The 69208-nt window shown below is 45.3% G+C and overlaps 6 protein-coding genes and 1 long non-coding RNA gene across 15 annotated transcripts in view; 1 reads left to right on the top strand and 6 right to left on the bottom strand.

Moving 5' to 3' along the window:
• The window catches only part of LOC110436976 (LEAF RUST 10 DISEASE-RESISTANCE LOCUS RECEPTOR-LIKE PROTEIN KINASE-like 2.5), a 6335-nt gene extending 2580 nt beyond the window's left edge, over positions 1 to 3755 (bottom strand). Inside the window, exons 1-4 of the mRNA XM_021464865.1 lie at positions 3666 to 3755; positions 2443 to 3235; positions 1701 to 1823; positions 1 to 1590 (exon numbers count right to left, since the gene is read on the bottom strand). The exon at positions 1 to 1590 is cut by the window's left edge and continues 2580 nt beyond it. Of these exons, the coding sequence (XP_021320540.1) occupies positions 500 to 1590; positions 1701 to 1823; positions 2443 to 3235; positions 3666 to 3755 (2097 nt within the window). The 3' untranslated portion in view covers positions 1 to 499. The remainder of the gene's footprint in view (positions 1591 to 1700; positions 1824 to 2442; positions 3236 to 3665) is intronic.
• Positions 5599 to 8611, top strand: LOC110436975. Its single transcript, XM_021464863.1, has 2 exons — positions 5599 to 6855; positions 8226 to 8611. The coding sequence occupies exons 1-2, from the start codon at positions 5599 to 5601 to the stop codon at positions 8523 to 8525; spliced, it is 1557 nt and encodes a 518-aa protein (XP_021320538.1). The 3' UTR covers positions 8526 to 8611.
• LOC110436826 lies at positions 20531 to 23446 on the bottom strand. Of its 5 annotated transcripts, none has more exons than XR_002454682.1 (3): positions 23093 to 23446; positions 21443 to 22996; positions 20531 to 21124 (listed from the first exon to the last, which is right to left on the bottom strand). It is a non-coding gene; the product is annotated as an uncharacterized LOC110436826 (long non-coding RNA). The 5 variants fall into 5 exon arrangements; XR_002454681.1 differs by having other exon boundaries at positions 20531 to 21591; positions 21691 to 22996; positions 23093 to 23444; XR_002454683.1 differs by having other exon boundaries at positions 20531 to 21552; positions 21691 to 22996; positions 23093 to 23443.
• On the bottom strand, positions 29600 to 33530 carry LOC8064345. The gene is made up of 3 exons (XM_021464652.1): positions 33144 to 33530; positions 30482 to 32852; positions 29600 to 30195 (listed from the first exon to the last, which is right to left on the bottom strand). The coding sequence occupies exons 1-3, from the start codon at positions 33488 to 33490 to the stop codon at positions 29710 to 29712; spliced, it is 3204 nt and encodes a 1067-aa protein (XP_021320327.1). The 5' UTR covers positions 33491 to 33530; the 3' UTR covers positions 29600 to 29709.
• LOC110437063 (putative disease resistance RPP13-like protein 3) lies at positions 37865 to 43241 on the bottom strand. Of its 3 annotated transcripts, none has more exons than XM_021465200.1 (6): positions 42889 to 43241; positions 42699 to 42751; positions 42362 to 42541; positions 41307 to 42242; positions 38346 to 40346; positions 37936 to 38239 (listed from the first exon to the last, which is right to left on the bottom strand). In XM_021465200.1, exons 4-6 carry the CDS (start codon positions 42110 to 42112, stop codon positions 38215 to 38217), a joined length of 2832 nt encoding a protein of 943 aa, XP_021320875.1. In that variant the 5' UTR covers positions 42113 to 42242; positions 42362 to 42541; positions 42699 to 42751; positions 42889 to 43241; the 3' UTR covers positions 37936 to 38214. The 3 variants fall into 3 exon arrangements, with proteins under 3 accessions (XP_021320874.1, XP_021320875.1, XP_021320876.1); XM_021465201.1 differs by having other exon boundaries at positions 41307 to 42217; XM_021465199.1 differs by lacking the exons at positions 42362 to 42541; positions 42699 to 42751; positions 42889 to 43241 and having other exon boundaries at positions 37865 to 38239; positions 41307 to 42355.
• LOC8064344 (putative disease resistance RPP13-like protein 3) lies at positions 51593 to 56928 on the bottom strand. Of its 3 annotated transcripts, none has more exons than XM_021465329.1 (6): positions 56790 to 56928; positions 56548 to 56701; positions 56234 to 56413; positions 55180 to 56115; positions 52210 to 54210; positions 51593 to 52079 (listed from the first exon to the last, which is right to left on the bottom strand). In XM_021465329.1, the coding sequence occupies exons 4-6, from the start codon at positions 55983 to 55985 to the stop codon at positions 52055 to 52057; spliced, it is 2832 nt and encodes a 943-aa protein (XP_021321004.1). In that variant the 5' UTR covers positions 55986 to 56115; positions 56234 to 56413; positions 56548 to 56701; positions 56790 to 56928; the 3' UTR covers positions 51593 to 52054. The 3 variants fall into 3 exon arrangements, with proteins under 3 accessions (XP_021321004.1, XP_021321005.1, XP_021321006.1); XM_021465330.1 differs by having other exon boundaries at positions 51796 to 52079; positions 56234 to 56447; XM_021465331.1 differs by having other exon boundaries at positions 51796 to 52079; positions 55180 to 56090.
• On the bottom strand, positions 58031 to 59428 carry LOC8068516 (ATP-dependent Clp protease ATP-binding subunit ClpA homolog CD4B, chloroplastic). Its single transcript, XM_002443667.2, has 2 exons — positions 59300 to 59428; positions 58031 to 59174 (listed from the first exon to the last, which is right to left on the bottom strand). The coding sequence occupies exons 1-2, from the start codon at positions 59426 to 59428 to the stop codon at positions 58044 to 58046; spliced, it is 1260 nt and encodes a 419-aa protein (XP_002443712.1). The 3' UTR covers positions 58031 to 58043.

Here is a 69208-nt window from a genome sequence, read left to right as displayed (position 1 = left end):
CAATAACACTTTCTTTAGTAGTTAGTATTAGTGTATAATAAGTTGTTATTTTTAAATAATATAGATATAATTAGTTAACTATTCTAATCCCATTCACTGTCATCCATCCAAACAAATAGAAAAATAACTCATTTCATTTATGGAACCAAATAAAAATAATGGATAAATTTATCCTAAAATTCATGAACGACCATATCCCATCCAATTTTGCTCTCAAACCAAACACACCTCTATTGTTTAGCCGTCATGGGTCGTGGTCACGGGTTCGACTTAGATATTATCAACACTTTATACTGGTGAACTACGATCCACTCTGTTTTTTTGTCTTCCATTACAGGGAATTAATTAAGCCCCAATTTTAATTTCATCCTTTTTGAGACAACAAAAAATGTTGTGGAGTGAATTCAAGCCAAAAATTTGCTAAAATCCCAGTAAGTACTCACTAGAACAATGCAATGCTCTGTCATAAAAAAGAGTGCAAAGTGTAGAAGTTGGGTTTTTAATAACCAGTCCAGAAGGCCTTAGGTGGCAACTGCAGGTCAGCAGCGTTGCTCTCCAACATCTCAAGGACTTCACCCATGGAAGGCCGATCGGCCGGTTTGGACTGTATGCACCACAAGCCAACTATGATCATCTTCCTCACCAGCACTTCCATATTGTCGCTGCTGCTGCTGCTGCTGATCTCGCTATTTGTGTGGCCACAGAACTGATCCAAGTTTTCATAGAGCCATTGTGGAAAATACTTGCTGCTGCTGTCGTCTGTACTCACATCGATTTTCTTCCTTGCTCCAACCATCTCAAGGACCACCATTCCATAACTGTAAACGTCAGCCTTGCTGCCCACTGGTCCATAGTTTCTTGAGAACACTTCAGGTGCTATGTACCCTATCGTGCCTCTTGCCCCGGCAATGGAGATTCTACTCTCCTTTTGTCGGCCCAGCTTAGCTAATCCAAAATCTGATATCTTTGGACAGAAATCCTGATCTAGCAGAATGTTGTGTGGTTTGATATCGAAATGTACAATGGGGGTGTTGCATCCTGTGTGGAGATACTCCAATCCTCGTGCGATTCCTATGACAATATCGAACAGTTTATCCCAACTTAAAGTGTCTTCTCCTTCGGTAGAACTGTTGCCAAAAGTGTACCTCTCAAGAGAACCATTGGGCATATACTCGTAGAGCAGAGCTCTTTTTGAACCTTGGAGGCAATATCCTACCAGAGTAACAATGTTGACATGAGATGTTCTGCTAATGCTGGCCACCTCGTTCATGAATTCCTCACTATCGCCTTCAGTGCCCTTCAGCATCTTAACAGCTATCTCACGACCATCAGGCATGTTGCCTTTGTAAACAGCTCCATAGCCACCTTGGCCAAGCTTGTGAGCAAAGGACTTTGTCATTCTTTTCACTTCCGAATAAGCGTAACCTTTGGGGTGTAAAGTTCCTTGCTTTTGCAAAAAAGATTCAAGCCTTGGTGAATTTCTGGGCCATTTGTAACATGGTATCATGCCATAGCATCTCTTATACCACATCACAACTATGAGAGCGATTACGCACAGCCCAGAAAGGCCTGAGGTGCCTGCTATAATATCTGAAAATAGACATTAAATAAAATTTTCTATGTGAGATTATGCTGCAAATTGCCAACAACATTATTTTTTAAACGAACTGTCAGCACATATATAAGTCAGGGATTCTTACATATTCTGATCCTTTTCTTTCGTGATTGGCCAGTGTTCGGTGAAACTGGTGAGTTGTTTGGTGGCAATGCGTTGCCGGAGCCCCCTGGAATTGGCGAGCTGTTTGGTGGATCCGCTGCGACGGCTGAATTATTAACAAATAGATCAATCAACTCATCTGTTATCGTTCTTTAAAGAAACTAATTTGGGATCTTAGTGGAAAATGCGAAGTAAGTTATGAATAAACCATTTTGATCACACCGATATGTACGTTAATTAAGTCTATAACTGAACAGATCAAATGAACAAACTCGTTTTGTTGGTCAATCCTGACCCAGATTGTTTCAAACTTTCCAATTGCCATGTCATAGATACTATATACATAGAAAACTATAGCCCCACAGATGGATTATTGTTTCTTCAAAATACATAAATTCCATTCCTATCATCCTGAGTTGAGCTAGCTGGTTTACAGATACAATTCCTTCTCTCTTGTCCTTATAACTCTATAACCAGATCATCTTTTTTCTTTTTGTTTCAACAAATCCCAAAGGGCACTTATCCATGCTATAAAAACTATCCTAGTCATCTCATTGCTGTACTCGTTCAGGAAATCAATGTGACACAACTCTACTTTCATTACCGCATACATGTTACTAATGTCTACTGTAATTGTCAACCCAACTATCTAGCTCAAAATATGGTAATACTCTCACAAGTAATGGAATGCCTTATATATATATATATATATACTATACACTTACTGTTGCTCAGAAGCTTGGCACTGTAATTATTGGTGTTGTCATAGTAGCGGTTCCACAACATGATGCCGCCGTACTTTGCGGAGCCCTTGACCACCGGCAGCACATGCGACACAAAGGCTTTGGGGTCTATGTAGCCGCTAGCCGCCGCGTCAGGCGACGCCGGCAGGCCAAGAAGCACCGACGCCGGCGTCTTCGACAAGAACTCCGTCCAGTTCTTCCACGTAACCTCCAGATTGCTCACGTCTCCGTTGTCCTGGTACTGGCAACCGGGGTTGTTGTAGAACTGTACCCAAACGTAGTCGAACAGCTCCGTGGCGAGCGCCGCGCCGAGGAAGGCGTCCGGGAACGGGCACTGCGGCGCCGCGGCGAGCAGGATACTGCCGCTGGAGGACTTGAGGTTCTTAGCGAGGTCATCGTAGTGACTCGCTGAACCAATCTGGATGTCGAAGTCGATGCCGTCGAGAACGGCGTCGCCGAGCGGCCGAGATGAGGAGGTGGAGTTGGTGCCCCCGAGGAAGTTGTCCCATAGGTAGGTGGCCACGCTCTTGGCGTCCGAGGCGGAGGAAAGGCTGTAGTTCCCGGAGCCGCCGCCGATGCTGAGGAGCACCTTGACGCCTTGGGTCTGACAGGACTTGATGTCCACCGACAGGCGTGTGCAGCCACCGCCCACCACGCCGGGATCGCAGTGTCCGGCCAAGTTGAGGACCGGTGTCCGGCCGCCGCCGAACGTGGACAGGAAGCCGATGACCACGATGGCGTACCGGCCGGTGCTGCATGTGTCAGCCAGTTTACTCTAGCGGTGTTGAGCCTGTTTGCCTCTTCTTGAGGGTTAGCTGTGTTTTATTTGGTTGTGTCGAGCCGTTGCCCATGTCTTTGGGGACCAAGTTGTTGGCTTTGCTTTACTCATTGTGAATGACCCGTTTCGAGCTTACACTTGAGTTGGTTTTCTCAGGCTTTTGTGTTGGTGTTCACAATGCACTCATCAAGGGGGAGATTGCGAACACATGGTTTTTACATAACCATTGTGGAGCACCCTTGTTGTGTGATGAGCGATTGTCAACATACCAATATTTTGGTGGATTGTTGGTTCAGTGGTTCTACTGATATCCTGGCACAGGGTTATGTGTCGAAACGGTGTCTCTTGGCTTCGTGATGTGCAGGTGTGGAGTCTGGATGCGGTGGCAGCGGTCGGGTGAAGGTCAAGTAGGGCGTGCCGTGCTGACCGACCGGTTGCGGTGAAGGGCGGACGTGAGGCTTGGATTGACGGACCAGACGACCGGGTGGCCAGCTGCGGTGGCTGACACTTGGGACATCGATAAGCGCAAGTGTACACGGCGGGGGACGCGTACGGGCTACGCTACTCGCGGCGGGTTTCGCGGGTTTGGGCCTCAAAACCCGGACGGAGGTCCCGATGCGGACGGATGGCACGTGGCGGCATCGGTGAGATCGCTTCGGAGCGACGCTACCGGTGAGGAGCCGCGGTGGCCGTCGGATTTAGGTCATGTCGAGTTGGACTAGAATGCCCCTGGGGCTAGCTAGTTCGCTCAAAAATATCTAGGGATATTTGGGGAATATGTAATATGCCTGATAAATAAACCGGGGGAGTTCCCCATCTCTCCTAACCCCCTCTCCACTTCTCTCACGCCATCTCTCTGCCAACAGGCAGTTTTTTCCTTTCTCTCTAGGTTTAGCTCTTTCTCCCAAGTCTTAGAGATTCATGAACTGAGAAAAATTTGTAGCATTTTTGTTGTGTTTTGAAGTGGGAATGAAGGCCCAAATCCTCCTTTTGTCCTTCGGGATTCTTATTTTGTGTCTATGATTTTCGCTGTCCAAGTTCATCGTTTTTTTCCCTTTTTCGTTCTTTGCTATGATCTGAATTTTCCAGAGTTTGAGTTAATTCCAAGCAATGATTTTTGGGGAATAGCTTCCTTCTTTCGTGAATTTAGCCTGTGCAAAGTTTGGGAGCGATTCATAGAGTTTTGATATGGATTTCGTCGAATTTTGGGTCGCCCCTTTCTTGCTGAGTTCTTCAAGCCTCTCTGTTCTAACGCTACCAGCGCCGGTGTTTGACGCACCGATCGTGCTCTTCTGAGCAGCGACTGACGGGCTTGTTTTTCCTCTCTTTGCTGTGTCGTTGGTTTTCCCTGGAATTAGCGCTGCTCCGTTCTTGTCAGTTCATCCATTTTTGTTCGTCGGTCTCAGGTGCACGCTCGGGGAGCAGGACCGTCGGAGCTGGCGCTCGCTCGTGGCTCCCAGTGCCTGAGCACGAGCAGACCCGTGCTCCTCCTAGTTTCTCTCAGGTGCTAGTTTTGTTTTTGGTTAGGCTTTCCACTGATCTCCGGTGCAATCCAGCCAGATTCTAGTACTGAGTAGGATTGGTCGCTCGTTGCCTGCTGTATGTTCTGACCAAATTTTTCCAGCTTGTGTTTGTTACGGTTCAATAGGTATCAAGCAGTGCTTGAGTTGCTCTTGCAGTTCAATTGTTTCAGGTTGTTCTTGTTCCAGGAGCTTGTGCCCACAGAACATCAATTTCAGGAGTAGCATCTCATGTGTTTGATTTCTTCCTCTGCTTCCTGGATTTATTTTTGTCTAGCTCTAAGCAGTTTATCGATGGAGACATGTACGTAGGTTTTTGCTCTCTGTGTGTTGCTCGCCCAGCACCAAAGCAGGTGCTCGCCCGAGGAGCCTAAATGGCTAGTCTGTGTGTGCTCAGCTTCGTGAAGAGCAGTATGCTATCAGCTTTCCAGCAGCTTGTGAATTTGGTGATCGTATTTTGAGTTGTCACTCTTATCTACAGGAAGCACTCTGTAAATTTTTCAGGGGATTTTCTGTCAATTTTTTTCTGGCCTCGATTCAGTGTTTTGCATCTGATTTTGTCGTTTGAGCTCTGAATCGTGTCTCGTCTGTTGCGTTGCTTTTCTGCCGTTCCAAAGAATTGTTCTAGGTACTTTTGTCACAAGTTGACTAGAGTATTTTGGTCTTAGCAAGTTGCTTGTGTTTGGCGGTGATTTTGGGACAGTGGCCAAATATTTTCGAGAGAAAATTTGAGGCTCCCATTCACCCCCCCCTCTGGTCGCCGTTTTCGGTCCTTCAATTGGTATCGGAGCCGGTTAAGGATCATTCCACCTTAATCGGTCCGTGATCCACGAAGGCGACATGGAGCGTGGTTCCGGTAAACCACCGTTCTTCGATGGAACAAACTATCCCTATTGGAAAATACGCATGTCTGCCCATCTTCAGGGTATTGATTGGCTTGTTTGGGAAATTTGCGATGATGCTGCTTTCGTTGTGCTTGAACCCCGTGCTCGAACCACGCAAGATCAAAAAGATCGGCACAACGCAAATAGCAGAGCAAGATCTGTTCTTTTCTCGAGTCTTTCGCTTTCTGAGTTCGAGCGTGTCTCTGATTGTGCTACTGCTCGAGAGATCTGGGTGAGGCTTCAGAGCTATCACGAGGGTACAGCCCATGTCAAAACCAGACTCTATGAGACGTACAAGAGAGAGTACGAGAACTTCACTCAGCTTGATGGCGAGTCCATCGATGCCATGTTTTCTCGTTTTCAGACGATCATTAACAAGATGCGAGCAAACAAGGCACAGCTACCTTATGACGATCATGAGAGGGCTCTCAAGCTTCTATATGCCCTAGATCGGAAGGTATGGGATGTGAAGGTGTCCGCCATTATCGAGTCTTTGAACTACGACACCATCACTGTGGATGAGTTGTTCAGCAAGCTCAAGTCCACCGAGATCGACTACCAGACTCAAGCCAAGCTCAAGAATCCCTCTGCACCGACTATGGCTTTAGTCTCAGGTAACAGTTCAAGTTCTTCAGCTAACCCTTCACAGATGTCGTTTGCCTTGTCTTCTTTGGTGTCTGTTTCAGAGGAGCAGTTGGAGACCCTTGGGGATGACGAGCTGGCGTTGATCATCAGTCAGTTCTCGCGGTTCCACAACAACCGCTTGAACCGCCGCCGGGGCGGTGATCAAAAGGTGGGCTGCTACAACTGTGGAGATCTCGACCACTTTGTCGCCCACTGCCCCAAGAAGAACAAGCACTCCTCCGACAAGTACGACTCTGGCAAGCGCAAGGACAAGCGCGACTACACCTCCAAGAAGTACAAGTCAAAGAAGGGTTTCGACAAGGAGGCGCTCAAGAAGATGTACCGCAAGAAAGCCAAGGCGCAAGAGCGTGCCTTCCTTGCTTCCCTCAGCGACCTCGACAACGACTCCGGCGATGACCGCTCCTCTTCTCCCTCAAGTGACAATGAGTCCGAGAGGAAGATGGAGGAGAAGCTGACCGGTCTTTGCTTCGTCGCTGACTCCACTCACGGAGGCTTTTGCACCATGGCGATTGATGAAGAGGTGAAGGCCAGCAAGGATGAGGTCTCCTTCGACGACGACACCTCCGAGGTATCTCCTTCTGTCGATGACCTTGTCGCTGAGCTTGATAGCATGAATATCACCTTGATTAGTCAAGATAAATTGCTTAAGCGTGCTGCACGTGAGAGGAAAGAGTTTAAGGACAAGCTAGAGTTGGTGCTTAAGGAGCTTGAGGTTGCTAAGGAGTGTGCTGTGGTTGTGTCAGATGAAGTAGAGTGCGACGAGTGTGCTGTTCATATGTCTAACTTCTCTGAATTGCAATCTAAGTATGCTACTTTGCTTGATGAGTATGGTGAGCTGAAGGCTAGGCCTATCTTGTTGGATGCGTGCAAGTCCTGCTTGGGCTTGCAATCTGAGCTGGCAGAGAAGAATGCCAAGATCTGTGATCTTGAGAAGGCCAGTTTAGATAGCGCCGCTGCTAAGTGTGCACGCTGTGAGAGCTTGGTGCTAGAGCTTGAGTCTTGCAGGCACGATAAAATGAGATCCGAGGAAGACAACACATACCTTCGGTCCATCTTGAGCTGGGTGTCTAGCAGTGAGCCACAGTTGGGCATGATGATGAGCCAGTTCAGGTGGGGAACTTGCACATTGGGTGTAGGCTTTGCTATAGATGGGAAGGGTGAAAATCTTTATGGCAAGGTTGGTGAGTTTAGTGGTTTGAGCCCAAGTGAGAAACCATCCACTACTCCCAAGTTGATCAAATTCACTCCACCTGAGCCTTCCAAACCCACTGTCAAAGATGGAGTGTTTGAAGAACCTCCAAAATCCCCACCTCAGAAACAAGTGTGGATTCCAAAACCTAACCATCTCAGGAACCCACTTGACACTCTACCAAACATCTCTGAGGATCCCCTTCCTAAAGCCAAAAAGCCGCCAAGAGTGAACCATACCCACAAGAGAGTGAACCAACAACCACCCAAGAGAGAGTTAAGGTATCACTGTGAGTATTGCCATAGGGATGGTCACCTTTTTGAGTTTTGCTTTAGGAGGAAGAGAGATGAGTGGCGAGAGTATGAGTTGAACAACCGGAACATGTACCGTCCACCCCATGGCGTACATGTGCCGCCTGTTCAGAGGCGCAGTGCTAGGCCTAGAGGTGCAATGCCTCAAGGTGCTAGGCCTCAGGTTGCGAGACCACGTGGTGGTCGTGCCCGACGTGGTTCAGGTCATGATCAATATAATTTTGAACCTCGTGGTGGTGGCTTTGCTTCTCAGTCCCACAGCTCTAGCGGACCACGTTTTCCCTTTCGTGGTGATCGCTTTCCTCAAATGGGACATGGCATGCTTGGTGTTTTTCCTAACACTTTTCCAGGGCAAATGACCCAACACTGGTATCCTTCACAGTTTACTAACCCCAGTGTTGCGCCATTTGCTCACCCTATGTCTTTCTATTGATGCAGATCGGAGGTCTGGAGAACACGTCGCTTGTTGATTCCGGTTGTTCGCGCCACATGACCGGAAGTTCAAAATGGTTCTCCAGCCTCGACCCCGTGCAATGTAAGGAATACATCACATTCGGGGACAATAGCAAAGGTAAGGTGCTTTCTCATGGGACCATTCGAGTCAATGAGAGTTTTGTCTTGAAGGATGTTGCTTTGGTTTCAAATTTGCATTTCAATTTGCTTTCGGTTTCGCAACTCCTTCAGGATGGTTTTGAGGTGCGCTTTAAGACTGGCTTGTCTCGAGTTCTTGATTCTTAGGGAAATCTTGTTTGCCAGATTGTCCCTTTTGGTCGTGTCTTTCGAGCTAATTTTTCTCACTCTTTTGGCTCTTCTCGTTGTCTTGTGGCTGGATCCTCTTCTGATCTTTGGAAGTGGCATAGGAGACTCGGTCATTTGAGCTTTGACTTACTAGCTAGGTTGAGCTCACTTGACTTAATCCGAGGATTGCCCAAGTTGAAATTTGAGAAGGATTTGGTTTGTCACCGTTGTCGTCATGGGAAGATGGTTGCCGCTTCTCACCCTCCGGTGACTCAGGTCATGACCAAGGGACCCGGTGAGCTACTTCATATGGACACAGTTGGTCCGGCTCGGGTTCGGTCAGAGGGAGGGAAGTGGTATGTTCTAGTGATTGTGGATGACTTTTCTCGCTACTCTTGGGTGTTTTTCATGGAGGGTAAGGATGAGGCTTTTTCTCATGTTCGAGATTTGATTCTTCGGTTACAAACTGAGTTGCCTAAGAATGCCATGAGAGCTATACGCAGTGACAATGGCACAGAATTCAAAAACACTCAGTTTGATATCTTCTGTGGTTCTTTGGGTCTCGAGCACCAGTTTTCCTCTCCTTATGTTCCCCAGCAAAATGGTGTTGTTGAGCGCAAAAATCGGACCCTTGTTGAGATGGCCAGGACGATGCTCGATGAGCATAGGACTCCTAGGAGATATTGGGCCGAGGCGATCAACACTGCTTGTCATGTTTCCAATCGCATCTTTCTTCGAGCCTTCTTGAAAAAGACTTCTTATGAGTTGCGATTTGGTAGACTACCCAAGGTAAGTCACTTCAGGGTGTTTGGCTGCAAGTGTTTCATCTTGAAGCAAGGTAATTTGGATAAATTTGAGTCTAGGTCCTCCGACGGTATTTTTCTTGGTTATGCTTCTCATTCTCATGCATATCGTGTACTTAACCTTGAAACTAACCGAGTCGTGGAGACCTGTGAGGTCACATTCGATGAGACTATGCCTTGTTCTTCTCCTGTCTTTGAATGTGCAGGTGATCAGGAGATTGGTGAGAGTATCTTTGTTGAGGACGATGCAGAAGATGCTGATTGGGGTGATCCCGAGCCGACACCACTGGCTGCCCCTCTCGCGTCTTCGACGACTACTTCGGCTGACGGCCCCGATCCTTCTTCTTCCACTACTTGGGGTCCGATCGAGCAGCCTCCTCAGCCTACACCGGCTGTTCCTGAGGAGGCCCCAGCTGTAGTTGAGGGGGAGGCGACTTCTTCAAGGGAAGCACCTCGACACATTCAGCGTCGCCATCCACCTCAGACCATGATTGGTGGAATTGACCAGCGAGTCATGCGGTCCAGGTCATATCACATCTCACACTTCGCTCATTCTGCTTTTGTTGCTTCTTTTGAGCCTCGAGATGTTGGACACGCACTATCTAATTCCGATTGGGTTAATGCTATGCATGAGGAGCTAGAAAATTTTGAGAGAAACAAGGTTTGGGTTTTAGTACCACTTCCACCAGATTGCCATCCCATAGGTACCAAGTGGGTTTTCAAAAACAAACAGAGTGAAGATGGGGTGGTAGTGAGGAACAAGGCTAGGTTGGTAGCTCAAGGTTTTTGTCAAAAAGAGGGGATAGACTATGAGGAAACCTTTGCCCCTGTTGCCCGTCTAGAAGCCATTAGGATCCTTTTAGCTTTTGCAGCTTCAAAAGGGTTCAAGCTGTATCAGATGGATGTGAAGAGTACTTTCTTGAATGGGTATATAGAGGAAGAGGTTTATGTGAGACAACCCCCTGGCTTTGAAAATCCTAAGTTTCCTAACCATGTTTTTAAACTCCACAAAGCCTTGTATGGTCTAAAACAAGCCCCGAGAGCCTGGTATGAGCGTTTGAAAACCTTCATGCTTGCAAAGGGTTTTAAAATGGGTTCGGTTGATAAAACTTTGTTTCTCCTCAAGCAAGGCACTGACACTCTTTTGGTTCAGATATACGTGGATGATATCATTTTCGGTGGCTCTTCTCATGCACTTGTTGGCAAGTTTGCAGAAACTATGAGCAGGGAATTTGAGATGAGCATGATGGGCGAGTTGACGTTCTTTCTTGGTTTGCAAATCAAGCAAACTAGAGAAGGGACGTTTGTGCACCAAGGCAAGTACACCAAGGACGTACTCAAGAAATTCGATATGGGTGAGGCCAAGCCTCTCTCGACACCCATGTCGACCACGACGGCCCTAGATGCAGATGAAGAAGGAGAAGCTGTGGACCAGAAGGAGTACCAAAGCATGATCGGGTCGCTACTGTACCTGACGGCGACAAGACCGGACATCCAGTTCGCGGTCTGCTTGTGTGCGCGCTTTCAGTCTTCGCCGCGCACATCTCATCGTCAAGCCGTCAAGCGGATCTTGAGGTACCTTCGTTTCACACCTGAGTTTGGTGTTTGGTTTTTAGCTTCCTCCTCTCTTTCTCTTTGCGGCTATTCTGATGCGGATTATGCCGGCTGCCGTGTTGAGCACAAGTCCACGTCGGGGACTTGCCAGTTTCTTGGGACTTCTCTTGTGTCTTGGTCCTCTCGCAAGCAATCCTCTGTTGCTCAATCCACCACAGAAGCCGAGTATGTTGCTGCTGCTGCTTGCTGCTCCCAGTTGCTTTGGATGATAGCTACTTTGAGAGACTTTGGGTTAGAGTTTAGGCGAGTGCCTTTGCTTTGTGATAGCACTAGTGCCATAAGCGTTGCTAAAAACCCAGTTCTCCACTCAAAAACCAAGCATATAGATGTCCGCTTTCACTTCCTGCGTGACCACTATGAGAAAGGAGATATTGACCTACACCATGTTGATACCCAAAACCAGCTTGCAGACATCTTTACCAAACCTCTTGACCAAGCCCAGTTTGCTCGCTTGCGAGGGGAGCTTGGAGTTTGTTTCCCTTTTTAGTTGAGGGGAACTTTGGTTCTTGTATTCTAGTTTCTTTTTCTTTTAGTTTAGCTTTTATTTTATTTTTGTATCATATTGCATTGCATTTCATCTCATCATGTATATTAGAGCATTTTGAGCTTCATGATTATAGTTGTTAGATTGAGATTATGCTCTTTGTGAAATGTCTTGTATGTACATGATGGTGCTTGTCGCTTAGGCTCCTTTTGATCACTTGATGCATGTTATGAGCTAAGCATATTTTATAACTTGTGAACTTGACATAAACTTGTTGAAACCTGAAAATTGTTCACCATTGTGATTGGCAACTAGCATGTGTAGGATGTGTTGAGATCACTTGAGCTATCATTTATATGCTAGGTTGCTATGTCTCATGCTTTGAGTTATACACTTGCTTGGACAACTTGTAAATTCTTGTGCTAAAAATTGAAAATCAAGCTAAGTGAAAAGAAAAGATCGAGATGGGTCTGTACTGTCCTACGTCAAGGTATCGAGACTGCTTCCAATTGCACTTATGGATGAACTTAAGCCTTGTAGTGGATGCCGAGATCATTGTCTTAAGCTTGCGATTGTCTTTTGACATAGGCTTGGCATGGTCGATAAGTTGGTTTGATGGTACAGATAACCTCTCGCACTCACACATGTTTTTGACTAAACCTTGTGATATGCTGCAAACTCCGATAAAATGAAAATTTGATGAAAACACAAGTCTAAAGTTAGTCTTTGACATGATGTATGAACGCTGCTTGGGGTAGTTCACCTTGTATACACTTGTTAGCACTAGGTTGATTTCCTGCTTATACATGCTATGTGCTACTTTCAGTGGTGAACTCCTTCTTACAATTGTTTAAAATTGATCAAAAATGCTTAAATGTCATATTTCGTTTCACTTAATCAGTTTGAGCATTTGCTAGCACTTGTATTTATTGCTATACACACATGACAGCACCACCTAGAGCATCTTGTCAATATGATTGCTATAGTCCTGAAGCTTCTGCATTTGTGCATTCCTTGCATTCATAGCATGTTTTGAGGGGGAGTTGCACTTCTTTGGGCAAATCTTGATAAGTGCATGTGTCAACAAGGGGGAGAAAGTTACACACAAAAAGAGAGACATGCACTCATTTGAGAGAGATTGCATTTTGCTCAGGGGGAGTTGCATTTGAGTTGCTTTTGCTAGATGTGTTGAGCCTTTGCCTCTTCTGGAGGGTCTAGTTGTTTTCTGGCTTTTCAAGTTTTGCTAGCGGTGTTGAGCCTGTTTGCCTCTTCTTGAGGGTTAGCTGTGTTTTACTTGGTTGTGTCGAGCCGTTGCCCATGTCTTTGGGGACCAAGTTGTTGGCTTTGCTTTACTCATTGTGAATGACCCGTTTCGAGCTTACACTTGAGTTGGTTTTCTCAGGCTTTTGTGTTGGTGTTGACAATGCACTCATCAAGGGGGAGATTGCGAACACATGGTTTTTACATAACCATTGTGGAGCACCCTTGTTGTGTGATGAGCAATTGTCAACATACCAATATTTTGGTGGGTTGTTGGTTCGGTGGTTCTACTGATATCCTAGCACAGGGTTATGTGTCGAAACGGTGTCTCTTGGCTTCGTGATGTGCAGGTGTGGAGTCTGGATGCGGTGGCAGCGGTCGGGTGAAGGTCAAGTAGGGCGTGCCGTGCTGACCGACCGGTTGCGGTGAAGGGCGGACGTGAGGCTTGGACTGACGGACCAGACGACCGGGTGGCCAGCTGCGGTGGCTGACACTTGGGACATCGATAAGCGCAAGTGTACACGGCGGGGGACACGTACAGGCTACGCTACTCGCGGCGGGTTTCGCGGGTTTGGGCCTCAAAACCCGGACGGAGGTCCCGATGCGGACGGATGGCACGTGGCGGCATCAGTGAGATCGCTTCGGAGCGACGCTACCGGTGAGGAGGCGCGGTGGCCGTCGGATTTAGGTCATGTCGAGTTGGACTAGAATGCCCCTGGGGCTAGCTAGTTCGCTCAAAAATATCTAGGGACATTTGGGGAATATGTAATATGCCTGATAAATAAACTGGGGGAGTTCCCCATCTCTCCTAACCCCCTCTCCACTTCTCTCACGCCATCTCTCTGCCAACAGGCAGTTTTTTCCTTTCTCTCTAGGTTTAGCTCTTTCTCCCAAGTCTTAGAGATTCATGAACTGAGAAAAATTTGTAGCATTTTTGTTGTGTTTTGAAGTGGGAATGGAGGCCCAAATCCTCCTTTTGTCCTTCGGGATTCTTATTTTGTGTCTATGATTTTCGCTGTCCAAGTTCATCGTTTTTTTCCCTTTTTCGTTCTTTGCTATGATCTGAATTTTCCAGAGTTTGAGTTAATTCCAAGCAATGATTTTTGGGGAATAGCTTCCTTCTTTCGTGAATTTAGCCTGTGCAAAGTTTGGGAGCGATTCATAGAGTTTTGATATGGATTTCGTCGAATTTTGGGTCGCCCCTTTCTTGCTGAGTTCTTCAAGCCTCTCTGTTCTAACGCTACCAGCGCCGGTGTTTGACGCACCGATCGTGCTCTTCTGAGCAGCGACTGACGGGCTTGTTTTTCCTCTCTTTGCTGTGTCGTTGGTTTTCCCTGGAATTAGCGCTGCTCCGTTCTTGTCAGTTCATCCATTTTTGTTCGTCGGTCTCAGGTGCACGCTCGGGGAGCAGGACCGTCGGAGCTGGCGCTCGCTCGTGGCTCCCAGTGCCTGAGCACGAGCAGACCCGTGCTCCTCCTAGTTTCTCTCAGGTGCTAGTTTTGTTTTTGGTTAGGCTTTCCACTGATCTCCGGTGCAATCCAGCCAGATTCTAGTACTGAGTAGGATTGGTCGCTCGTTGCCTGCTGTATGTTCTGACCAAATTTTTCCAGCTTGTGTTTGTTACGGTTCAATAGGTATCAAGCAGTGCTTGAGTTGCTCTTGCAGTTCAATTGTTTCAGGTTGTTCTTGTTCCAGGAGCTTGTGCCCACAGAACATCAATTTCAGGAGTAGCATCTCATGTGTTTGATTTCTTCCTCTGCTTCCTGGATTTATTTTTGTCTAGCTCTAAGCAGTTTATCGATGGAGACATGTACGTAGGTTTTTGCTCTCTGTGTGTTGCTCGCCCAGCACCAAAGCAGGTGCTCGCCCGAGGAGCCTAAATGGCTAGTCTGTGTGTGCTCAGCTTCGTGAAGAGCAGTATGCTATCAGCTTTCCAGCAGCTTGTGAATTTGGTGATCGTATTTTGAGTTGTCACTCTTATCTACAGGAAGCACTCTGTAAATTTTTCAGGGGATTTTCTGTCAATTTTTTTCTGGCCTCGATTCAGTGTTTTGCATCTGATTTTGTCGTTTGAGCTCTGAATCGTGTCTCGTCTGTTGCGTTGCTTTTCTGCCGTTCCAAAGAATTGTTCTAGGTACTTTTGTCACAAGTTGACTAGAGTATTTTGGTCTTAGCAAGTTGCTTGTGTTTGGCGGTGATTTTGGGACAGTGGCCAAATATTTTCGAGAGAAAATTTGAGGCTCCCATTCACCCCCTTCTTGTCGCCGTTTTCGGTCCTTCAATTGCAAGTCGCTGGCTACACTGGCATACTGGATGTATAGCAGCTGGCGGCTGGCGCCATTTTTTTTTCTCGCAAACAATAGTAAGTACTCCTTTTGGTGTAATATCTTTTCTATGTTTTTTTAAGCAAAGCATCACCCTTCTTTATTCATCAAGATAACTAGTACTGTAGTATCTTGTCAAAAAAAAAAAACTAGTACTGTAGTACAAACTCCATCAGGGGGAGCAACAAACCAAACATGTTTTTCCTCATCTGCTCGCCATGGCTGATTGACTTGCGAGGTCCTGAAACTGACGTGAATGGGTCCATCAGATCAAAATGCCAGACGTGGGCTGAACAGACCAGGTTGGGGACGCTGATTGATTCCTGGCCATAGGGCATAGGCTCAGGTTTTGGGCCTATAGCCCATGCAGGATTCACGCTCACGCATGGGTTGGATCTAAATGGGTCAACCTCCGAAACTTTGGGCTGCCCAGCGTATAGGGGTTGTTTGGTTCACGGCCACACTGTGCCACGCCACAATAATGGCAGCCGCAGCATGGCATGGCGGTGGCGGAGAAAACGCCCGCCACGGCCTCGCCACAATCGCCATGCGCTACACGACAACCACAAGCAGCAAAAGACAAGAAAGAAAAGCATGTGGCCGCCACAGCTAAAAATAGAACCAAACAGCTGCCTCCACTCCGTGGCTCACCGAAGCTTAGGCAGGCAAAGTATGGGTGTGAACCAAACAGCCCCTAAGTTAAAACAAACCACTAAGGGCTACACAATAATAGGCTCAAACACTTATTTTTCTCACTCGAAAGGTATTTATTTATTTATTTATTTTCTGCAAATCCAGAAGAAATTGGCCTTGTACCTACAGTCCTGAAAAAAAAGAGAACGGGCCGTATTTCTGGGATGCAGATTTACCCCTTCAGCATTTTGGGCGGTCTACGTGGCAACAGATGACGAGGCATGTGGCTGACAGCTGGCTAGATTAAATGTGTCTCCTTTTGGATAACAGTATTTACTAAACCGTGCATCCATATGTTTTGTACGTAGTTTTGTATGCCTCGCAATTTAACCGACAAACCAAGACCAAAGTTGACTACATTTCGATATACAAAAAAAGTAGTGAATTTGGCCTGTCTTTCCATTTTGGTTTGGCCTGCATTCAAACATGTCTGACGTGATTAAAAATTTGAACTGCGGACAGTCTACTTATGTGTGAGCTGTGAGCGACTGTTGCATGTTTTCCCTCTTTTCAGGTTGGTGCCAGCGGACAGTCCGACAAGCTGTCATGGACAGTCCGGCTCGAGCCGCGGACAGTCCGCCGCTAAACCCGGACAGTCCGGAAACTGCAGTGAGTGCAGTTTGGGTTTGCTCTTCGAGGGTTTGTTTTCTTTGGTGTCCGAGCTTTCTTCGGTGTGTCTAAGACTTCACTTGAGGTATCTAGCTACTAGTTAGTTTATGTATCTCACACCCTTATGCTTCACTTGAGTGTGCGTTGCTTTTTGACCTTGAACTTGAGACAGTTACCAAATATTTTCAAAGAAAATTGAGACTTCCATTTACCCCCTTTCTAATCGTTGTTTTTGTCCTTCAGTATTATAATTATGGATGCTCATCAGGAAATAAAGAATACTTTTCCTAGTTTATGGCTCTATACTCTAATACTTTTATCTTGTGTGTTGACCGTGATTTACATCAACGAGTTGAAAACGGAAATCACATGATTAACCTTCCTCTGTTCTCACTCATTTTGAAATTTATTATTTAACTAGGTGAGTGCCCGTGCGTTGCAACGAGGGCAAAAAAAATCATAAAATTACATGGTTTATTGTGTGAAGCTAATATAAAATAGTATCACACCGGAATTACATGCCATAAAAAAAATAATAAAAATTGGGTTTGAGTTATTGGCCCATGTGTTGCTGCTGACACGAAAACTTTAAATGAAGTAATATAACACAAAACACCTAATAAATAGATTCTATAGAATTTCATTCAACAAAAAAGAGCAAAAATGGCCATAATGAGAGAGGTACCCAACATGACAACCAGCCTTATTCCCATGGGAAATTTCCATATTAATTTTTCTAAGGTAACCAACTAATTATGATATATGCAACCAGTGTATGAAATCGCAAACTAATCCCAAATTTCACCTCCATACCCCATGTTCTCTACACCACCGAGTACTTTTGTCCTTTTTTCGCAGTTAGCTATTGGTATACAAAGCTACTAAGAATGTGTTGCCTATGCTATCACTGGGTAAACTTTGTTCGATTCATGTACCTTTGCAAGCCTTTTTTTTTTGCATTAGTCCACTAATGTGTGGACATGTTCATGACAACCAACAGACTTAGGATCTTGGAGAGCCCGAATTTGTTCATCTCATCAGGCTTTGAAACAACTCAATCCCCTGCTTGAAGTCCCCACAGGCCCACCACGCAAGTAGTATACACAAAACTACAAAAGTATGTTGTGAAGAAAGGCAACATGGAAAAAATGAGCTAGAACATTGCACCATCTCAGCACGCTCCACGATTATGCTTCTAAGAGATGATCGACAATTGAGTGTTGCTATGGAAAATCTTGTGGTGGTGGTGATCATGAACATACCTCTACAATTTGTTCAGGGCCGATTGTTTAAGTGAGCATTAAGTTCTCCCCTATTTTGCTCCCCCACTTGGCGATCGCGGTGTCGATCTCCTAGAGGAAGCCGTACTTGAGGTTGGCCACATGGGCCAGATCCATCCGGTGCTAGGCCTCCTGCAGGCTGAACTGTAGCTCCTCGCGATGTTGCTTCAGCCTCTTGATCTCATTGATCCTCTTCTTCTCCTTCATGTACACATATTTTTCTCGAACCCCTCGCCCATGTCGTGTCCCACCTCTCAAAGTCTATTTGGAATAGAGGAATGTGAAAAAACACAGGAATAGGATGAGTGTGTAGTAGTATAACAAAGGAAAGAAAAAAACACAGAAAATATTGGAAAAGAGATGTTTGGAGCGCAGAATTCATAACACAAGAAATACAAAGCATGTGAATGATAACCGGTCATTATGTGTTTGTAAATGATAGTCTGTTAATTACTCCCTCCGTTCATAAAGAATCAATTCCTAGAATCTGTGCTAGTCAAACTTTTTAAAATTTGACTAACTTTATAGAAAATAGTAATAACATCTATGACATAAAATGCTCATCTTATGAAAATATATTCTATGATAAATCTAATAATACTAATTTAATATCATAAATTTTAGTATTTTTTCTAAAAATTTGGTCAAAGTTTAAAAAATTTGACTTAGGACAACTCTAGAAATTGATTCTTTCGTGGACGGAGATCGGAGGGAGTATATTTTATCTATGAGACCATGACCGTCTTTCAAGTGGAGCCATTGGTCTATGGAACAAGCCTATCTACTATTGCACACATACTCATGTTTCCAGGACGGGAAAAAAAATCCAGCCAGTCGCTTCATCCACTCGTTCTCTCCTCTGTGCACTTCTCTCTCCTAATCTAATCCTCATCCAGAACCACCATGGTTGAGAGCAGGCGAGCAGCTGGGTTCGGGTGGTGGAGGTGAGGGCTGATGCGGTCTGCAGTGAGACACATCTGGCGAGGCTGTGCGGCGCGGTGCGGTGTGGGCGTGTGGCTGAGCATCGATGAGGCGTGGAGCTGGGGCGGCAGCGCGCGGCGGGGGTGCCGCAGCGAGGCATGTCTAGGCTCTAGGCGCCACGATGCTGCTACTTTGGCGGCGCCCCTGATAGCCCCGACCTCCACCCGCTCCCGTCCTCGGATGCGTCCCCGGCGGCGGCGGTGGGGAGGAAGCTGCCGCTCAAGTCGCCCTCCTCGGTGGCGACGTCATTCTACAGCTCGCCGACCTCGTCCAGGCTGGCCAAGCTCGGTGGGCTCGTCGACCCGCGCTGCATCCTATTACCCGGCCGTGTCTCCCCCATCGACCCTGACGCCGGCGTGCTCCCGCCGCTGCCACTCCTGCTCCTGCTTCCTCATCCTCTGCAGGCTTCCTCCGTTGAGGATTCGGTAGTTCTGCCCCCTGCGGAGCAGCCAATGGCGGTGCTGCTGGCGTTGGCGGCATTGCCATCGGCCACGGTGGCGCCGCCGCCGCCAGGGTGGCCGTGCGGGAGGCAACGAACGCGGCGGTTGGCGTGCTGGATGCCTGGAACCTGGATCTGAGGCCTGGTGGATTGCGCGGGCGATTAGCGAGGGGGGGGGCGATTAGCGTGGGCTGACGATGACTTCCGGGTCTTTTTAGTTGTAGAGATATAGATTTGGCGGTTAACCTAGCTCACAACGCCCCATTTTATTCACAACTTTAATTAGGCGTTTGTGCGTCCATAGAATCAAATAACGGCTAACTTTAGTTTTCCTGTTGGGATTGAGCTAACTTTAAAGGTTAAGATCTTCTTTTGGATGGCTATGCATGATAGAATTCAGTGTGGAGTTCAGCTGAAAAAGAAAAAGTGGTCTGGCCCTAAGAAGTGCTTTGTATGCGATTAATTTGAAACTTCTGATCATATTCTCTTCCAATGCCCCTTAGCTATTTTCCTTTGGACATTTTTGCGAGAATGTCTGGGTTGGGACGTGGCTCCAACAAGCTGTTTGTCGCTGTTTTTAGAGATCGTGGAAAAAACGAGGTAAGAAACAAATGCTAATCCTCTTTCTATCTGCAGGTGCCTTGTGGTCTGTCTGGAAATCCAGGAATGATCTAGTCTTCAACAAGAAAGTTATGGTGTCGCCGGTTGTGTTGATTCACAAGACGCTGATGCTGATCAAGTCCTGGCGCCCTCTGCTGAAGACAAAGATGAAGCCAATGGCGGATGATATGCTGAACTTAATCTCGGCGAATACTGCCTCTGCTCTTTAGTTGGCTTTTAGTAGAGTTCTTTAGACTCGTTGAGTGGGTTGTGAGAAACTTGTTAGAGCCTTCTGTTACTCTGTTGAGTTCTCTAGTGGTGGTTTCGTTTTGCTTGATGCTTTATATTGTAAACTGGTAACCCCAGATTCGGATTGGGGGTGTTTGTTACGCTTTATAATAAAGCTGGGTGAATACCTTTGGTCTAAATTGAGCTTACAAAAAAACAAAGAAACGGTGACATATAGGTCCCGTGTGTCATATTCATATATTTATAAGAAATTTGTCCTCTCTTTGCATTTTGGTTTGGCTTCCATTCAAACATGTCTGACGTCACTAAATTTTTGGCCATTGACCTGATTTGGGCCCCATTTTTGGATTGGTAGATGTCTGGCTGCACAAATACACTGAGATAGAGGCAAACTGGGCTGTTGGACACAACAAGAGGTAGTATGTATGTAGTCACCTCTCCTTGTCAAACAGGCACGCAAAACAACTGAGCAGCGAAAGCAGAGGCGTCACACGAACGGCGAGCCGGTGAACACAAACGTTGATTATTACTAGCTGTCCACATAATAAGGACTCTACTTGGATACATCTCAAACTCTTAAGTATTATTGCGCGGCCGCAAGCTAGCTAGTTTACTGCGGTGTGGTAACAACGAAAATATATAAGGGTAAACACACAGCATACACACATGTCGAGCGTCAAGAGAATTCATAAGACAGCAAACCACTGGCTGGGTAGGGCAATCAAAACAAGCTAGCGCAGCTCACTGAATGTAATTCTAATTATGCCAGCCACTTATCTGTAGATCAGCAGCAGGTTGCGCATATATACATCTCCAGGCTAGATGGAGGAAGGAAATGTTATGAACGACGTATGGAGTATGAAATCAATCAACGCACAGACACACGATTTACGTGGAAAACCCCTCCAATGCGAAGGGGAAAAACCACGGGCACCAGCCAGCAACGATCTCACTATCTCAAGAGTTTTTTTGGGTTACACGCCTGCGGCGGCTTACAAGAGAATCTAGTCTCCACGAAACCCTAGCAAGGGTATATACCGTACCGCGGGGGGGCTCCGCCCCCCGCACCCCCCCTGTGTGCACGAGGGCGCGGTCTGATGGGCCGGCTTCAGACTCCGCTGCGCTCCGGCCCAAGCCTCCGGCGACGGGCCTCCGCTTCGCTCCGTCAGAAGCCCGGCCATTATCCTGAAGTGAATTTGGAACAACTCCAACAAACTCCACCTTGAGACAAATTCTTCTTGTATCATAAATCAACCCATCATCCTGAACAACAAAGATAGAAAACCAGTGGTGCCAACAATAGTCTCTCGGACTATTCAATCAAACCTACTAAGCTTGAGCATAACTCAAACTTAGCAACAGAAATAGGCTTTGTCATCATATCAGCAGGATTATCATGAGTACTAATCTTGCATACCTTCAGCTTACCTTCCTCAATCACATCACGCACAAAATGATATTTGATATCTATGTGCTTAGTTCTCTTATGGAACATCTGATCTTTAGTGAGGTAAATTGCACTTTGACTATCACAATGCAAACTTATGCAAGATTCAACTCCACTGAGCTCAGCGTACAAACCTTTTAACCAAATCAACTCCTTGCACGCTTCACAAATAGCCATATATTCTGCCTCAGTAGTAGACAAAGCAACAACAGACTGTAAAGTAGCCCTCCAACTCACAGCACAACTGCCAACAGTAAACACATAACCAGTAAGTGATCTTCGCCTGTCCAAATCAGCAGCATAATCAGAATCCACATATCCAATAAGTCCCGTATCTGTTCTTCCAAACTTCAAACATGAATATGTTGTGCCTTTGAGGTACCTGAAAATCCACTGAACTGCCCTCCAATGTTCTTTGCCAGGATTAGACATATATCTACTAACAAGATCAGATACGGGACGGGCCAAGCCTCCGGCGACGGGCCTCCGCTTCGCTCCGTCAGAAGCCCGGCCATTATCCTGAAGTGAATTTGGAACAACTCCAACAAGAAATTGATCATGTCTGAAACCAGATCAAATCAAATGCAATTAAGCTGAGGTACACGGTGACTGGATGAGTCATGGCTGGGGACCTCGCCCTCGCGTTGGCATGATATATAGTGAAATGTGATTCAATTATTATCCATACACGAAAGAGCCTGCACCTTAACTAATCCTCCACATTCTTCAAAGACTACACGGGCCTGCATGTATTAAACAGGCGATGCCTCATAGTTGCCGTTGCACACGTGCCTCCACCATGGCCCGCCTGGTAGGGGTCTGGATGGAGGACCCTGCCCATGTGCCCTGCAACTAGATATATATACTCCCGTATTAGCTTCTGCATCACATGTTATCTTCAACAAAATAAAAACTAACTTTATCATCTAGGTTATTTTCAGGGGAGCATACTAGCTACGTTTCTGGGCTCAGCTGCAGCATGATGAGCAAGCCAAGGACGTACTCTCGCTTGTTAGCAAGAAATTGGAGATGATCGCCTTTGAGTTTTCAAGTGCAGGGTGGAAGCATCTTTTTCGTTTGCTCTAGTGTCCTCTATGTTTAAGGCTTCTGACTTTCTCTATTTTTCCATCTTTCATAATCGGCAACTTTGTAATAATTGGCTGCGTGTACATCCTTAAATGTAGAGGCCGGATATTGTTTTATCCTTTATCTAAAAATGGTTGTATATAATATGAAGAGCATGAGCATGACGAAGAAGTATCATCTATTACACTGTTCTTCGTAATGGAAAATTACACCCTGGTATGGTCCTTTATATATAACAATAAGAGAATTCTAACAATAAATAATAAAGAATTCGATCGACATCATCAACATAATTGTTATTCGACAATGGAGTAATTCATTGTTCCGGTGAATTAGACAGGATGATGACTATAGGAGCTTATATTAATTAATTAACGACTTAGCTTTGTGAATGAGGCTAGAGATGTCCGCGGCGCCTTTGCCTCCGGCGGTCGACGACGACTACTGTCCCTCGTCGGCGGCGGCGTAGAACTGCAGCTGCCGAAGCATAGCTTGCTGCTGTCGTTGTTGTCTTCCTCGGCGTGGCGGCCAGGAAGAGCGGCGGCCTCCTCATGATCGACCTCGAACAAGAAATGAGCTCGTTGTGACTTCTCCATCAGGTCCTGCCAATGCCCATGCATGCATGAATCGGAGGATACATGTGTATATGTATATATAAAAACAAACTATACACAAATCTAATTATATATAGCACTTACCATGATCTAGAACTTGATGGATTGAACTGCGTGGTATATGGACTAGCTAATTGCTTTTTAGAGCGCCGGACGCTCGCGCTCTCGATCTCGTTGCGATGAATCAGTTGATAAACTACTACCGCATTACATTGTACATATATAAAAAGGGAAAGGAAGAAGGAGAAGTTTGTGGTGGTACAAGTTTCTTGCTTCATGGCGTCCCATTTGCCAGCGAAAACAAGTGTCAGTTCGTTGCGCTTGCGTTGGCTGTAAGCCAGCTACCAGAGTCTCACTTTCACAGTGAGCATATATTCCATGACGAACAAAACAGACGGCGCCCCTGTACTCCACACACACGCCGGCCATTTCCTTCGCAACTAAGCCCCAAACCTCCGCCGCCACACATTGTTCATAGGAGCAGAATTTCCCGGTGCAACTTTTTTATTTATTAGTGCCACACAAACATCGGCCAAACACCATGTCAATTTGAGTAACGGAACCGACAGTGATATGCCTTTTCAGGGATGATTATTCCTTTGCATCCACCTTCGTGGGCCACGCAATTAGTCCTAAAAAAGGAAGAATGCAACTATGGGTTACCTACCATATAAAATGGTTCACATATGATCAAGTTTCTAGTACATGCTATTCACATTTATGACTCCAAATTAATTTATTACGAAAATTCATTTCATAATTAATCGAATAGTATTTATTTGGTATCATAAATATTGATAATTTTTTTAATCTATAATTAGTCAAACTTAAGATACTAAAATATAATACTGTGCTAGAATTGTATTTTTTCTGAGACAAAGGAAGTACCTTTTAAATTTGTAAGACAATATTAGGACACATGTGAAAGAGGAGAAGAACAAGAATAACAAGAAGAACTAAGCAATAAGTAAAGAGTAGCATCTGGGTAAGTACAAGCAGATGATATCAACTTATATATGGCATACTGAAGGACCGAAAATAACGACTAGATAGAGTGAATGGAAGCCTTAAATTTCTTGCGAAACTTTTGACCGCTGTCCCAAAATTACCGCCAAACATGCTAAGCAAACACCGTGATGCTCTCGACCCAAAAGAGTGGGTGAATGTTCTCTAGGAACACAGTGGAGCACCATCAACGATGAGCTGCGCCTCTGTGGGATGACCGGAGACGGCGAGGATGATGTTGCAGGGATGCTAAGGAGCTCTTTTGATTCTCATCTTTTGAAGTGGTGACGTGGTTTTAGCGCCTTAGTGTCGTGCCTGTGCCAGAGTCTCCGGACACGGTGCCACTACATGGCATGGCATGGTAGCGCTACCGTGTCTGATAGTGCCATGTCGTGGTAGTGCTAGTACCGTGTGTCAATATCGCCAGTTTGAAAAACTATATTCGCCGGCATCATTCGCTGGACGCTTCGTTTGGTCACGAGCATGCTCCATTGCCCTCTTCGTCAACCACTCCGGACGTCTTCTCCCCTAGCAAAAACATCTGTCCCCTCCCCTGCGGGAAAGAATCCGAAATAGGTGGATTTCGTCGCTACTAAACGACGGTGAGCGAAAGGGCCCCTAGCGAAAAGTGTTGACACACATGGTTGGGCACGCACGAGGCTGTTGAAGGCTTGAAGCACAGTCTGACAACCAAGGTATGGCGACTCCAACGCCGACTGACTCTCCGATCCATCTGCGTCGTCCAGCCGCTGTCAGACTAGCCACCCCTAGCGTAGATCGACGTGAGCCACCGTTGGTGTAAGCGTGACTGAAGATGTCATCGGGAAGCAAGTTCAGAAGAGGACAGCGAAGGAGGAGCAGGTAAGTTTCAGTTTGAAACTAATTGGACGCAGCAGCGGGCGACGTCGCGTGGTGACTGCGCCCACCATCAGACGGCTTCTGAAGAATGTGTTTTCCAGTGATTTGTATCCATGTTTTAGGGGGTGTTTTGTGTAAAACTGAGGTGATTAGCTCTATGTATTAGGTGTCGAGACCTCAGGTGCGTGTGTCATTATCTTGTGAGCCGGTTAGGCATTTTCAATCTTGAACAACCCAACGCGAAAAAGGGCGCTGATCCCGGGAGTCACCTGGGCAGTTGCCCCAGTTCATCCATTTCCTGTTCTTGATTTGTTCTTCGTCTGTGATCGATCTCGTTGATCGTTCTAGCCACCGTACAGCGTCTGGTTGTGATCCTCGGTTAATAGTCACATGCACGTACCTGGGCCAGACGACGACTCGTCTCGTTCGGTGTAGTGGCCACGCCTTGCATTGGCGGCGGCGGAGCAGCGACGACGGAGAGGTAGCGAGCAGCACGTACGACACGACCCCGTACCAGGGTCGTTGCAGACCAGGCCTGGGCTCAACCGATCCGATCCGGTTGACATTCATGGATCAACAACGTACGACCAAGCAAGGAACACAACACAGTAATATTACTTGACGATTATAGTGCCATACAGAATTACAGTACATAGGTGGCTGGCGGCTGCAGCTGCACTACTACATTATGGCACAACACCTGGTCCTTTCTTCCCCCTGCTGCTGCTGCTGCCGGAAATGGAACGAGTGGCTGGCTGTTTCGGATGTGTCGTCGTTGGGGTCTTTGGGATGTTGTCCTTGCCTTTTGGTTCCTGCTCTCCCTCCTTGTGTTGCTGTTGTTGTTGCTGCTGCTACTGTCGTCGTCGCCGCCGCCGCTAGATCTTCCTCCTCTTCCTCCTCGACAAACAAGAAGATTGTAGCTGAATCGAACAACGAACAAAAGGAGATGGTAGACAACAAAAGTAAAATCGATGTTCTTGGGTGTTGTAGTGATTACCATGGCCTCAAGCTTAGCCTGCTTTGGAGATCCTGTTCGCTTAGCAGAAAAGGCATGGCTAAAAGTACTATTCGTTGATTTGTTGTGAGAGAAAAATACTATTAAATGGTTGATAGATTTGACAAACAAAATTCAAGCGAACAGAGCTGTCACTGCAACCAGCTGGTACTAGGTTTCGAACTGTAAAACCACATCTTAGGTCTAGTATGAGAGAAGAAGGGTGAAGAACACAAATATACACACACGCGGCACCACGCAAGCACAGACGTATTGTATCAAATATATGTCTGGAATGCAGTTTTCATTTTTTTTATTAATTAAATTCGTGGAAGGATATATGCCTATAGCTTGTGGCGACAGCTAGCTCGCTAGCTAGATTAGCTTAAGAGTTTTTTGAGGAAAGGATTAGCTTATAAGATACAAAAGCTAAAGATATGGATAGGTACAACGCAGATGCCCTGATGTTGAATTTAGTGAGGAAAAGTAGGATGAAGAATACTAGTTGGACGGCCGGCGTGTCGAAGATATGATTCCTGTCGTGGATTTTTTATTCGACTGCTTCGACTGTTCGGAGAGTACCGTGACATTGGCATCCACGTGTAAGCATACTACCAGATTCGGCTGCTTTACTGACTGGAGGCACTTGGCAAAACCAAAAATACATTTGGCAAAGTCACACTCGTCAAAGAGCACTTCAAAGATTTTGCAAAAAGCTCTTTGTCAAACTATGGTGGTGCCTTTGTTCGCCACAGCTCCTTCACCCTAAGAAGCGACGGGGATCCATTGAAGAAAGCTTGGTTGATGAAGCGGAGCACTTCCCATCCGTGGGGACTATCTCCGGACAAATCGATCAACCTGAAATGGGTTCAGCACCACCTCCACCAATAAGTGCCACACCCGTAGAAACTGGGAAAGGACTTGCATGGTGACTACACCCTCAACATCCCTTGCCCAGCGACTCAGCATGAGTCCATCCTTCACCGATCTCCTCTTACCGGCTCGACTGACCTCCGCGGAGAGGTCCGGAGCGAACCTGCAAAGGGGGCTATAGTTTTGCATAACAAGATGAACTCAAATGAAAAAGTTATCAACTACAAAGTTTTATAACTTTTCGAGATATATAATTTTTATTTTTTGTGTTTTTTCATCCGAGGTCGTACAAAATTTTATTTTTTTAAAATTCAAACGTAGTTTTGCATGACAAGATAAACTCAAATGAAATATTTGCCAACTATAAAATTCTATAACTTCTCAAGATCTACAGAGTTTTATTTTGACTGTTTGGTTATTTGTTCGTCCGACGGTGGTTCTAGCATATATATGTTATTTAGAAAAGGAATGCTGCAACAGCTCAAGAAAATTCTCATGCTTCCCTTTTACCTCCCCTGACACAAGGGGCCCATATATATGGTATTTAGATCATTTTTTTCTTCTTCTTTCTTTTCTTCACCTCTTCCCCCCCCCTCTCTCTCTCTCTCTCTCTCTCTCTCCTATAGCCTTCCCTTTCACCTCTCTGTCTCTATATATATCTCGTGAGGCATGCAAGGGCGAGCCCTGGCGTGGTGGCACGCAACAGGGCCTGGCCAGCGCTGCTCGCCGTCGCTGACGCTCTATTTCACCGTACCACAGCCATGTCAGTCTTGTTTTCTGTAGTCTTAGGTTCGGTCTTGGTCCTAGCAATGCCGTATACACCCCTTGAGCAAAAATTTCATAGATATGTTGACTTTTTCTGCAAATGGGTAAAATGCTTAGCAAAAATAACATGTTCAATTATGGGGTCAATTGTAGCACGCGCCAAGTGACATAAAATATATCAAGCGGCAGGACATTTTGGAGGGTGATCTCCCTCTGATAAGGCGGAGTACATAGCAGCTGCTGCTCTAGTCATTTAAAGGATCAGTTTCGCTGAGCTTTCAACATAATTTTTAGAGTCAGCTCTAGATTAAGCCACCTCTATCTAAGAAAACCCCTGTTGCTGAAAATCGTTTTGGTACGTAGTTGTGTAGCTTAAGGCCATATTTGGTAGGGCTTAGACTCCAGCTTTCCAGCTACCAAATGGGTACTAAAAAACATCTCCTTCCAAGGAGTCCGGAGGAGCTAGAGCCAATATAGACCTCTATTGGTTGAGGTCTAGTATCTTTTGTAGAGGGCCGATGGCAAGGATGAAAAAGCATGGGCAAAAGTGGGTCCCCTTGTGAACACCCAAATGACTTGGCCACATTGTCGACCATTCAGTATTTCTCTTAACTTTGCCATGCTGAAGATGATGGAAATCCAAGTGCACCAGCATCGTCTGAAACCCCGGGCCTGCAACATTTTCAATTAAGTGGCTCCAATAGACAATGTCAAACGCATTTTGCGAGTTGAGCTTTAAGAAGAGGGCAGGCGTCTTATCTTCTGTAGTTTCATACCATTTTTTTTGGACATACATGAAATTGTCTTGTATGCACCTTGCACCTTCATTTGATGAATGCACCTTGACTCTTGAATACTGTGTTGTTGAGAAGAGGCTCCATTCTATTTGCCGGTAGCTTGGAGAAAAACATTGCTACATTGTGTATGAGATTATTGTGCTGAAAGTCTCTCCCATAGATTTGGCCTCAAGTTTGTTTGGCAATAAGATGATGTTGGTCTTGTTTGTCAGGTTGAAATCTTGGTCATTGATCATGTGTAACTGGTTAAACATGGTCGTGATATCTCTTTAATTATTTCCAAACATTTGCAGGAAAAGAGTCTCATGAAGCCATCTAGACCTGACGCCTTGTCTCCTGTATTTTCCTCCGGTGTGAAGGACATGCTATGTTGTTGTAGGCAAGGGAAGCCAAATTGAAGGTTGTCATACTATTCATTGAGTTTCCAAGGATCGATTGTCAGGTGGCTACCTCTTAAAATCTATTTTTAGAGATAGAGACTTAGGGGCTATTTAGTTTGCCGTCATAGCCTGCCTTGCTTTGTGTGGCGCCACCGAAGCCTTGTCTATCAGCCGTGGCTCGCCATGCTTGCAATACAACTTCGTTGAAGGTTAGGTGATGAATTTGGCCACCACAGATGTGGCGCGATTTTATGCTAGGGAGAGTAGTGGCGGCCACAACTTTATTGGGGACCAAACACTAGCTTCGGAGCTAGTGGGTGCCGCAGTCTATGGCGTGCTGCTGTTGGCACAGAACCAAACACTAGCCAGGCTTCCGTGGCTGCCGCAGCTATGGCGTGGCGCATGGTGGCTGGCAACCAAACAACCTCTTAGAACGACTGCCCTTGTTAATCCAGATTTTACATACGATCACTAGAGCATCTTCATGAGATTAGCTAATTTATTTTCTAAAGGTAAATTTGGTTATTATTAAAATAAAAGTGTTTCCAACAGACTCTATAAATGACTCTCCATGGATAGTCTACCTCACTAGCCATCTAGTCTTTTAGTTTTACAGAGTCTATTGGAGTATATTAGTATTTTTTGTCAAAGTTATTTTAGAGAGTAGCTAAATCAGTAAATTTGGCTAGTCTTTTTGGATAATCTCTTGGAGATGCTTGTCTCTGAAAATCAATTTATGGAGATGGATGTCCTAAGATGACTGTCTCTATTAATTAATGCTTTTTAAAGACGGATGCCTTAGGATGCCTGCATTGCTAGATGTGCCCGCCTCCATTAATTAGACTTCTAAAATTATTTTGGTGGTAGTGTTATATAATAACTAAGCAATAAAAAATCAATAATATAAGGCTAAAAGATATAATAAGATTGTGGTTTATCGGGCGACAAGGCTAACTCACAACACAACACATAAACCATTACAATATGGCCATAGCCTGAATGTATCACTGATTGACCAAGGATGAGGAGTCATAAATGATCGCCTGTCGGATGTCGGAGCTCCGCAGTAGTTTGAGTTGTACGACAAACTAGTAGCGCTTTTGCTCTGGCCACGAGGATTGAGATGGGTTCTCCATCCTCTAGTACCACTCCTATGTTGCCGTAGAACACTTTGTACTCTTCCACTCTAGATGGAGATCTCTGTATCTTGGTTAGTGATTCAATTAAATGTTCCACCATCCCTTCTTCCATCAACCTCTCCACCGTGCGATGACATGATTCTAGAATCGATATGAGGATCTTAATTATGACCCTTCTCATCCTTGGGTATCCAGGATTGGGAATCTTCTTGGAGTTGAGTGTACAGAGTAGCTTCTGAACAAGTTCTATCCCGCTGTTGGTTTGTGACTCCAGCTCACGAGCAAATGCTTCACGTATGACACCATCAATTTCAGAAGCAAGGTTTATGAGGCATTCCAGTAGTTTGCCCTCTGCAGCCATTATATGTTTCATTACCTACATTCAATGCATGATGTGGTCAATCATATATCAGTAATAACACACGAGTACAAAGACCATTTCGTTCATCTTAATATATATTCATTTGTGACAACAAAACCAACTATATTTAGTATATTTATAACTACTTGCTTAAATCAGACCTCCATTCTTATGTATGTATAGCATACTCTGAATTTTTGAAATGCTCCAAAAATGAACTAACTCAAAATAAATGTGGAAGTGAAAATGCTTGGGGTTCCTTTAAATTAATAATATAAGTAAGTAAAACTGAGAGACTTACAGTGGTCAAGGCCGATGACAGGTGCTCACTTGCGTGTGGATGACTCAGCAGCAGGTTGACGCTGGAGTGTGCACAAAGTTTCAGCAGTAGACTTGATGCAACATATCTGTAGTCGTCATCGGAGAGCATGCTAGTGAGATCATTGACAACCTGATATCCCGGTTCCTCCAAGATGGTCGAGCAGTTTCCAGTGCCCCAGAGTGCAAGGTTTGCCAACGCCTCCCCAGAGACCTTCCGCAGCGACTGATCATAGTACATGTTGGTTGGTCCATGTCGCCCTAGAAATACATGCAGTAACCTTGCAGTAATCACTTGATTCCTCCCAATCTCCAGCCCTGCTGCACTGTCCAAGGCCAGCTTGGCTATGATATCCATGGCTGGTTCCCATACTTGAGGGCTGCGGTCGTCCTCCAACACACGTGCCAGGCAGGTCAGCAAGAAAGGCTGGTTCCACAGCTCGTGCCGAAGTGCTGCACCAATTCTCTCGCCAGTGGTTGCAAGCCTCCTCAAGAATTCCAGCGATGAACAAACAAGTGCATCATCCTGCTCGTTGTCACTAGTAGCCAAGCCTATGATCCCTATGGTCTTGGATATGAGGTTTACCGTGTCGTCTTTGAAGATTTCTCCACAGTTGTCAAGATCACGAGCAAGTTTCACCAGAATTACCATGCCCAGCAACGGAAGCGAAGAATGTTGATGAGTCAACAAGGCTGCTGGCTCCTCCGGTACGGACCAGTACTCCTGTTTCATCCGCTGCCAAAACCGGCAGACCCAAGCGCGCCACCTTCCATTACTAGTACTACTCCCTCCATTAGCAATAGCAAGAGGGGTTTGCTGATGATGACCTGGTCCTTGCAATTCATTAGGCACCACCACCACCACAGCATCAGTATTCTCGGCAAGCTTAAGGAGTGAGGACACCGGCTTCAACATGCCTGGGATGCTGCTAATTCTGAGGCTGCTAGCAAGCTCGGCTGTGACCCTAGCGGCGAGCAGCCTGATGGCATAGCCTTCTTCCTCCACTTCTGCAGTCCAGGCAAGCATGTCGATCAAGGTGGATGACACTGCTATGCCGGAACTGCTGGTGACTCTAAGAATGAGCTGGTCTTGGGTGCTCCGTTCCTGCAACATGTTGTGAAGAACACAGAGGCCAGCCACCTGTAGGTCACGTGAAGAGCTGCTGGAGCTGAGGGACTCGATGGCGAAGTGGGCCAAGGTCATGGTGCCTCTTGCTGCACCAAACAGGCCCATCTCCATCCGTGTCGCGTACGCGCGGTCGTAGTAGAGATCAATCGCCTTTGCTCCCAGCTTTCCACCGAATTTGGACCTTCGCATGAGCCATCGGCGAGGAAAGCAGGAGAAAAGCCCAAGAAAGCTTGCCATGATGTATAGTGATCCTTGACACAGCGCCAGCACATAGAAGACAGCTATTGCTGCCACCATGTTGTTGCTACTGCCTTTCGGCAGCGAGTTATAATCAGTGTGAGCCACTAGCAAATCTTTTAAGCGCAGGGATGAGAGCACGACTTGGACGACGGCTGCGGGTATCTGCAAGTTGCCACTCAGCAGCAACACTAACAGTAACACCAATGACAGGCCAGCACAAGAAAGTGTGGATAAACCGGGCTCGGAAACATAGGCCAAGATCATTGAGAGTAATACCACGAAATGGAAAATGAGAGATATGTGCATGATAGCGTCAGTGCAGCGACCAAACAGGCTACCTTGATGATTCTGAAGGCTGCGAAGTGATAGTACCAGTAGAGTGAACGGTTGGACGAGATTTTCAAGGATTGGTAGAATTGTGTTGTAGAAGTGGGTCTCGGTGTCAGCAAGCATGATCAGCAGCCCAAAAATAGCCAAGCATAAAGCTGAAGTAAGTTTAGCCAAGGATATTAATTTGCGTCCGCAAGGAGTACTTGTTAGGCTGGCAATCCTCCGGGGCCTCAAGTTGAGCATCAACAATGGCACAGCCACTATTATGTCTGGTAATATGTAAACAAGATAAGATAGCACTTGTGGCGCTTTGAGATGCAACAGTCCTCGTACAATGTCTCTAGAAATACCAAGTACGTAGGCAATTGCGAGAGCCTGTTTTTGCCACCGTTTGGGCCGCCGTGGACGCCAGCTCCATGTAACAAATACTGCCATCGCAAGAACTACCCAAAGTATTATGCCAATCTCCAGCTTGTGAATGATGTCAAAACAAAGTATGGCAATGAGGTTGAGCCACAAACATACGACCAGCACCACTTCATTCCCTTCCTGTGGTCGCCCCAACATGCGAATGAAATAGGAGTTTCTCCATCTCAGTGCTCTTGTGCTCCCGAATAAAGACTGGCCGTCTAGTTTATAGCGGTGGCTGAAAATCCTGTTTTTTTAGAATTTTCATATCCAAAGTCAAATAATGGATAAGTCATAATAAATAGCAATTATATTGGGATTTCCATTTGAGTAGTGTTTGCTCTCATGCATTAGGCCTTGTTTGGATGTTGTCAGATTCATCTCAATCCACATTATGTGTTGGAGTGGATTGGATTGGGGTGGAATTTAGTTCAAGTTCCACTCCAACACATGTAGATTGATACGAATCCGACTACATCCAAACAAGGTCTTATAGATGGCTGGCAAAACAAAGCAATGCTGTGGCGGCCGGGCGTACCTGAAGGATTCGATGAAGATCATGATGGTGGCAACCCAGAAATCCTGGCGGTTGAGGGAGGAGCAGAAGCCGCCAAGGAGGACCCCCGTCGCCCACACGAAGGCCAGAGCACCGAAAGCGTTGCCCGCCCACTCGCCGAACGCAACACAGTGCACGAAGCGGCTCAGGTGATTCTCCGGCGGCTTAGATTTCGCGGGAGCACCGCCGTCCACCTCCCTCGTCGGCTGCAGCAGCACCGCGCCACCCGCCGTCGCAGCAGCAGCAGCAGGCATTCGGATGGAGACATCATCGTCGCCGCCACCGGGGCTTCTTGCTGCTGTTACTGGTGGTATGGCCGCCATTATCATCGTGTATTGTCGCTCCGGCCGCCACCTGGTCGACGATCGATGCTGCTACTGCTAGCTAGTCTCCTCCTTCCGTCGAACTGTTGTATTTATTTTGGCTGGCCTGCTCCACCGTGTGAATGGAATGATTAGCAGCCGAGCAAAGCAGCAACAAAGGCAACAACTACCGAGTATAATTTGTTTTTTCAGACACGTGTAACAAATGGAAAGCTTTCTGTTAAACACCGTACGTGTTCATACCGCGTGACTACAGACGGCGTCGTCAGGACAAAATGTTTTTAACAACGTTCAGCCTTGTGCCAGTATTTCACGTTGCATGACCACGAACGTTCCTCCTCATAAAACAACAAACAGAAGTTACACCAGCATCAGGGTACTCCAACAGCATCACCACTACTCAACCAGTCATCAAATCGTCTCATGATGAGTTGCCTGAATCATATTTATTATATAACACCTCATGTTTTTGTTATGCTAAAATCTACTAAAAATGAAACCTTTTTAAATTTTACAACAAATTAAAACTTGAGTTGTTTGTTTATGTTCAAAACCATTTTTGAAAATGATTTTGAAATATTGGACTGGAAATCCATCATATTAGGCGTTTTTGAGCTATTTATGTTTTCTGGAGTTTATTTGTGACACCAAAAACATTTCCTTGAAGTCCCAACCCCATTTTATATTTAATCTCTTTTTCTGAATTTCCAGAAACTATTAATCAATTTCCTATTTAAATCCCTACTTGGGGTACAACCTACTTTTTTTCCTCTCCTTCTCATCCTAGCTATTTAAATCCTGATGAATAGAATGGTTATCATTAGCATATATGTGATGTCGACACTAGTGATTACCTGAGTTTGCGCTTGAGATCCTATGGATAGTTCAGGTCGACATAATATATCATATTGGAATTATGTTTTCGTGGAGCTTGTAGGTAGAGAGGAACCTGAACTTTGATTCTTTAGAGTTCCAAAGAAACCTTTTGAAAATCTTCTCTACCCAAAAAATATCACATCTTTTTTCTTGAAGATGTCCATATGGATGTTCTTAATTTGTTTCTAGTTCACCTTACATCCTCATGGACATCAATATTTTAGAATACTCCTAAGTAAAAACTACATTGATAACCACACGCCTACAAATTATCAGTCAAGGACGATGCCGCATCATAAGCTTCGCTCCAAGTTTCAACAAACAAAGCTTTTGGAGACCTCCAATCCACCTAAGAACTTCGAAAGAAGATCAATCATCTATATGAAACCTCTCGAGGTCAATCCGTCCATTAGGAATAGATGATCGGTGATATATTATCATAAAGGTTTCTAATAATAAATCATTCTTGATTTTTTTTTGTGTAGTAGTGTTTTCTCTTGTTGATAGGCTGGAAGACCAAACCTGCTGCGAATAGACGATGATATATCAATCACCTTGCTTTCAACAATGCAACACGTGCGGCATGCAGCGATGAAACAACGCCTTTCTTCTCCCTAGTATGCCTTGTTTAGTTCTGAAAATTTTTTGGTTTTCGATATTGTAACACTTTTGTTTTTATTTGATAATTATTATCTAATCATGGAATAATTAGATTTAAAAGATTCATCTCATGATTTACAGACAAACTATACAATTAGTTTTTGTTTTCGTCTATATTTAATACTTCATACATATACCGTAAGATTCGATGTGACGGAGAATCTTGAAAAAGTTTTTTATCGGTAGAGTAATCTAAACCAGGCATCGGTAGTAAAGTATGGCCAAAGGCCAGGACGACGACGAAAGTCCACACCAGCCACAGCAGCTGATAATGCGTGGGACTCAGCTCCAAAGATAACAAAAACGCGTACTCTCTTCATCCTTAAATAATTATCATTTTTGATTTTCAATAAACAACTTTAACTAAATATATAAAAATATATTAATATTTATAGTATAAAATTAATATTATTAGATAGATTATTAAATTTATTTTTATAATAAATTTCTAGAAGATACAAAAGTTGTATATATTTTTTACACAAATTTAGTTAAACGTAGGACATAGAAACTAAAAGGGACATAATTATTTAGGGATGAAGAAAGTACCTTTGAAAGAGGCCCGAACTGACCCGGCCGAGTAACTAATCATGGTCTAATAAAAATGTGGTTAGCCAGCCGGGGCACACCAAAAAGCCGGGCTTAGCGTGCATATGCATCCGCGTGTACTGGTGCGGTGCACACTAAAATACTCTGACATTGTATATATAGACCTACTTTTGCTAAAGCGGCCGGTACACTTTCACTACGTATACATGTGAACAGTTTAAACTAGGACCGACAAAATAAAGCTACGCACTACGCGCTCTGCTTTCATCCTTTAAAACTCATACCACTACTGGTCACAGGTCAACAATTATTTCTCACATCTTTATTTACTTGTTGGTGGCACAAAAGTGAACTCGTGGACCGGCCTTCTCAAAATTAGTTGGTGTTTCTAGCCTGCGAGGCCGTACCAAAATTTTTTTCAAGATTCCTCATCACATCGAATATTTCAGCTCATGCATGGAACATTAAATATAGATGAAAACAAAAACTAATTGCACAATTTGTTTGTAAATCACGAGACAAATCTTTTAATCCTAGTTACTCCATGATTTGACAATATTTATCAAATAAAAACGAAAATACTAAAATATCAAAATTCAAAAACTTTTTGAATCTAAATAAGACCTCAGCTTTTTGTTTCGTGCACAAGACATGAGCGGCTCCATCCGATAGACATTGCCAACAAATTCCTTCATGGGCCGTAGCGAGAGAATCGGAGAAATGTAAAGCGAAAAGGTATTTGATTCAGGGACTAAAATTTAGTCCTTGCCACAGAAAATATGCATGAACTAACTCGCAAGACAATTAGGAGAACTAATCATGAGGTAATGATAAAACTAATTGCATAAGTCGTGACTAATTCGCGAGATGAATTTACTAAGCCTAATTAATCTATGAGTAGCATATGTTTATGTAGCATCACATTTGCTAATCGTGGACTAATTAGACATAGTAGATTCGTCTTACAAATTATCCTTCATTTATTCAATTAGCTTTATAATTAATCTATATTTAATACTCACGATTAGCATCCAAATATCTGGTATGATAAGAACTAAAGTTCAGCCACTTGTATCAAACATCTCCTTAGTCGATCAAAAACTCGGAGTGTGGACACACGCTGTGTTGTACCCGTGTGGATGTGTGGCTTGCCACGGTGCCTCTGGAGGAAGGTGCTGTCAAAGCAGAGGGAGATGAGGAGGTGTGTCCGTGGTGGCCCTGCTCTGCTCTGCTCTGCATCCAAGAGAAGCCCCAGCACCGGCCGGAGGTGATGACGATGCTGAGCTCCCGGAAGAAAGGGGGTGCTGGCCAGGATATGCCGCGGATGGCCGCCTTGAAACTGCTGGCCTATTTGATGCTTGTCTACAATTTTGGTAGAATTTGCATGCCACACTGAGTTTACATGTGTATACAGAAAAAAGCAAAGTCGTTTCAATACAACATCGTTTTGTTTTCAGAGACAGCCGTTTTCTGGTTTTCAGATGCGGACGGCACCCCCCGTCCGTGGGACAAGTCCTGTGTAAACAGAGGGTGAACTAAACAAGGCCTAAGCATCGGCCACTGGTGACGACAAAAAAAAATATACGAGCTGAGCGTCTGCCACCGGAGATGAAACAGAGACGTATCATATCATATCCACTACCGTTAGCAACTAGCATACTCCTTAGGTAGTTAGAGAAGGAGCCAGCAGTGGAGCCATGAAGGGGACGGGCATGCCCAGACAATGGAATAAATTTGATTTGATACCTAATTTTCCAACAAACCAAAACTTGTTTATATAGGTTGTCGAATTGATTTGATGCCCGCTATATAACAAATGGAAAATGATGCCTCTCCGTGCTAGATGAGACTACGTGTTCAATGGGAGTCACACAGCTTTCAGGGCATGCAGTTGGGCCGGCCAGCACATGTCCAACAGCCCAACGAGCCCATCCCGGCCTCATACAGTTGATATTGTATATCTTATCTACTGCGTGTTCCTCCTCTTAAGAAAAAAAAAATAAAAATCTACGTTCCCAAACGAGGGGAAAAATTCAGTGCAACCTGGCTGCATCCTCCATTCAGCAGTGTTTCTGGTGCGCTATATAACAATGGAAAATGATACCCCCCTTGGTGCCACACAAGATTACATATTCAAATGAGATAGCAGTTAGGCAAATACTAAGAAGCAGAATTAAATAGATATATACAAATAGTTATTATTAGAAGTGTAACACGGAAAGGATTGTCCACAGAGAGCTATTATTGTACATTAATCTGGATATATGATGAACAGATTGTATAGGAGGATATATATTGGAGCCAACTTTAGGCTCGTCGTTATGGTGTTATTATTAATAACCAAGCAAAAAACGAAGAGCGTACCGTGTATAAGTCCGTCATGTACAGCTAACAGAACAGCTTCTGTTGGCAATAAACGCTAGTAAATTAAAGCCATTGTTTCAGAAAGTAGATACAACAAAATAAATTTTTCAAGAGTTATACAGCATATGGCCCCTGCAATTGTAGGAGGCAAACCGGCAGTTAAAATGAAATGGCATTATGACTTGAAGGATTAGTGGAGAGGCTACAGGAGAGATAGCAGCAGCATGAACGCGTGATGGCAACAGAGTCCCAATAATTCTGCACTGTGTTCCATCCACCTTCTACTCTTGTGCCTCCTCTGCCGGCCTACAGTGTCAGCGGCCACCATGTTTACCCGTCAGTACTCATTATATATATATGCAGAACGAAACTTACTGTAAGTACAAACAAATCTGTAAGAAGTTTTGCATACCTATCAAGCCCTTCGTGAAAGGTATATGCTAGGTGACTCGGATGTGCGTTGGCTGCTTCCTGAAACACCTTGCGGACCAAAGCAGCCGCAGACATCTCCTCTGATTCTTTGTCACCCGCTCCTGCGTCGTTGCTATAACTGGTGGCAACCGTCCATACAGTTATTTTCTTGAGGTTCGAAAGACATTGGAGACCAAGAGGTGTAACCTTGTCCCATTTATGTGGATCCAGTAGTAAACCAAGCTTCTGGAGGCTGGGCATAGCTCCGTCCTCAAATGCCAGATATGACATAACATCACAGTCGTACACAAAAAACTCGAGAGCGTTGAACCCTGTGGTCCCACCTATCACGATCGTGCCTGTTGGCATGCCTGAGATCCGCAGCCGGAGGCCGGTGAGATAGGGCAGTGTTCCAATGATGTTAATATCTTCCTGGGTCATCTGCTTTGCTCCGAGTGTCAACCGACAAAGCTTTTGGAGACCTCCGATCCACCTAGGAACTCTAGAGAAGATCAGTCCGTGCAGATAGAGCACCTCGAGATTTTGGAAAGGAGGTGAAAGCAAGAGCAGGGCATCGGCTTTGACAGCAGTAAATTCAGATGACAGGAAAAAGCTTTTGAGGTTACTTAGTTTCTCCAGGGAAAAAATCAGAGCATCCATCCATATAGCTGTCGGCGTATCACCATCGGCTCGTTTCGGCCTATGCTCGCGGTTGTTTCTGCTTCTGCGGCAACTCATCCGCAAGTCTTCCAGCTTGTTGAGTTCGCTGAGGCCCTTAATATCCTCTGGTGAGCTCTCTGCTAATAAAAATGACCTCAGCGTACGCAGAGATTTCATCTTCCCAATCCCGTCTAGCAAACTTGTATCCTCTGGCAAGATGAGATGTGACAAGCGTGGCAAGTCAACAATATCTGATGGAGTGCTGCAAATGTATGTATAAGGTATTTCCAGCCTCTCCAAATGTCGCATCCTTCCAATTTCACTTGGTAGCACAATAGAAGTATCTGAATAGAATATCCCATTAACCTTTAAGTATCTCAGTTGAGACAATTGGCCAACACCTGTGAGGTCCATTGTCTTCAGGTGCTTCGGAAATTGAAGGAAAAGCACCCGAAGAGACTTAAGCTCTAACAGTGGAGGCATCCATTTTGATGCTCCAAGGAAGACAAGAGAACGAACTTGTGATCGGCAGCAATTAGTGGCCAGCTGAAATATGGAGTCATCATCTGGAACATCACTCAAGCTGACTGACAGACGATGAACCCTGTCTTGCCGTTCTACCACCACCTGTGCACTGTGCACAACACTTACAAAATTACCTTCTCTGCACCTCTTTATGATTAGATCGAGCATCATATCATGTACTCTGTAGTAATAGGATTCTGGTTGAATCATGTTCCTATTGACAAGTTCATTGAAACAGCTCTCTGCTACATCCTTTACATCTTGCATAGGAGACTTGCTCGTCACAATACGTTCTGCCACCCACAAGTAAATCAGCTGATCCCTTTCAATCTCGTAGTCCTCAGGATAAATACCGAGATACAAAAAGCATGCTCTTAGATGATGAGGAAGGTGCTTATAGCTCAGGTCTAAGATCTGCATCATGTCAGCCAAGGAGTTTGCTGCAGATTCAGTGACTATAGAACGTTGTATGTAGTCCCAGTGCTCTTTGGGTTGGTCTGCTAAAGAGCTAGCCATAGTGACAATTGCAAGTGGCAAACCACCGCACTTCTTTAGAATTTCAGATGAAACTTCTGTGAACTGAGGAGGGCAAGTATCTTCAGTGCCAAAAATCCTTCTAAAGAATAACTTTCTTGAGTCCGCGTCACTTAGTGGTTTCATATAATGAATGCGCCCATGGTCCTTGCAACATGCCTGAGCCACACCTTCAATTCTTGTAGTCACAATAAGCCTGCTTTGTTGACTATTCTTTGGAAAAGCACAACTAATGATATCCCAATGTTTCACTTCCCACAAATCATCAAGTACAATGAGGTACCTATGAACGTATCCGAAAATAACATGGGGTAAATTTGACACGAAATAGACACTGATAATTGTGTAGAAAGCTACATGCACTCTAGTATATGCACTAAAATGTAATATGCTGTAATATAATTTGGACTCGATGTACAAATATGCTGTGATTGAAACACAAAAGAAAACTATTGCTTATTCCTGAAATCCATACTATCATTCTAAACCCATATTACTTTTACTAATTCGAGTCTAAAAAAGTCTTCACATGAGACACAAAAAACAAAGGTACTTCCTAAAATTCTTACAAAATCAGAAAGACACTTTATAAAAAATATCGTTGACAACAAGGGCCATTGGATCTGTTACGTTTTCTACAAAATTGCCCACATCTTCTATGGTCTAAAGTAGTTCCCTAAGTACTGATATGAATTACTTATATATGAAATTATTAAAAATAATCCCTACATTGTTATCTAAATGAAGCACCTCTAGTATTATTAAAGTAACACCGTAAATAACTAAAGCCACTGTAACTAAAGGCATCACAACAGGATAAACATATATATATAGGAAGTATTGATAAGGGGACAGTTATGAATTGGACTGGAGAAATGTATACAGTATAATTGCACTGGTAATATATTAGAATATGAGCAAAGTCTCACTCTTGGCACCAAATTTATTTCTAATCCGACTAACTACGTACCCCGTGTAGTAGCCGGGGGTCAGCATGACTAGTAAATTTAGCTAGATTACAATGAGGATGTGTGAATTACTGCACCTTAAAGGGAGCATGTTGTTACAAATTAAATGTTTCTTGGTACCAACTCTAGTACTCAGACAACTAATTTGCTTTCATTGGAAAACTTTGAACAAATAAAGGGTTAGATTTAGCTAGAAAGATAAGGTAAGTTGCTTGTTAAAGGTGAACTTGTTACAGTTAAAATATTCATTGCTACATATGAGAACAAATGAGTACCTCTTATCACACAGGTATTCTCTCAAAGTATCGATTAGCTCTTGGACTTCGCAAGCATGAGAAGATTGAAGCACCCCAAGTTTTGAACACACACTGCTAAGTAGCCTTGGTACGTCTGGCTTCTGAGAAACTGGCACAAATGCCTTGCTATTGAAATGCCCTTCAACGTCATGATATACCTCATTGGCAAGCGTGGTCTTGCCTAAACCTCCAAATCCTACTATTGACATCACCTTTAGTTGTTTCTCTTCATCCTCTACCCATTTGACAAGTTCTTCCTTTTGAGTGCCAATGCCCACAAGGGTTGTTGAATCCGTGTAAAGTGCAGTCAGGCGAGGATCAACAGCCACTATTGTGGTAGAACCAGAGGTGCACACATTGAGATTGTACCTATCTCGGCGTTTGCTTGCTTCCATCACACGACTCTTGATCTCATTGATCTGATTGGCTATGCGGTACCGATCCTTGATAGTTCTCAGATAGTGAGAAGCTTTCTTGAGGATCCCCACCTTATCATCGGCATCCCCAACACGGTCCATGAAGTTGTCAATGCAATCTTCAATATCATATGACATATCAATTATATCTTTCCTCCATTTCTTGGCCTGCGAATTGAGTTCATCCTCAGCATTGTCCATGTTCTCAAGGAGGACTTTCATGTCGCTTAACTCTTCCATGAGGAAGGACACCTCCTTCCGTAGACCCTTGAGCTTCTTGTACTTGTCGCCCAGGAGCGTGGCAAGCTTTTCCAAGACAGGCTTCAGAGCCCCCATGGAAACGCTGACTGCGATGCCCGCGGCCGCCATCGATCTATCGTCCTCCTCCGGTCCTTGGGCGCGCTCAGTGAGTGTTGAGAGAGCCGGGTTCCTCCCTCCTCTGATCTGATCTCTCTCTCTGTTCTTAGTTTGGTCCTTCAAATTAGCAAAGGTAGGCGGCCTGCGCATGAGAAATCGATGGAGATCGATGTGCACATACATTAGCTTGGAACACTGTCTATCTAGCAGCTAGATTCTAGCTGTTGAGCAGATGCAACCTGAGCTGGATCGATCACTTACCTGTGCCCTCCTTATTAATTAAGAGGCCGATTTTATTGAGCATAGATCTGGTCAGGCCAGGCGAGGGTGTCGCATGCTGAGTTGCTGACAACAGATGGCAAATGTATGGATCACGACTCACAGTGATTCGATCCTCCACCATGTACGACCAGCAGCAGCAGCAGCGTAGATGTGAAGCAGCTATCGCGCGCATCGAGACAGGGAAACACAATTAAGCAAGCTAGCATCAGACGTGTTCGAAGCGAAGGAATGATCGATAATGGAAGTCTGTCCAGCATAGCATACAGAAAACAATTAAGCAGAGAGTTGGATCGATGTTGAATAGAAGCTAGCGTACCTGATGACAGATCGTCAGAGTATGTATGTAGTGCATCAGGTCTCTTTAGTCAGCTGTACATCCAACAAAAACAAGAATAAATCGACACAGACACAATCAATAGATGCAGATATAACAGGCATAAGTGAATGAAGATGACGAAATCTGCATCTTTGTTGTCTAATAACTGAAGAATTATATTCGAGCTTACCAAACTGCAAAGCAGAGAAAGAGGACCACTGTCTCTTTAGTTCCTTCATTCCTACTCAAGCATGCTCACGGCTCCTCTTCTAGCTCGTTGACATCACTTGGGCAGCGAGAAAGAAAACGAAATCTTAGTGGGAGTATGAGATTTGTATGTAGCGCAGCCTAAGGATTCAACAGATTTCCCCGTGCTTGCAATCAGCCGAACTTTTTTCTTTTCTTTGACGAATCATCAGCCCACCCAACCTTTAATAGCCAGTAATGAGAGGGCAGCCGTGCGCACTGCGTCTGGAAGGATGGTGTGGGAGTGGGGCCCGGCGACTTGACTTGAAGACACGAGCGAGAGCGAGGATGGTGGTCTCTTCTCTTCTCGCTGGGCCACTCCCTGTCCCTGCACTATTGCCTTGTGTTTTTGGGAAGGCAACGCAAGCAGGCCTGCATGCGTGTATGGCTTTTGGACACGCAGTAGTGGTCGTGGCCTCAGGCCTGCTAAAGTCTGGCTTAGTTTCAAAAATTTTCAAGAGATTGAATCTTTGGACCTATGTATGAAGCATAAATATAAATAAAAATATAAACTAGTTGTATAGTTTGTCAGTAATTTATGAGATGTTTTTTGAACTTAGTATATAATTAAATAATAACAAAAATATTATAGTAGCCAAAGCAAAAAAAAAATCACAAACTAAACAAGGCCTCAAGATGTGAGCGTGGAAGTGTTGGGTAGACAATTCCAAATTTCCAGCTAAGCTTTGAATAGTCAGTCGGGGGCAAGTGGTCCACTTGTGCTTGCTCTGGTTGGTACATGCATCAGCGCTAGGTACTTGTCTTTATTTTTTTAGCATATTAATTAACTTCTTTAATTCTATGTTGCTCCCTGATCTTTTGAAGTGGCCACGTCGCCCTAAATTCCGAGGGCTTGACGCGTGTCCCAGAATTTGTAGAGACGAGAGGCCAAAAAAAAAAGAGACGGAGTCCGCATCGGAAAAAAAAAAGATCCCGTCTCCTCCCTCTCGGTTCAAAACGGGAGCGGCTAACACATGAATGTGCGTATGTTAGCCACGCGGCCATCTTCAACCTCGAGCTGTCTTCTTTTTTTTAAGGAACTGGAGGGGCCTTGGCCCTACAGAGATTTTATTGAAAATTAATAACGAAAACAAGGAGGGGTTACAACCATGAAGACTAAGGTACTAGAAAAGAAAAGAAGAAGAAATACAAAGAGTCTAAATGTTCTGAATATTTTGCATCCATAATTCAAATCTATCGAGTGCACTTGGCTTAACCCTGAATGATACCAGGTTGAGTTCCTTGACAAAAACACTTCTGCAGCTCGCCTCATTGGGATGCAGCCCTTTGAAGATCCAATCATTTCTTGTTGTCCATATGTATCGAGCCGCCTTCTTCCCCTTTTCAACGTCTTCTTCTTTGACCCTTGCCCCCGCCGCCACACACCATCCTGCCGCGGCGTGCTAGAGTTTTCCCAGACCTCAACAGCTGTGGCGTGTTTGTGGCGGCCACCTTCGCCCCCCTCACCGGAGGTCTGCCATGACCATGGATCGAATAGTTTAGTAACAGGAGCAGCATGTGCATCACAAAGCGTTCTTTTTTTCAACAGTTCTATGGATTTGTTTTTTTACGACAGGGAGCATATATTTCAAATTATGTCGTATAAAATACTTCATCCTAAATTATAAGTCAATAGTCCATCAATCCGTGCTCTCGCACGGTATAAAATATTTATGACATATAAATATCAGTCACCATTTAATAATCCCTTCATGGTCCATTGGCCCTCGTAGCAGCAAGCCATTGACACTGTCGTCTAGTCCCTGAGTCTCTCCCCCGCGTCGCCCCTCCCAGGCAGCTCGGGCGGAACAAGCAGCCTCACCGCTAGGGGCTCTCCTCCTGCCGTCCCTCCACCTTGTCGTCGCCGGAGTGTGCCTCCGTACACCGGTGGCCGCAAGGAAAGCGGCGGCGAGGCTTCTTCCCTCCTCTTCTCGCCATGGGGGCCTCTCCTAGAGCTTTGTCGTGGTGGTGGCCTCCCCTTCCGGCTGCACTTTTGGCGGCCTAGGGGCCAGATCCGATGACGTGGTGGCTGGATCCAGTGGCCGTGCAGGTCTGGCAGGTCCTGTTGGCCTGCGTGGCGTTTTCAGATCAGGGCGGCCTTGGGGGCACAGCGGCACATCAAGGCCCGTCTGTGCGGAGGTGCGGCAACGACAACTGCTTCGGCTCCACCCGTCGTCCTCCTTGTGCATGTTGGGTGGTCTGAAGCGAGGCGGAGCGGGCCTTGGTGCTACATGTGCAGAGGCAGATGGGCACGCGCTCGAGGATGTCGCGGCCACGAAGGCCGAGAAAGGATGGGTGGTGCTAATGCTTGTGCAGCAGTGGCCTGACTTGCATGCGGAGGTGGTGCAGCTCTGCTAGGGGCTGCTCCACAGGGTTACCTCGTTCCATGCCGAAGCATCCCATGGTCGCCGGTGTTGGTCTGGTTGACGATGGTTCGACGACCGACGCTGCATCAGTCTTCGGTGCGGCAGCGGCAACTAGTCTACGGCGACTCACCTTGGTCCTAGCCTCTGCGGTTGACCTCGCTTAGTGATGGTCAATGTTGGCAAGGTCGTGGTGGCTCATTTGCTTGGCGAGGTACTTTGGTTACGTTGGTGGCAACAATGCATAACTACCGCTATCTATGGAGTACTTCGGAAGGGTTCGGTTGCGACACTTGTACAAGTGGATAGTGCAACATCATGCTTCCTATAGGGGCGATCTTTTGGGGGCTGGTATCTACTAGTTGGTTGAGGTCTATCGATCGGCGCAGTTGCAATTGGCCACAAATGCCTGTGCTGGCTCGTCGCCGCTGCGACAACCAGCGGATGCCGGCTTGTTGAAGATGGCTGCTTGTGTGGGGATGTTCATGGTTTCTATAGAAGCTTGTGGGGTGTCGATGTGCAATGGCGTTGGCGGTGCTCTTTGCTCGGTGCAGGGACAAGATGTGACTACTCACGGTTGTTGGTACCAGGTAGGAGGGAGGCGGCTGTAGCGGGCTGGCGTGGTGGTGGCAGGTCAAGCATGCCTTTGACCTTGCCGTTGACACAACGATCTCCTATCAGTGGCGGTTAGCTGTGGTGGTCCACGATGTGACTGGTTTGGGCTTGGGTGTTGGGGTTTTTCGGGCGAAAGCCCTGCAAGGCCTTTGGTTTTGGCCGACAATGGTGATGTCGTTGGTAGCACATTCCTCGTTGGAGACATTGTCGTGAGACCCCTCTTACCCTATAGGAGTTTGGTTGAAAAACCCGGGTTCTCCTTTCAACATTGTCGGCATCTACGGATGTCATTACCCTCCTTGGAGGCATTGCTGTGGAAGTCTACTCTCCCTACTAGTTTACGTCGCTTGTGCTGATGACGTCCAGAGTGTCTTTTGACAGCTGTTGCTTTTGAGGATCATGGTTTTTACGTTTCTTGCAGTTGTTGCCTCCTTCGTGAGGTTGTAATTTTTTTAATTGCTTCTCTATTAATATATGCCCGACATACTCCTTTTGGGTTCTTTGAAAAAATAAACCCTTCGTTCTAAATTATAAAATGTTTTGATTTTTTTAGATATATTAATTTTACTATGTATATAGATAGTATGTCTAAGTATAAAATCAAAGCTATGTAGTTACAAAACTCAAAATGGCTTATAATTTAGAATGGAGAGAGTACATCTAACTACTAAAGAATTACTTATCTTAAATTATTTTTTTAATTTCTAACATAACAGACATATAATAGATGCTTTGTAGTTTACTTTTAATTATCATAAATAACTTATTAATTACTCTTTTTCAAGAAACTAATATATATTTTTATCCATATCCATACTTTTCCTTTGCATGACACATCTATATATTTTACGTATGCAATTACTTTGAAACATTAATCATGGTCGATCTTATTGCATCATATATCTTATAAATCATGGATCTAAATTTTATTTGTCAACTACTATGGGTTTTTCTCTCTCCTCAATTTAAGTTGGATCTCTTGTGCTTATTGTATCTTTCATTAACTCTCTTGTCACTTTTTTAAAATTGGCCATAGAGTACGTTCTTAAGTACTATAATAGTATTAGTGTCATTATTTGAAATATGTACATTATTTAAAACATGCACCATATGAAGTCATCAAATAAGATTGAAGTGAGATAGGACCTGATATAGTTGGTGTTTCTAGCCTGCGAGGCCGTAGTACACTCCCACACTCAGCTTTTTGTTTCGTGCACAAGACATGAGCGGCTCCATCCGATGGGCATCGCCAACAAATTCCATCATGGGCCGTAGCGGGAGAATCAGAGAAATGTTTAAGCGGTATTTAATTTAGGGACTAAAGTTTAGTCCTTTGTCATAGAAAATATGCAAGAACTAACTCGCGGGACAAGTAGGAGAACTAAACATAAGGTTATTATAAAACTAATTGTATAAATCGTGACTAATTTTCGAGACAAATTTATTAAGCCTAATTAATCTATGAGTAGAATATGTTTATGTAGCATCACATTCGCTAATTGTGGACTAAGATCAATCTTAATGGAGTTTCGTCAGAGTTTCATGCACATTATATATGCTAATGTGGCACTGTATTAATAAAGAAAGGATGATAAGAGTTTCATGGAACTAGCTAGAGAGAGTTTCATCCTCATAAAACTCTTCTGCACTGTTTTGGAAATATGGATGTGTTGGAAAATGGAACATTAAACCCCCATTGAGGATGACCTAATTAGGCATAATAGATTTGTTTCACGAATCATCCTTCATTTATTCAATTACTTCCTCCGTCCACGAAAGAATCAATTTCTAGAGTTGTTCTAAGTCAAACTTTTTAGACTTTGCCCAAATTTCTATAAACAAATGCTAAGATTAATGGTATCAAATTAGTATCATTAAATCATCATAGAATATATTTTTATAGGATGCACATTTTATGTCATAGATGCGTTGACTGGCACGGATTCTAGGAATTGATTCTTTCGTGGATGGAGAGATAGCTTTATAATTAATCTATATTTAATACTCATGATTAGCATCTAAACATCTCATGTGACAAGAACTAAAGTTTGTATCAAACATCTTCTTAGGCCAGTCTCAATGCATGTTTCATGAGAGTGTCATGCACATTAAATAGGGTGCCACATAAGCAAAATTGCTGACTTGGCAGGCTCATTAAATGAAGGAGTTTCATCGGATGAGAGAGAAGTTTCATCCCCATGAAACTCATATGGCTCGGTTACCTAGTTTATAGTCTTGGTAACTGTTGTTGGCGCTAATCACCGATCGCGATCAGGAACTTCTCGGCTTGGCTAACCTAGCTTCGTTCTAGCTCGCTCAAAGGCAGGAACACGAAGAACACAGATTGATTTTAGCCGCTATGGCGCGACCAGACCTGAACACAATGCTCTTTATTTATAGGCCTAATGGCCAGGGTCCCCCGCCACGATACGCTCGCGCTGCGCCGCGCCCGTCTTGAGCACGGGAACGTATTTCATACGCGTCGTGGCGAGTAGCGACTCTGAACCTCATCGTGAACGCAGCACGAGTCCGGCTCTTACACAATTGCATCAATTAACTAACTGCCTAGGATTACATAGAGCTAAATTACAACTCAACTATGCACAGGATTGGTTGCCGACAAGGTTGAGGAGGACGGTGCTGTCAAAGCAGGAGATGAGGAGGTGTGTCCGGGTGGCCCTGCTCTGCATCCAAGACAAGCCCCAGCGCCGGCCGGAGGTCATGAGGATGCTGAGCTCCCGGAAGAAGGCGGTGCTGGCCCATTTCCTCGCCGGCCAGGATATGCCACGGATGGCCCCATGTACGCCGGCGATAGGAGCGCGACGACGTAGACTGCTGGCCTGGTTGATGCTTGTCTACAATTTTAGTAGCATTTGCATGCCACACTGAGTTTACGGACTTATTTAGTTCCGAAAACTAAAAAGTTTTCGGAAGTATAGCACTTTCGTTTGTTTGTGGTAAATATTGTTCAATCATAGACTAACTAGAGTCAAAAGATTCGTCTCGTGATTTACAGTCAAACTGTGTGATTAGTTTTTGTTTTCGTCTATATTTAATGCTTCATGCATGTGCCGCAAGATTCGATGTGACAGAGAATCTTGAAAATTTTTTGAATTTCGGGGTGAACTAAACGGAAAAAGCAAAGTCGTTTCACTACAACATCGTTTTGTTTTCAGAGACAGCCGTTTTCTGGCTTTCAGATGCGGACGGCACCCCACGTCCGAAGGACAAGGCCGCTAAGTTATAAACTTCGTGGATAAATTTTTCGCGGACATAACAGATTAGACTGCTAAACCCGTAAGACCCGCTATACTATATGGAGACTACGTGGATACTGTCTCTCTTCACGTATATACTGTAAGAATTTAGAATCTGTAAGATAAACATTTATATCCAGTTAATCAATGCACAGATGATACAACTTTGCACTGATCATTTTAATTTTCATATCGCGGCTATCTATATATTGTACGTTCTCAAATATAACAACATCAAGAAATACATGTATAAAAACAAGGACACATATCATATGATAAAAGTTATTATTACTAAATAAAGACATAACGTATATATTTACTCTTCACTCTTGCGGGCTCTTGCGGGTTTTTGTGAGATTGCTCGTTCGTCCAACAGGCTTTGCGGATTGGAGTCACTAGGCCACGAAAAAATTACAGCCCATCCGCAATAACCACGAAGCCAAATTTTACGGGACGAGCGAGCGGGTTATGTTAACAACCCGCCCAACCTACAATCTCGCGATGACAAACAAATACACGAGCTCTGCGTCCGCCACCGGAGATGAAACAGAGACATATCATATCCACTATGGCTAGCAACTAGCATACTCCGTAGCTAGTTAGAGGAGGAGCCAACAGTGGAGCCATGTAGGTGCTGGGCGTGCCCAGATAATGGAATAAAATTGATTTGATACCTAATTTTCTAACAAACCAAAACTTGTGTGTTTATATAGGTTGTCAATTTGATTTGATGCCCGCTTGCCTCTCAATGCCAGATGAGACTACGTGTTCACTGGGAGTAGGGATGAAAATGGTACGGATATTTTCCGATCGTATTCGAGACCGATTCGTTTAGAGAGGTTTAGATATGTTCGTATCTGAGTCCGAATATTCAACATCCGATACCGTATCCGTATTCGAATACTTAAATCGTATATTTATGATGTAGACATCCAATCCTATCTTATCCGACATGATTGACATTATCCGTATTCGAATCCGAATCCGACCAGAAATATGAAAACAAATATGATATTGGTAATATCCGTTCGTATCCGATCCGTTTTCATCCCTAACTGGGAGTCACGCACCATCTTGCCGGCCAGCACATGTCCAACAGCCCAACGAGCCCATCCCACATAAAGTTAGTATTGTACTATGAGATATTTTATGGTGTTTGGAGGAACTATCGGTTCCTCTAATCCTCTCTATCTTAAAAAAAAAAGTTTTCTTCAACGGTTTGGTAAAGGAGCTCCTTAAACATAAAAAAAAGTTAAATATCATTCTAAATTCATAAATTTCTAAAGTCGAAAGAACTCTCTATCTTTTCTCCTTAGATCTGTTTTCATGATACTTTTTATGCGCAAGTTTGTTTGTGCCTGAAATATATTGTTGACTTGATCTATTTTGCTGCCGGCCATCAGTTTGACCGCCGCTGCCCTTCCACTCTGACGCTGCTGGTTGTGTGCCTGATGGTGGCATGGAGTAACAGCCAGATGCATGGCCAGGCGCTCAGGCCATAGCTAAGGCGTTCTACTGTTGCAACAATTTAGAGGAGGCTTCTGTTATCTTAAGATAACTTCAGTCCCTTCTTAAATAGCATCAGTGATAAAAATTTGTAGAAGGGGTTAAGGGAGGGCTACGTGGGTTCTACGGCCGTAGGGAGGGCTGGAGCCCCACCAGCCCCACCGTTGGCTCCGTCGCTGGGTTGCAACAGGTGATGGTCGCCAGCGTCTGCCAGAGCACTCACACACGGGGGACAAAAGGGCAGCGGCAGTGTGCATGGATTAGCTCCAAATCGATCCGAAAATAATGATATATGGATCCTACTTTAGATTTTAGAAAGTAAAAAGAGAAATCTGTTGGAGAAGGACAAAATATGGGGTTGCTATTTCTTTTATTAACTTGCTTAATCAATTAGTTTAGCAACTAAATTATACCGAACTATTGGAGATGCTTTAAGCTATATTTTTTTTACCAAACACTTATTTATAAAATAACTTTATGGGTGAAACTATTTCTGTTCTTCTCTCACAAAGATATGAGTTGTGATGAAGCTAAAAAAGTAGCTTATTGCAGTTATCTCCCTCATTTCTCTCTCTCATCTATGCAAGAAGTAGTTGGTGAAGCTATTTTACCAAATATTTTTTCCAAAACAGTCCAGCTTCATCTAAAAAGTTGCTCATTTTCTAAAAAAAATAATTTTACTAGTGAAGTTGAGTTATGCCAAATAGAGTCTATCTTATCTACTGTGCTCCTCCTCTCAAAAAAATTCTACTATGTTCCGAGCCGAAGGGGGGAAAAATTCAGTGCAGCCTGGCAGCACTCTTCATTCAGCACTGTTTCTGGTGCGCTATTTAACAATGGAAAATGATACCCCCTCGGTGGCACACGAGACTATGTATTCAACGGAGATAACAGTTAGGGAAACTAATAAGCAGAATTAAATAGATATATACCACTAGTTACATGGAAAAGATTGTCCACAGAGCTATTAGTGTACATAAATCCGGATATATGATAAACGGATTGTACAGGAGGATATATTGGAGCCAAGTTATAGGCTCGTACATGGTTATGGTGTTATTATTAATAACCAAGCAAAAAACGAAGAGCCTACCGTATAAGTCCGTCACGTACAATTAGCAGAAAAATTTACTTCTGTTGACAAAAAACAAGCCATTGTTTCTGAAAGTAGATACAACAAAATAAATTTCTCAAAGATTTACACAGCATACGGCCCTTGCAATTGCAGGGGAAAAACCGTCAGATGAAATGAAATGGCGTTATGACTAGAAGGATTAGTGCGAGGCAACATGGAAGATAGCAGCAGCATGAATGCGTGATATGGCATAGAGTCCCAATAACTCTGCACCGTGTTCCATGCATCCGTCTTCTACTCTTGTGCCTGCTCTGCCGGCCTACAGTGTCAGTGGCCAGTATGTTTACCCGTCAGTACTCATTGTATATACAGAACGAAACGAAACTTACTGCAAGTACAAACAAAAGCATGCAAATGCATATAATAGATCTGTAATAAATTTTGCATACCTATGAAAATTCCCTTCGTCAAATGCTGGGTGACTCGGATGTGAGTCGGCTGCTCCCTGAAACACCTTGCGGACCAACGCAGCCGCAGACATCTCCTCTGATTCTTTGTCACCCGCTCCTGCGTCGTTGCTATAACTGGTGGCAACCGTCCATACAGTTATTTTCTTGAGGTTCGAAAGACATTGGAGACCAAGAGGTGTAACCTTGTCCCATTTATGTGGATCCAGTACTAAATCGAGCTCCCGGAGGCTGGGCATAGCTCCGTCCTCAAATGCCAGATATGACATAACATCACAGTCGTACGCAAAAAGCTCGAGAGCGTTGAACCCTGTGGTCCCACCTATCACGATCGTGCCTGTTGGCATGCCTGAGATCCGCAGCCAGAGGCCGGTGAGATAGGGCAGTGTTCCAATGATGTTAATATCTTCCTGGGTCATCTGCTTTGCTCCGAGTGTCAACAGACAAAGCTTTTGGAGACCTCCGATCCACCTAGGAACTCTAGAGAAGATCAGTCCGTGCAGATAGAGCACCTTGAGATTTTGGAAAGGAGTTGAAAGCAAGAGCAGGGCATCGGCTCCGACAGCAGTAAATTCAGATGACAGGCAAAACCTTTTGAGGTTACTTAGTTTCTCCAGGGAAAAAATCAGAGCATCCATCCATATAGCAGTCGGCGTATCACTATCCATTCGTTTCGGCCTATGCTTGTGGTTGTATCTTTCTCCGTGGCACCGCACCTCCAAGTCTTCTAGCTTGTTGAGTTGGCCGAGGCCCTTAATATCCTCTGGTGAGCTCTCTGCTAATAAAAATGACCTCAACGTACGCAGAGATTTCATTTTCCCAATCCCGTCCGGCAAACTTGTATCATCTGACAAGATGAGATGTGACAAGCGTGGCAAGTCAACAATGTCTGATGGAATGCTACAAATGCATATATTAGGTATTTCCAGCCTCTCCAAATGTCGCATCCTCCCAATTTCACTTGGTAGCACAATTGAACGCTCTGAATAGTATATCCTATCATCAACCTTTAAGTATCTCAGTTGAGACAATTGGCAAACACCTGTGAGGTCCATTGTCTTCAGGTGCTTCGGAAATTTAAGGAAAAGCACCCGAAGAGACTTTAGCTCCAACAGTGGAGGCATCCATTTTGATGCTTCAAGGATGACAAGAGAACGAACTTGTGATCGGCAGCAATTAGTGGCCACCTGAAATATGGAGTCATCATCTGGAACATCACTCAAGCTGACTGACAAACGATGAACCCTGTCTTGCCGTTCTACCACCACCTGTGCACTGTGCACAACACTTACAAAATTATCTTCTCTGCACCTCTTTATGATTAGATCCAGCATCATATCATGTACTCTGTAGTAATAGGATTCTGGTTGAATCATGTTCCTATTGACAAGTTCATTGAAACAGCTCTCTGCTACATCCTTTACATCTTGCATTGGAGACTTGCTCGTCACAATACGTTCTGCCACCCACAAGTAAATCAGCTGATCCCTTTCAATCTCGTAGTCCTCAGGATAAATACCGAGATACAAAAAGCATGCTCTTAGATGATGAGGAAGGTGCTTATAGCTCAGGTCTAAGATCTGCATCATGTCAGCCAAGGAGTTTGCTGCAGATTCAGTGACTATAGAACGTTGTATGTAGTCCCAGTGCTCTTTGGGTTGGTCTGCTAAAGAGCTAGCCATAGTGACAATTGCAAGTGGCAAACCACCGCACTTCTTTAGAATTTCAGATGAAACTTCTGTGAACTGAGGAGGGCAAGTATCTTCAGTGCCAAAAATCCTTCTAAAGAATAACTTTCTTGAGTCCGCGTCACTTAGTGGTTTCATATAATGAATGCGCCCATGGTCCTTGCAACATGCCTGAGCCACACCTTCAATTCTTGTAGTCACAATAAGCCTGCTTTGTTGACTATTCTTTGGAAAAGCACAACTAATGATATCCCAATGTTTCACTTCCCACAAATCATCAAGTACAATGAGGTACCTATGAACGTATCCGAAAATAACATGGGGTAAATTTGACACGAAATAGACACTGATAATTGTAGAAAGCTTGTATTGCACTAATATACGCACTAAAATTTTATATGCTGTAATAGAATTTGCACTCAACTTACGAATAAAACTAGTATATATTCCTAAAATCCATACTATCATTATAAACCGATATTACTTTTACTAATTAGAAGCTAAAAATGTCTTCACATGAGACACATAAAAAAGCAAAGTTAGTCTCCTAAATTCTTACAAAATCAGAAAGACACTTTATAGAAAGACAACAAGGCCATTATTATCTATTACGTTTTCTACAAAATTGTCCACCTCTTCTATGGTCTCAAGTAGTTCCCTAAGTACTGGTATGAATTACTTACATATGAAATTATTAAAAATAATCCCTACATTTTTATCTAAATGAAGCACCTCCACTATTATTAAAGTAATACCCTAAGTAACTAAAGCCACTGTAGCTAAAGCCATCACAACGTCGAACACACATGGAGGTGTAACAATAAGGGGACAATTATGAATTAGAATGGAAAAAGGTATACAATGTAATTCCATTGGTAACTAAAGATAAGAGAACATCATACTCATACAGATATTAATATGAGCAAAAAAGAGAGTGAGCAAATATAAGTAGTTATGATTATTTGTGGCACCAAATTTATACATGAAATTGTTATATTTATCTCTAATCCAGATAACTACCCGTAGTAGCAATGGGTCAGCGTGACTAGTAAATTTAGCCAGATTACAATGCGGATGTGTGAATTACTGCACCGTAAAGGGAGCAGGTTGTTACAAATTAAATGTTTCCGGCACCAACTCTAGTACTCATAAAGCTAATTTTCTCTCACTGAAATATGTGAACAAGGAGTTAGATTTAGCAGGAGAGGTAAGCTAAGTTTCCTATTAAAGTTAAACATTGCTACATATAAGAAGGAAGGAGTACCTCTTATCATGTAGGTATTCTCTCAAATTGTCAATTAGGTCTTGCACTTCGCAAGCATGAGAATATGAAGACAGCCCAAGTTTTGAACACACGCTATTGAGTAGCCTTGATATGTCTGGCTTCTGAGAAACTGGCACAAATGCCTTGCTATTGAAATGCCCTTCAACGTCATGATATACCTCATTGGCAAGCGTGGTCTTGCCTAAACCTCCAAATCCTACTATTGACATCACCTTTAGTTGTTTCTCTTCATCCTCTACCCATTTGACAAGTTCTTCCTTTTGAGTGCCAATGCCCACAAGGGTTGTTGAATCCGTGTAAAGTGCAGTCAGGCGAGGATCAACAGCCACTATTGTGGTAGAACCAGAGGTGCACACATTGAGATTGTACCTATCTCGGCGTTTGCTTGCTTCAATCACACGAGTCTTGATCTCATTGATCTGATTGGCTATGCGGTACCGATCGTTGATAGTTCTCAGATAGTGAGAAGCTTTCTTGAGGATCCCCACCTTGTCATCGGCGTCCCCAACACGGTCCATGAAGTTGTCAATGCAATCTTCAATATCATATGACATGTCAATTATATCTTTCCTCCATTTCTTGGCCTGCGGATTGAGCTCATCCTCAGCATTGTCCATGTTCTCAAGGAGGACTTTCATGTCGCTTAGCTCTTCCATGAGGAAGGACACCTCCTTCCGAATACCCTTGAGCTTCTTGTACTTGTCGCCCAGGAGCGTGGCAAGCTTTTCCAAGACAGGCTTCAGAGCCCCCATGGAAACGCTGACTGCGATGCCCGCGGCCGCCATCGATCTATCGTCCTCCTCCGGTCCTTGGGCGCGCTCAGTGAGTGTTGAGAGAGCCGGGTTCCTCCCTCCTCTGATCTGATCTCTCTCTCTGTTCTTAGTTTGGTCCTTCAAATTAGCAAAGGTAGGCGGCCTGCGCGTGAGAAATCGATGGAGATCGATGTGCACATACACTAGCTTGGAACACTATCTATCTAGTAGCTAGATCTAGCTGTTGAGCAGATGCAGCCTGAGCTCGATGGATCACGTACCTGTGTTAATTTTATTATCAGGAGGCTGGTTTTCTTGAGCACAGATCTGGTCGATTTCGAGCATCCATGTGCCACGCTGACAACAGATCTCAGAGATGGCCGATGTATGGATCACAACTCAGAGTGGCAGCCCGTGCGTGAACTGGCTCCGATCCACCAAGTACCAGCAGCATGCAGCAGCTAGCAGGCGCATACAGGCAGAGGAATACAAGAGCTAGCATCAGAAGCCGGAGTGAAATTAAATCAGAGAAGTTCCAAGCTAGAGATTGATATCGATAATGGGGAGTCCAACATAGCATACAGAAACAACTCACCAGCACAGCGAAATTAAATCCGCGAAGCCGATCCATCGAGAGGGCATGCAAAAAAACTCTCCACTTCCATTCAGATGCTGTTTGCTATCAGAACTCAGAGTGGCAGCACCAGCCCGTGAACTGGCTCGATCGATCCAGCAGCTGCCCGTAGAAGCTAGCATCCACGAAGGCAAACACAAGCTTCAGACGTGTTCCAATTCCAAGAGAAAATTGGTAATGAAAGTCCAAGGGAAACAACTCACCACAGTGGAATTAAATCAGCGAAGCTGCCGAGATCGAGAGCGGAAAAACGTGTGGCAATCTGTGTGGAATGAACGAAGAGCTCTGGCCAGTGCGTCGGTGTGGAAGACATCAAAGTCTGCCTAAAGCCGCCAATAGAAAATAAAAATATAAAAATAAAAAATTGCATCGATTAGCTGGCCACGACACCAAAAGCTGAGCTTAACTTTCACTCGTTCGACAGTTTAAACTACTCCCTCCGTACTTAGATTAGATGACGTTCAGGACAAGATTGTACTTACCAAGGAGTCATTAATTAGGGAGTGTTTTCCCCTGTCTGCCCCTATTAAATAGGGTTGCGGATGCATTATATACCAGAAAGTCAACAAATGTGAAAACGCCGTAGCAGGCCAGAACGTCATGTAATACAGGTAATGAGAGGGAGTACTAACCGACAAAAGGTACACACCACTCTGCTTTGTTTTCATCCTCTTGCATGTAACCGATGCCTTGAACGCGTATATCCCTGCTCATAGTCGATATTGAATTGATCCTTACATTTGGTTGGACACGCCTTTACGTAATGCATTTGCATCATCCAGCACCGATGCTTAGTGAGTGCGTGTGGCTCCTAGGGAAAGTGACCATGGAGTAGATCTATTCAAACGCAAGATCGGATCGGGCCAAAAAAAGAATATGTTGTGTCAAAATCTTTAGATCGACTCTAAACTAATGCACCGAAGGTTGGGATGGACTATTTCTCGATTTTTCCTACTTGTGATCCCCGGTTTGTCCGGGTTACAGTCATCATGAGTCAAAAATCATAATGACCCAAACTCGGTTGGACACACCGGTGGGTCGGATCGAGTTTTTTTGGGTGGGTCGTTGGGTGGCCCATGATTAGTTCTACTCCATCGATCCGTCTTATAAATAGAATCACTATGGCACTGTGCTAGTAAAAAAAATCAATTTTAACTAATTTATAGAAAATACGTGTAATATTTACATCTCTAAATAAATTTATTATAAAAGTATATTCAATAATGTACCTAATCATGCATGGTACTAATTTTGTACCGTAAATATTAATATTTTGTTAAATATATTTTATCAAAGTTTAAAGTTGTCGGCTTTTTGAGAAGCAAGAAGGGAGTACTATCGAGAGACTGCCTAAAATATGATAGAGTAGATAGCCTTAATCATGATAGCAATATAATGCAAAATTAATTCAGTATTTAATATACATGATGAAAATAACCAAGAACCTAGGCCTCATCTCACGCCTGATGTCTGAACACGACATTCCCTGTCAAATCTGCATCGACAGCGACTGAATCCCCATCCTTGATCTCCCCAGCGAGCATCTTGTCTGCGAGTGTGTCCTCCAGCAGCCTCTGGATGGCCCTCTTCAGCGGCCTCACTCCATAGCTTGTGTCGAAGCCTTCGTCGACCACGAGATCTCTGAACCTGTCCGTCACCTGCAGCTTGATCCCCTTCTTCCTGCCCCGGGCAGCGACGTTTTCCAGCATGATGCCGGCGATTTTCTTGACCTCGACCTTGGTGAGCTGCCTGAACACGATCGTCTCGTCCAGCCGGTTCAGGAACTCTGGCCTGAAGTGGCGCTTCATCTCCTCTCCCACCATGTCCTTGATCCTGTCATAACCAACGCCTGCGCCGTCACCGCCGTTGGCGACGACGATGTCGCCGCCGATGTTGGACGTCATGACGATGAGCGTGTTCTTGAAGTCCACCGTCCTCCCCTTGCCGTCTGTCAGCCGGCCATCGTCCAAGATCTGTAGCATGACATTGAACACGTCCGGGTGCGCCTTCTCGACCTCGTCGAACAGGATGAGCGTGTGCGGCCGCCGTCGCACCGCTTCTGTCAGCTGGCCACCGTTCGAGTCGTCAATGTAGCCCGGTGCCGAGCCGATCAGTCGGGACACTGAGTACCTGTTCATGAACTCACTCATGTCCAGCCGAATCATGGCAGCCTCGGAGCCGTAGTAGAAGGCAGCGACAGCCTTGGCAAGCTCTGTCTTGCCAACGCCGGTTGGGCCGGCGAACATGAAGCTCCCGATCGGCCGGCATGGTTCGTTGAGCCCAGCATGGGAACGCCGGATGGCACGGCTGATCGCTGTGACTGCCTCGTCTTGCCCGATTACGCGCTGGTGGAGGGTTTGCTCCATGCTCAGCAGCCTGTTTGTTTCATCGACGCTGAGTTTCTGGACTGGCACACCGGTCCAGCTGGATACGATGCGGCGGATGTCTTCTTCGGTGACCACCGGCCCGGTAGACGACATGCCATGATTCTTGTTCTTGACCTCGTGTGTGCTGATCATCTCTTTGTTGCTCTTCTTCTTGGTCAGGGACTTGTTGAGCTCCAGTTCACGGTCACGAAGCTCCTTTGCCTAATTATTGCAAAGCATTCAAATGGACTTGGTAGTTAGTAGTTACAGACTACAGTTACTACATAGGAGAACCAAGATGGCCAAATAAAGGAAATGCCATGGATGCACTAGCACCATTATATTACCCTTTTGTAGCTCTCATTGCGGACGGCATCGTTCTTCTCCTTGACCGGAGAAAAAAGCTCGGACACCGGCAGCGCGCCGACGATCCAGCGGACACACCACCCCTGCGGCCTGCGCCCGTTCTCTTCCATTCCTTATTTTAGGCCTTGTTTAGTTCATCCCAAAAAGCAAAAAGTTTTCAAGATTCCCCGTCACATCGAATCTTGCGGCACATGCATGAAGCATTAAATATAGACGAAAGCAAAAACTAATTACATAGTTTAGCTGAAAATCGCGAGACGAATCTTTTGATCCTAGTTAGTCCATAATTGAATAATATTTGTCACAAACAAACGAAAGTGCTACAGTACCGAAATCCGAAATCTTTTCGGAACTAAACAAGGCCTTATATGTTTTGGCCCATCAATTGGTTTTTGGACCGGTATACAGTAAGATCCAATTCAATCGATAATAGCCATTGCGTAGCCAAAGAAGCTCATCGCGTATGCATGTTTTAGACCATTCATTCAAGCATTATTTTTTTTCTCGTATTTATTCTATTTTTCCGTTCTCTTTTCTCTTTTGTGCCCGTTGATTTTTCTTCTACTTCCCATTTTCTTTATCTTTCAATTTTTTTATTCTAATTAGTTATTTATTTTATTGTCTTACTTTAGGTTATTTATATAGTATCTATGGGTTGTTCCACATTGTATTTTAGAATTTTCACATAATTCCCACAAGATATTCATGTATTGTTTATGTGATGTTATTTTGTTATTTTATTTTCTCTTTCCTTCATATTTTTATTTAGTTATTATGGCTTTAAATTTCCTTTTATTTTTACTTTTTGTATTTTTGTAATACCCCAAGAATGCAATGTCACAAATACAGATTTTTCGTATGGATCCAATGCTTCTTAGGGAAGGTTGACCGGATTTAAGGAGAAGCTGAAAATTGACTTTTTGATCCATTGCTCAGCTGGACGAATGGAGATCATTAATGCTTAGAGCTCGCTGAATACTTTGGTTTATTCATTTAAATGGTGCTTTGGATGGTGGACTTATGTAGTTATTTTCTGTTTGTCAAGGTGGAATGTAAAAAATAAACAAAAAAAAATTTAAATCACTTTGCCGAGTGCTACACTCGACAAGGCTAGAAAACTGGACGCCGGCGACCTCAGCTTCTCTTCTTTGCCGAGTGCTAGGGACTGGGGCACTCGTTAACGGTTCTTTTTAAAAAAATTGTCTTTGCCGGCTGGAACACTCGTCAAAGAGTACAACTAAAAAAATAAATCTTTGCCATGTGTCGTGGCTGAGGTACTCAGCAAAGAATATTATTAAAAAATAATTACTTTTGACGAGTGCTATGTTAGTGGACACTCAGCAAAAGGTTTTTCAGAAAGAAAATATAAAAACTCTTTGCCAAGTACTATGTCAGTGGACACTCAGCAAAGGATTTTTAAAAAATATATAAAAAAACTCTTTGCCAATCGAGTGCCATGCCAGGGGCACTCGGCAAAGCATTTTTCCAAAAAAATGTAAAAACTCTTTGCTGAGTGCCTGATCAGGAGACACTCGGCAAAAGCACCAGGTAACGGCTGAGGTGTCATGACGGCCGTTTTCTTTTGCCAAGTGTTTGGTCGGCACTTGCTGAGTGCCCGACAAAAGTCATTCGGCAAAGTCGCCTCTGCCGATCGACTTTTTTTTTTTCTGAGTGATCTTTGCCGAGTGCAAATTTGGCTTTGCCAAGTGCTGAACCTGAGTGCAGTAGTGCGAGGAGATCGACGCTTATGTCGGTTTCTCAGCAGTTTTGGTTAGGTTTACCGAAATACCCCAGAAGACCAAAGATGTGTACCAGGACCGGATTGTACATTTGTACTCAACGCTTTTTGTAACAAGAGAACAAAAAAAGAAAAGAGGATGAGGATGGTTCAACCGGTAATGCAATCTTACCGTGGGCCGGACTCCATCTCACGCGGGCCAATCGTCAAGTTTGACCGTTTTCCACAGCAGATTGCAGGCCGTGTATACTCTGCAGCTTGCATGGAGTTGTAGCAGACCACGCAACGTACGACCTTCCGTTGTCATCACGAGACGAGATCGAGATGAGGACCCTGTGGCTTGGCTTGCATTGCATTGGTGGGTTGTGTATAGGAGTAGGTTTCACCACCCACCTATATGTATCTATCCTATCTACGGAATATTGGAATCGATCCTCTTCATCTCACCAATTCAATTCAATCCAATCAATACGTACCGGCCATGGCGTCGTCGACCATGGCAGCATCAGCGTCATCCGTCCTGCCGCCGCCGACGACATCTCCCTCTTGGTCGCAACTCCTCCCCGAGCTACTCGGCCGTGTCATCGCCCACCTACCGTTCCCCGCCGACCACGCACGATTCCGCGCCGTCTGCCGCGCGTGGCGCACCGCCGCGCATGACCAAGTGCGCCTGCAGCTTCCTTGGCTCGTCCTCCCGGACGGATCCTTCTGCATCACCAGCGACGATGACGACAATGGGTGCGGCGGTGTCTTCTTCGACCGCCTCCCCGGACTGCCGGACGCCGCCGTGACCTGTACTGTCGTCGTCGGCTCCACCGACGACTGGCTTGCGCTGGACTGCACCTGCGACGAGGACCACCTCAAATACGTCATGGGCAACATCTGCAGCTGCTGTCTCCTCGACAAAGACGACGACGACGACGTCAAGCTCAAGCGTAAGCCCAGCTACCTCCTGCACAACGCCTTCTCGGGAGCCACAGTTCCGCTACCCGAGCTGGAAGCTGTCATCTCCAGTGTCTCGAGAAGGTTTCAGATCCGAAAGGTGCTGATGCGCTCGTCGACTCCCGATGACGTGATCGCCGTCGTGACCAACAGCTGGGACTACAACATCATCCTGTGCCGCCCCGGGAAGGGCACCCATGTACTGTACTACTATGATATCTTTGATGTCGCGTTCCTTGGAGACTGGCTATATGGGATCACACCCAATGAAAACCTTGTCGGATTCCGTCTCGGCGAAGACGACGACGATGACGGCAACCCCGTTGTTGCGACGACAAGACGCTTCATTACAAACCCATTGCCCCAAGGGGAGGAAGACTATTGGAGCTGGATTGACGAGCAGGAGAATAGTGATGACGATGATGATGATGATGGTGGTGGTGGTAGTCATGGTGGCAACGATGATGATGGCAATGACAACGAAGATGAAGACGCTGAGCGTGATCAAGAGGATGAAGATGACAAAGTGGATGATCAATCACAAAATAAAGAAGAGGACGAGGGTGAGGGTGAGGCAGATGATGAAGCACAGGACACAGAAGAGGAGGAGGAGGGTTGCTCTTGCTCAAGTGGTGATGGGATGATACCAAATGGTGTGGACGTTGTGCAAGATGAGGGGTCGTCGCTCAATGAACCCAAGGACTACATCGTCACCATCCGGAAACTTGTGAAGTCACGAGCTGGGGAGCTGCTCATGGTGAAGCGGCAGATGCAAGCACCTTCTTCTTATTCCGGACCACCGCACACTCGCAAGGTTGACATCTTCAAGGCGGACATCAATGCAGGCAAATGGCTCCCGGTAACTGGTAATGATTGTTTAGCTGAAGATGAGGCCCTCTTCCTCAGCAAATCCTTCAGCAAGTCAGTTCGTGTGCACGGAGACATCAGAGCACGTTTCGTATATTTTGATGACACGTTAGAAGCGTTTGACACCACATCCTCAACCTGTATCCCATCTAGTCTTGGGGACCAGGTTTACCGTCTGCTGAGGTGTAGTTGGCTGACGTGGATTTTCCCACAAGAGTTGGTGGTTTAGATGAAATATATAGAGTAGATTGGTGATTTGTTAGCAACTAGATACTTGCATTTATATTGTTCTTTTTTTCTATTTTTGTTTGTGCTTTTAGAGTCTTTGTTGATTGATTAGCTATATGGAATTATATTGTTATATATATTTGCCTTTACAAGTAGTACGATCGCCTTCGTGGAGCCATATTCATCCACGAATCCGAACATATGATTTATTATTACCGTCAAAAAGCTAACTTAAGTACTACTCTACTTTCAGTATAATATAAGAAATTTGATCTATTATCTTACCATGATGAAGGATCAAGATAGGTCAGCTATGGAACTTTCGTTACTCATGTATGTGGCCTTGTAACCCTCGAGCGCCCTCCCAACGGGCGAATCGGGGGGCGACGGCGCCACCCAGCTCCCCCCCCCCCCCTCCTCTCCGGTCCTCCCCGGCCGCCGTCGCCGTGTTCCCATGGCGGCGGCGGCGGCCAGCGGCGGCGGCTGCCCCGAAGTGGCCCCGTGCGCGTCTCCTTCCCCCCCCCCCCCCCGCTCTCCTCCCCCCCCCCCCCCCCCCGCTCTCCTCCCCCCCTCCACCTCTCCCCCGTCGTGTCCGGCGGTGTCCGGCGGCGGCAGGCGGCAGCCGGCCAGATCCGGTGGGCGGCGGCCCGGATCTGCCACCCTGCGGCGCTCGGGCTTCGTCCCGGCGGCCGGGGGTCGGGGAGGCGCCGCCGTCGCGGCCACGGCCGTCCCAAGAACTGGCTGCCAAGTTGCAGGCCGGCTTCCAGTACGGCAACAACAGCGACCTGTGCGGCGCCGGGCTGCCCGCGCTCCGCCCGTGCACCCCGGCGGACCTCATCGACCCCGACAGGCCCCAGCCCTTCAGCGCAGGCATCGCGTCCCAGGTCATGCCCTCCGGCGGCGGCAACGGGCGCGCGCCATCGACCAAGGCGCTCGCGGCCGTGGTTGTCGCCGCCGGCCCTCCTCGCGGCCACGGGGGTCGGCCTGTTCGCGCTCTCATGGCGGCGGTGGCGCCGGCAGAGGGTCGCGGGGGGCTCGCCGTCGACGATCTCCGGCGGCTGGTGCAGCACCGAGAACGCGCCTTCGGCGGCGAAGGCGTCGCCGTCGGCTCGCAAGAGCGCGTCGTCGGCGCTGGCGAGCCTCGAGTACTCCAACGCCTGGGACCCGCTGGCGGACACGCGCGGCGGGCTGGGTTTCCTCTCGCAGGACGTGCTGGCGCAGAGCCTCCGGATCAGCACGGAGGAGGTGGAGTCCGCGACGCGCTGCTTCTCGGAGCTCAACCTCCTCGGGAAGCGCGGCAAGAAGACCGGCGGCCTCGCGGCCACGTACAGGGGCACACTCCGCGACGGCACCTCGGTGGCCGTGAAGCGGCTGGGCAAGACGTGCTGCCGGCACGAGGAGGCCGATTTCCTGAAGGGGCTGAGGCTTCTCGCGGAGCTCCGGCACGACAATGTGGTGCTGCAGAGGCCGCAACGTGTGCTGCCCCGCACCGTGGTGGTGTGGGTAGCCATGTTGGCGGTGCGTCATCGATGCCATGGTGGTGTGGGTGGCGTTGCCTCGCCCGTTCACGGGCTCTCTGCACTCGGAAGGGGGTGCTTGGCGAAAGCCTGGCCTTCGGCCGACGATGACGACGCTTCTAGCGCCGTTCCCCTTCTTGGAGGCATCTGTCGCTGCGCCCCCCTTTCCGACCTGCGTCGAACTTCTAGGTGAAGGCCTTGCCCGTATGGGCCGGCAATGGCGGCGCTTCCTGCGTCGCTTCCCTTCTTGAAGGCGTTGTCGCTGAAGTTCTTTCTACGCGTGGACTGCTGCCCGCGCGGCCCCTCGGGCGTCGTGCCGAGCCTTTTCATGCCTCTTGCTGCTCTCCTATTAGGTTTTGCTGGCTAGTGTTTGTTGTAGCTGCAGTTGTGCTCTTTCCGGTGGATGCTTTGCCACCGAGGTGTTTCCGGCGGATGCTTTGCCGCTGAGGTGCGTTGCTTTGCCACCAAGGATGCATCTCCGGCAGGTGGGTCGTTGAGGTTGCTGAGGTGGGGACAGATGCTTGGCCGTCGGTTGGTTGCTTTGCCACTGACGACGCGTCTCCGGCTGGTTGGTCGTCGAGGTTGCTGAGGTGGAGACGGATGCTTGGCCGTCGGTTGGTTCGCTTTGCCACTGAGGACGCGTCGGGCTGGTCGTTGAGGTTGCAGAGGTGGGGACAGATGCATGGCCGTCAGTTGCCACTTATCTGTTGCGGCTCCGAACACTGCTGGCTACCTGGGTGTTGGGTTTTCTTCTTGTTTTTGGCTTAGCTGTTGGGGTTGTTAGGTGGAGGATCCCCCTCATGTTTCTTGCTTTTGTTTGTGTTCTGGATTTCAATGGTAATCCTTGGATTACTTGCGAACTCTTTGTATCGGTTACCTGCCGTTTCTTTCGGCTCTTCTTCTTAATGAAAAACACGTGAAGTCGTGATATCGAAAAAAAATGATGAAGGATCAAAAAGCTACAAGTATATTCCTCTCTTCCAATTCTCCATGATATTGGATCAGTCTCATCATGTTTCGCTCAATGAACATGATTGAAATCAAGCGGCCCGCTGGCTCGGTATTGAACTCGAACGTATTACCAAAAGGAAAAGGTTCATATTATCTCTCTTATAATTTTCGTGAAATTCTATTTTTTGTCACTGAATTCTAAAATCGGGCAAAACAACTCTCAAAAACTGTTCATCTTAAATCCTCAAGCAACAAGTTTCACAAATCTTTATGTCATGAACTTTTTAACAGTACCCAAAAATCACACTATAGAAGTTCATCATGTATAATGTGTAATGATGCATGTATCACTGGCACAAAACTGAGATAAGATATGACATAGAGAGCAGGAGAAGACTTGGTCATTACACCGCCTGATAAAAAAAAAGTGAAGCTTGAGAAGTTTTGCAGTCAAATCATTTATTGTGCCCATCGGTACTTTTGTGCATATTTTTCAATCAAACATACAAATAAAAAATCACAATATTTAAAATGAAACCTGACAAAGTTTTGAACTAACCAGGTCTGAAAAAGACAGAAAAAGATTTATGATGGCACAGATGTGCATACTGAATAACACTACCAAATTGCCGATTTAATAGAGCCGATAATTAGCTTAAATCGATTACTTGCAAGATATTAAAACAATGCAGCGTCCTGTTATAAGCAGTTTTGAATGTGGTTTGTGTTTTTATTTTTTATTTATTTTGGCTAAATCTTTGAAAAATCATAGTAAGTCACAGAAAAATCATAAAATAAAAAATCTAATTTTCACTACTACATAAAATTTAATGGAGGCAGGTATTTTTTATTTTTGGAAGCAGGTAATGCAACCGCCTTCAACAAAATATATATCAGCATAAATCCATATTAACAGAGGCAGTTGTATTTTGTCTGCCTCCATAAATCAATTAAAATAAACAAAAAAAAGCAAAAGCCTACATATGGCCAAGATTTGGGTTGCACGGGCCTCGATCTGGGCCTCGTGCCATCCTGAATGTGATGCCATCGATCCATCGTCGCCACCTAGATCTACATCTCGGCCACAGCCACCTGGAGAAGGGAGCTGGGCCCCACTATCCTAGATTTATCATCGTTGATCCGTTGTCACCGCTGTGGATCTTGGCCACAACCGTCAGGAGGAGGGAGCTGGGCCCCACAACATCCTAGATCTGCCGCCTTCAATCCGCTACTGCCGTTGTGGATCTCAGCCACGACCGCCGAGAAGAGGAACCTGGGCCCTGTGCCATCCTAGATCCGTCATCGTCGCCATGAATCTCGTCCACGGCCAACGGATCTGCAAGCGCCACGGTGGAGGGAGGTCACGCCACAAGGGCTCGCACCGTGGAGGGAGGTCGTGCCACACCATGTCGCCCGCACCACAACGAGCCGGAGGAGGAGGTCGTGTCTCGCTCGTAGCCGCCGCTAGGACCGAATCTTTGCTGGGGCGGGTGTTGGGTGGAGCTACCATGGCAGAGGGAGAGGAAGGGGCGAGTGAGGGGCCGACCGAGGTGAGCGGGTGGGTGTCAGGTGTCGGGTGATACCGAGAGGTTGAGAGAGGAGATGGGTGGGTGCCGGGTGGGTGTGGAGGGAGCGGGTTAGAGAGGGATGGAGTGGTGGAGGATGAAACCTAAGTTTGTCTTATATACTCGAACACAGAAATCGATCCACGCTGGGCCTGTTGGGCCTCGACCTTTTCAGAGGCGAGTCTTATAGCATGCCTGCCTCCGTAAATCGATTTACGGAGGTGGGCTCCTTAAGACGACCACCTCTAAAAGTAGACTATTTTTTGAAATGGTTGTCTTAGAGTGCTCGTCTCCATAAATCGATTTTGAAGACGAGCAAAAATGACCGCCTCCGTAAATCAAAATGCCTACCACCGTTAATTCGTCAGAATTTTAGGAGGCGGTCGAATTTTGTGACCACCTCCATTAATAAAAGGGCATCGTCTTGGAAAATCATTAGTGTAGTTGTGTTTGTTGGACTCGACATGAGTAGATCTATATATTAAACATATAATATGGTATCTTTTAGTATAAAATTTTTATTGTAGCTTTAGATTTATGTGTTTCTATAATGAAATAGAATAATTTATAGCTGCACTTTCTATAATTCAATTGTGGTAAATTTTTGCGGTGGACTAATTATTATATGCTTAAACTATAGTAAAAAATTTATATTAATTGGATCATGTTAAATCTAAATAAATCTATAAATACATGATCTAATTTTTACTACACTAAATATATAATAATTAGCTCACCGTACAAATTTCAGACTGTGTTCTTCGTTCTACGTTGGGACACGACATCGCCTAAGTCGACGACAACGTCCTCACCGGCTCGAGCATCGGCCTGCTGCGTCGAACACCTATGCACCGAGTTTGCTGTCAAGGACTTGGGCAAGCTGCGCTTCTTCCTCGGCATCGATGTCAAGCGCACCATGGATCGCTTCTACCTCTTCTAGGAACGCTATGCAGAGGATATCTTGGACCGCGCCAGCATGAAGAACTACAAGCTCGTCTTCACCCCAGCTGACTGCAAGGGCAAGCTCTCAGCCGATGGTGCCGGCTGGACGAAGCTTCCACGTACCGGAGTTTGGCAGGCACACTAAACCGCCAAACTCTACTTGCTCTCAGCCGATAGTTAATCTTTTATACATTGTCTTTGTAATATAATGATATTTGTCATTCTTTTGACTTTGACAATAGATGTTAGATCTCTACTTGTTGTTTTGAACTTTCCCGGGACTAAGAGGCAACCTCCCTGTTGTAACCTATATATACTCAATGAGGTCAATACACAATGGTGTTGGCTCCTATTCTACTTCTCTACAGCTTGGCCAGAGGTGTATATATAGTTGTGATCTGACTCACCAGAAGGTCTATGGCGACTGAGTTCAGAACGAGGATGAGGCTGGCCACTGGAGAAAGGCCAACCCCCTCCAGGGAGGAATGGAGGACACAGTGGAGCTGGAGATCTTGGTGATTTGTCCTCTGTCTCAGCATCATCCATGTATATGCTCTAAGGTGAGACGTTCCAGTGGTTTCGATTTGTTTAACCATCAACTGCGCAGCGCGCTGGTCACACAAGGTCTGCTAGCTGCACGTAATGCTTGAGAGTTGATATCCATTTGTGCCTGCAACTGCTGCCGCGCGGAGTTGATGTTCGTCACAAACCCCGCTCGCGAAAAAAAAAATGTTCGTCACACGAGCAAATAAGAGCTATCCCACTTCTTATATATATTGGTGCTGCTGGTGTGTTTCAATGGCGTCCAGCAAGAACTGAGACTGCACGGAGGGCTTTGGAGGAGCCGTGGTGAATCAAGCCGCAAGCCAACATAAAACGAATTGTTGATGTTTTCTTGTTGTGTTGCTTGATATATATAGATATAATAACGTACATATATAGAATAGAGTTTGCTTGCATTATTGTGGGTTACTACAGCACTAGATGTGGAGGGAAGACCCATGTGAGTCACTTTCCATCTACATGTTGTCTCTGCCGTGGCAAGCTAACCGGGCTACGAGTTCCGGATCTGGTGTCGAACGCATCATCGATATCAACAAAATATACAAAGCCCTCTTTGATTATGTCTCCATAGGCACG

Source organism: Sorghum bicolor, chromosome 7 (assembly GCF_000003195.3).
Source record: "Sorghum bicolor cultivar BTx623 chromosome 7, Sorghum_bicolor_NCBIv3, whole genome shotgun sequence".
NCBI classification, from domain to species: domain Eukaryota; kingdom Viridiplantae; phylum Streptophyta; class Magnoliopsida; order Poales; family Poaceae; genus Sorghum; species Sorghum bicolor.
Note: the sequence above shows the minus strand (reverse complement) of the source record. Positions and strands in the feature narration are given on the sequence as shown.

What these genes read in the sequence shown, in the direction of transcription:
- LOC110436975 (XM_021464863.1), top strand. Translation starts at nt 5,599, where the DNA reads ATGGAGCGTGGTTCCGGTAAACCACCGTTCTTCGATGGAACAAACTAT. An exon ending in TCGACGACGACACCTCCGAG is followed by an intron (nt 6,856 to 8,225) that starts GTATCTCCTTCT and finishes CTATTGATGCAG; the next exon opens with ATCGGAGGTCTGGAGAACAC.
- LOC8064345 (XM_021464652.1), bottom strand. Translation starts at nt 33,490, where the DNA reads ATGATAATGGCGGCCATACCACCAGTAACAGCAGCAAGAAGCCCCGGT. An exon ending in ATCTTCATCGAATCCTTCAG is followed by an intron (nt 32,853 to 33,143) that starts GTACGCCCGGCC and finishes CTAAAAAAACAG; the next exon opens with GATTTTCAGCCACCGCTATA. An exon ending in TGTCATCGGCCTTGACCACT is followed by an intron (nt 30,196 to 30,481) that starts GTAAGTCTCTCA and finishes CATTGAATGTAG; the next exon opens with GTAATGAAACATATAATGGC.
- LOC110437063 (XM_021465199.1), bottom strand. Translation starts at nt 42,283, where the DNA reads ATGTATGTGCACATCGATCTCCATCGATTTCTCATGCGCAGGCCGCCT. An exon ending in GAATACCTGTGTGATAAGAG is followed by an intron (nt 40,347 to 41,306) that starts GTACTCATTTGT and finishes ATACGTTCATAG; the next exon opens with GTACCTCATTGTACTTGATG. An exon ending in TTTCACGAAGGGCTTGATAG is followed by an intron (nt 38,240 to 38,345) that starts GTATGCAAAACT and finishes CTGACACTGTAG; the next exon opens with GCCGGCAGAGGAGGCACAAG.
- LOC8064344 (XM_021465329.1), bottom strand. Translation starts at nt 55,985, where the DNA reads ATGGCGGCCGCGGGCATCGCAGTCAGCGTTTCCATGGGGGCTCTGAAG. An exon ending in GAATACCTACATGATAAGAG is followed by an intron (nt 54,211 to 55,179) that starts GTACTCCTTCCT and finishes ATACGTTCATAG; the next exon opens with GTACCTCATTGTACTTGATG. An exon ending in GACGAAGGGAATTTTCATAG is followed by an intron (nt 52,080 to 52,209) that starts GTATGCAAAATT and finishes CTGACACTGTAG; the next exon opens with GCCGGCAGAGCAGGCACAAG.
- LOC8068516 (XM_002443667.2), bottom strand. Translation starts at nt 59,428, where the DNA reads ATGGAAGAGAACGGGCGCAGGCCGCAGGGGTGGTGTGTCCGCTGGATC. An exon ending in GCAATGAGAGCTACAAAAGG is followed by an intron (nt 59,175 to 59,299) that starts GTAATATAATGG and finishes TGCAATAATTAG; the next exon opens with GCAAAGGAGCTTCGTGACCG.